We start from the raw sequence: 72,089 nt of genomic DNA, 5'->3' as shown, positions 1-72,089 counted from the left end.
ACAAAAACAGACACCATTTGTTTTATTATTTTATTTTTCTACACCTTCACCTGGGAGGCAGCAGCCTTGAAACTTTTGTAAATGGCTGCCGTCTGCCCTAGGACTTCTATGGCGACTTCACCTGGATGGTTCCACCCATCCAGGACTTCCCCATTGTCTTTTCTCTTTGGCAGCTCTTCATTGCTGCAACCCCACTGATGGACTGGCCTGACGGTGCCTCGTGCTGGCTTTATATAAGCCATCCGAGGGGGCGGGGTGATGATGTCGCAAGCCGTGATTGGCTCGTGGCAGCCATCTTTAAATTGCAAAAACGGCGCTGAAATGGGCACACGTGGTTCTCATTATTGAAGTCAATGGTGAGAACTGCTCATTGGCTGAGAGGCGGAAGGCTCGCCTCTCTCAGCCAATGATCGCTCAGCGGCGGGCTTTCCATAGTGAAATCCCATCACTAAACTCTCATAGGTAAATTTACTAACAATTGTGTTGGTCCCGATTTGCATTCTCAGGTGAAAATATCATTTTTTTTGAAAATCAGGAATTTACTATCATTGAACTTTATTTTTTCATCTTTTGGGGTTGAGATCGGATGATTTAATACCACAAATTTGGCCATTTTTATCACTAGAAATAAATTTACCTTTGGCTCAAATCGGAAGTACTTTTCATTAATTTCAGCCTAAATCGTGAATTTACCATTATTCGTTTTGCTATATTCAGCCGTTTTTACTGCCAAATCAGGGAGTCAATAAAATTTTCCAATGTGCCACCTCCTTATCTTCAAGATTCCATCAAACATACACAAATTAGTGTGATTTGTATATATTTAATACTGAAAAGTGTGTTTAAGGGTTAATGACGTAGGGTCCCCCCTAAAGCATAACCAATCACGGACTGGTCAGCCAGTCCTGGTTCTTGAAATTACAGGGAACAATAAGGGGGTCCCCCTCTCCAGGGCACCCCAGGCCTAGGCTGATAGCCCGGGTCTATCTCCAGTACCCCTAGGGTGGTGGGTGCAGGGTTGATAGTGTAAAGTGGCCAACTTCCCCTTTAGCACAAACAGCCCATAGCTCTTCACTGCTTGTCCTAGTTGTAAAAATACAGGGGAAAATGACATAGGAGTCTTCTGTATTCTGTGCAACCAGCACTGGGCTTGTCAGTACCAGCCCTGGTTGCCAAAATACGGGGGACAAATGACATAGGGGTCCCAAAAGGGGGTCCCCCTCTCCAGAGCACCCCAGGCCTAGGCTGATAGCCCGGTTCTATCCCCAGCATCCCTGGGCGGCGGGTGCTAGATTGATTGTGTAAAGTGTGGTGCATTTTAAAGAATGTTTTCTTTTGCAGGTGAACTATAGGTCCCAGCATGCCTCCCCCACATGCTGGTACTTGGAAATCCACAAGTACCAGCAAGCGGGGCATTTTGGGCCCACTGGTACCTGTAGTAAACCTGTAAAAGAAATATTAAAATAAACTGATACTTATTTTTAAAATAAAATGTATTTATCTGCACCTTCACCTGGGGGGCGGCGGCTTTTAAACTCTTTATCATGGCCGCCACCACTCCAAGACTTTGGCATCTTCGCCTAGTGGGCTTCAACCCGCCAGGGCTTCGGCGTCTTGGCCGGCGGGTGCCAACCTGCCAGGGCTTCAATGTTTTTTCCCAGCAGGCTCCAACCTGCCAGGGCTTTGGCGTCTTCGCCTTGTGGGTACCAACCCACCAGGTCTTTCGAGTCTTCACCTAGTGGGTGGCAGCCTGTGTCAGCTCTTTTTCGTGGCCACCGCCCACTAGGACTTCTGGTGTCTTTGCCTGGTGGGCCCCAACCCACCAGGGCTTTGATGTGTTCACCTAGTGGGAGGCAGCCTGTTTCAGCTCTTTTTCATGGCTGCCACCCACTAGGACTTCTGGTGTCTTCGCTTGGCAGGCGCAAACCCGCCAGGGATTTGATGTCTTCACCTGGTGGGCACCAACATGCCAGGGCTTCGGCGTCCTCACCCAATGGGCAGCCACCGCCCACTAGGACTTCCAGCATCTTCTTTCTTCGAGAGCTCTTCATTGCTCCCTCCCGGCCATTGGACTGGCAACCCATCTCCTCGTGCTAGCTTATATAAGCTAGCCGAGGGGGTGGGATGATGATGTCATGAGCCGTGATTGGCTAGCTGCAGCCACCTTTGAATTTCAAAAATGGTGTTGAGGTGCCATTTTTAAAACAGGTGCCACTGCAGTACTCGGCAGAATGGCTGGCAGGGACTGAATCCTTTCAGATCCAGGCCCGCCGCCGCTGCCCGCCACCCGCACAGATGCTGGGTCCTGGCACTGCTGCTGCCAGGTCCTGACACTGCCGAGTCCTGGCTTCTCCAATGATATCGCGAGCCATTATTATCTCACAGCAGCCATATTTAAATTTCAGAAATGGTGTTGAGGCGCCATTTTTTAAATGGGCGCCGCTGCCGTACTCGGCAGAATGGCTGGCAGGGACAGGATCCTCCCGGATCCAGGCCTGCCGCCAATGCCCGCACAGATGCCGGGTCCCTGCGCTGCTGCTGCAGGGTCCCGACGCTGCCGTTGTCAGGTTCCGGCACCTCCGATGACATCGTGAGCTGTGATTGGCTTGCGGCGTCCATCTTTGAATTTCAAAAATGGCGCTTAGGTGTAACTCTGCAAAATGGCAGGCAAGGACTGGATCCTCTCGGATCCAAGCCCACCGCCAATGCCAGCACCACCGTCGGTTCCCCCATTGCTGCTGGTCCCGCTGATGCCCGCACTGCCCCACTGACACCCACGCCGCCGTCGCTGACACCCACCCAGTCCCCGCCGCTGCTACCACTCGCTGCCAATGCCGAGTCACATGGCTGCAAACAACAGCCATCTTGGTACAGCCAAGTGAAGCCACAGTGAGTACACCTGATGAAGGCTCCTACTGAGGCTACGCAAGGAATTGAAACTTCGTATCTCTATAATGGCGGATTCATGAGGTAATAGTTCAAAAACTGTAACTTTCTCAATTACCGAAACCCCAAAAGGCCCTATTCTGGAACAATAGCTACCTAATAAAATAAACCCCAAGTCTAAATTCGCCCCCTACCCTAAGTTATGCCTTTCCAAAAATCCCCAATAGAGAACAGCAGAAACGTGGTCCTAACTGATAGTGTCAGAAAAAACTGATAGTTGGAACTTTAGATTACCCCCCAAAGGGGTGTAGCCCCTTAAACACCCTGCCCCCTTCAGAATTCTCTGTGGAGATTTCCATTTTTCTCTATTCAGTCTTAATATAAGGGCACGACTGTGCCCTTATAATATATATATATAAACAAATGACCGGACTGACTCATTCACTCATTTACTGACTCATCAAGAACTACCTAAGGAGGTGAAAAAGGCTAGAATGTTTCCTCCCCCTCTGCAATGTCCTGAATGACTCATCAACACCCTGCCCAAACCCCTTGACCTAGAAATATGAAACTCGGAGAGTATATTCCTTCCAGATGTAAGCACCCACTAAGCAGGGATTTTTTGAAATTTAACCCCTTAAGGGGAGAAAAGTGGTTAAATGTTTTCTCTCGATCGAGGGGATTGGGTGACAAAGCAACATGTCCCAAGTGCTGTGGGACTGTAAGCTCATTGTCTGAGTTGAGTGGCAGCTTCAGAGGTGTGGCTGCAGCACAGTCCAATATTCAAATAGGGGAGCTGGGGGGAAGTTGCAGCCAGAACTCACCCAGGAGGAAGCAGACACCGGGACTCTTACGACCTGGGCTCTCTTTCAGCCGGCAGCGCTGACACCTGATGAATGGCCACTGACAGTACTTCTTTTATAACCCACCACCTAACGCTGCAGCTAGGAGGGTCGGCCGGGGAGTCAGAAGACAGTGTGCAGCACTGACGCTGCAATCACACTGCCTGTCCCTGACATACTGTAGCACGGTGGCTGTGGCCGGCTTTACAAGTGCCGCATCCGCCGCTCAGACATTACAGGGGTGGCCAGGCCACTAAGGTAATACACTGTGTGTCTGGACAAAGCGTTGGCTATGGCTGGCTTTACAAGTGCCACGGCAGCCTCTCAGAATTTACACAGGGGTTGGCCACTAATTAGTAGTACACTCACTGTTACCAGCATAACAGGGCAGTGAGAGGCTCCCTCCACTGGCTGGCATCCCTAGGCAGCTGCCTAAAGTTGCCTAATGGTGGCGCCAGCCCTGGCTGCAGCCTTACCTCTGGAGTCGCCATTGCTAAGGACTTTGAATTGATTTTTGACTAGGATTTATCGTACATGGCAACTGAGTTTTTAAATGTTAAAGGGGTTAAAGGGGTGCTTCACCCCAATGCCCTCATCACTGGAGACAAAGCCTACCTGTTCTGTTCCCTCTCCTATCTCATATATGACACTCAGCTAATGGCTAAGGAGGTGGGTGAACTAATTGTGAGGCACGTGGTGGACAACTGTGAGAAGTTCTCCATTATGACAGCTAAGGGGACAACTACACCAGCTCTACTCTCCTTGACATGTCCCAACGCTTTACTTATGGTGGTTTATGTGAACTGGTGGCTACTTGGCAACTGTTCGAGTTCGTCTTTGAGGTTTACCACAATGGTGAGCTCTATGAGAGCTTTGATGCTGAACATCACCCTGTGAGGAGGATATGCTTTACACAGGACCTCTCTAGGGTCTCTGCCATGTGAACCTCAAAAAGTGCACCACACGACCCCTTCTCCAGCCAATATCCACCTCACACCACTCACAGGCATCACCTCTTCTTGTCCCCAAGATGTATGTGTATATATATATATATATATATATATATATATATTGTAACATGGGGTATAGAAATGAGGACTGCAGACAGTCAGGTACTCAGTAAAGCAGTGTCTTTAATGGCAGCAGACACTGCACTTTAGTATAAATGAGCATAACATAAATAAACAAATAAAGCAAATGTCCCAGCACTCCTCATGCTTAGTAGTCAGCAGTGGCTTGCAGCCACAATCGACCATGCTCTCTCAGCATAGCCCTTTCCCTGGCACTACAACACTATGTCCTACGACCTGGCCGCTAGTCAGCATCAGCGCTCAGAGCAGTGGGTTTGTGAGAGTTTTAAACTCTTCCTCTGCTGCTCATTGATGAGTTGCATGTGGGCCTGTGCAACCCAGAAAACACTGCATTCCAAACTACTATTGCATATGCAGAATGTGCCGGTCTTGTTCTCCAATAATCCCTCTCACCACAATATATATATATGTTAAGCGCATTGAAGCATTAACTAGTACCATTCAAAATCATGTAGCTCTTGTTCTACAAATAAGAGCTACAAACCCTTCCCTTGTAATGTTGCTTTTTGCACTGTGCAGCATAGTGTTCCCTTAACCTGTCCAAAATTGTTTCTGTTTTAACTGCTCAATACAGCTGAGTTTTAATGTAAGTATGTTCCTGAAAATATTTTCTTAGAGGAACTGTACTCTCCCCCTTTTCATACAGCATGACTGGGGAAGACAGTGGCGTATATAGGGGAAGAAATAGTGTGTAGAAGCAAAGATATTAGATGGAGTGGGATGGTTTGGGGTTTTGTTGGCTATCAAGTAGAATGTTGGTGGGAGCTGACTGTGTATACTGAATGAGATGGATATAGGGAGTGAGATGGATATTGGAACCCAGTGGGATGATTGTGGGCACTGAGTGGGTTGGGTGTGCCACATAACTGCTCACACATTCAGTTACATAGGCTACATGTGTGTACTCCAGTGAGCACACAAATCTGAATTAGCAGCTCCACCATTTTGTGAGTGACAGCAATCTCACTCCATCAGAGTGCTGAATCTGCAGTTCACCTCAGGGTGTGATGGCATATCATATCTGTATTGTGCAAGGAACACATCCATTAAGGCATCAGCCCTTAATGGTCAGAATTTCAATGCTTTTTTGAGTTTTAGTGGAAGATTTAAAAGAGATTTCTGAAATTTTAGATTGTGTATAAGAAGCCTTAATCAGACATGTTAAACTGTAAAGGGTTAAATTTACTAAGATTCGTGTTGTTTCCGATTTGATCTGTTTTTAAACAGGGATAGTATCGCTCAAAAACTGCAGGTTTCTTTACAGAAAAAATTGGGAATTTACCAAGCTCCCGTGTTTGACAAGATCGTGTTGTCCGATGGTGTTGTTGATCGATCCTGTTCATGTTTAATTCCTGAGTTTTCCTCCCAAACAAGCAGCCTGCACATATCGGAGAAATATGTGCAGGCTACTTGTGTGTGTTAACGTAATGTAATGGTTAAATTTTTTTTTTTTAAAAGATGTAGGGTCCCCCCCTAAAAGACATAACCAGCCCCAGGCTGCTCACCAGTCCTGGTTGCCAAAAATATGGGGAAATAAACCTGTAGGATTCCCCTGTAATTTAGGAAACCAGCACATGGCTGCAGGCCAGTCCTGGTTTTAAAAATATGGGGAAAAAAATTGTGTAGTGGTCCCCCTATATTTAAAACCAGCACCTGACCAAAACCCGACCAGGGTGTAATGTCACAGCCAGGGGCCCCTACACTGTGACTCCCTGGCCAAAGCATTATCAGCCCAAGCCGGTCAGTTCAAGCCAGGGATCTCAGGGAAGGTGGGGGTCCCCCCTTTCCCGAGCACCCCAGGCTTAGTCTGAAGCCCGGGGCTCTTCCCCGCATCCCTGGGCTGTGGGTATGGGGGTAATAGTAGTGTAAACATAGAGAAATTATTGTATTTTACAGTGGAACTACAGGTGCCAGCAAGCCTGCCCTTTAGCACTGGTGGAACTTCAAGTGCCAGCAGGCGGCCAGCACCCTTACATCCGCTGTAAAATAAATAATTAACAAACCGCAACACTCACACACCATCTAAAGTACAACTTTATTACACACAACTACCTACCCCACTCACACATACTTACCTGCTGCCAGATGGGTTTAGCTTCCTTGTGTACACTGACAATGTCAGTCTTCATCTCTGGTATTCCCTGATTTATTTCCATGCATGACTCCTGCTGTCTTCTGACTTTGCTGCTCAATTACTTCTCGTGTATCTTGCTCATCTCAGAATCAGACAACCTGGCCAGCAAAGTAGCCAAGTCCGTCCCACCTTGCAGCGGGCTCTGGTGAACACCTTTGCCATCTTAGATTCCATCCCTATAGGAGGTAGTGCCAATATTAACAGGAGTCAGCTCATTATGATTTATTATCTTTTACTACTAAACTTCATTTAGCCTATCACTTGTTTGTGATAGTTTATTCAGCATTCCAGGATTGTGATATATGTACTTCTCAAAAGAAAAACTCCCATTTCTTTACATTACAAGACAGGATTGATCTTAGAACATACACCTTTGTCTTTCACTTCTGCTTAATACAAGTATCTCAGGTGCCAGAAACAATGAGAGCCTTAAACATACTCTACAGTTGAAAGGAAAAATCCTTCTTACTAAGATGCTACTTCTTCTAGCTGGTCCAGACTAGGTATCTGTCGTCACCTAGTACAAACCCCTTACTGGGGGAAATGAATGAAAAATGGCTCAATATATGAACTTAAACCTACAGGTGCCCTACAATTTAAAAAAATAAGTCTTAGTAGATTTTTGAACATTCTTATTATGAAAAACTGCAGTGTTACAAATTGTGGACATAATCATATTGGACTCTTTCTATTTGTAAAGGTCACTCTGAGCTGCAGGAAATAGCACTGAACTTTTGGAAACTCTTGATTTTGCAGAGAACAAATAATTTCATTTAAAAGATTCATCTTATGGAATTCAGAAAATGTTTGTTAGTAAGAAAGTACAAGGAGTTGGTAACTTTCCCGGTAGAACATTTTGTCATGAGACAGCAGTATTGGCTTTGTTGGGCTTCAGAAAGAAGCTTTGTCTATTTCCATAAAAACTGGCAATAAGAAGCTCAACTAGTATGTTATACTGTTGTTGCCCAAGATTGTTACAGAGGCTCTTTAGAATGAGTTCACCTTATTCAAGACGTGTGAGATTATAGGAAGTTACAGAAAGTAACACAGGAAACTCTGAGTTTATTTGTATCTCTGTGATAGATTCTTTGTTCTCCATGGATCTATCATGAGATATATGATATCATTAGTATACTATGCCTTCAAGGGTTTTTATTTTTTCTGTCTGGGATACAAATTATGTCTATGAGTCACCACAGAGACCCATGGTTCAGAACTTAATTAGTAGACTTACTGTTAATGACTTAATTGTTGACTACAAGTTAAGTATTATAATTACTAAAGTACAAAGTTCTTATGAAATTTGGCACTACAAATAATAATGACAGAATAGTAGTTTAATAGTAGTACACAAATAATTTACAATGAGAAGCTCATGGCATGGTTATCCCTATTTTAGGCCCCTGTACATTAGATACGCCCTTGCTTTAATTAAGATGAGAAGGTGATCGCAACAACAGCAGTTATCGGGCATATTATTGGCACATATGTGACGGGTTTGTATATAGGTAAGGTCTCTATATGTTCCACTCTCCCCCAGATTCAGTAGCGGCTCCAGGCACGGGCAAGCCGGTCCGTCCCCCGAAGCACTACTGTTTCCGGAGGGTGCAGGAAACGCCCACCACCCTCCCAGCGCTATGGGATATATTTAAGCTCAGGGGGGAGGGAGCGGAGGAGGGAAGGGGCGGCAACACAGGACGGCGCTGGGCGCAGCACAGCCTAGCGCCGGCCCTGCCCAGATTGTTATGTTTTATCCTGGAAAGCTTTGGTTTAGAATGTTTATTTTCTTAGACTTTGAATATTTTACACACTCAATCTAACATAACTAATTGGTAACACATTTTTAACGTTTATGCACTGAACAAGCTATTATTGGCAGCAGAAGTCCATCACTTATTGGCGCTTTAGGCAAGATTATATTGAAACATTCATTAGTAACAAATAAATGTATACCACAAGCCACAAACCATTGGTCTGTGTCAGCGTCACAAGATTCACAATACTTTTTTTTACCAGCCCATAAAATGTGTTTATAACAGATTAATAAGGAATACATGGGTTGCTCTCTAGTCACAATACAACAGCTGAAATGTATTCATTTAACATACAGTTAAAAAACCTACACAATGTATAAAAGCAATGGGGTCACAATGTATGTTGTAGAATGGGTCTAAATATGGACAATTATGTTTATCTTGGAAGTACCACCTATTGACACAACTGCCACAGCATTGGAAGCTGTGCAAATATTGAAAACTTTATTGGATATGATATGATTTGACAGCATTCAGAATGCTGACAGTGTAATATTGAACAAAGAATGCCGACATGGTAGTAATGTTGTTTTAAGCATTACAATCCTGTAGGCATTATAACTTTAAACATGATGGTAAATCATCATGTTTAAAGTTATAATGACATAGATTAAATGTTTGAAATAACATTTGTACCAAGTCGGCATTCTCTACTTGACATTACGCTGTCGGCAATGTGATTTTTGAATTTCTGATTGCTGACCAGTTAACTACTTCCCACTTTATCAATGCTTCTGTCACATTTAGGGTTTTAAGATTCAAGTCAGGACCCTTGGACTGGTCTGATGAGCTATAGTGTAGCAGAATAGTGATGGTATAATCAGAGGTCTACTTATGGGTGAGACCCATGTGGTAAATGCCTGGGGCCTTCAGAGAGGTCAGTGCCACCTGAAAGACTCCTGGTCTGCCCCTGGAACCAATTGAGTGGAATTCAACTCCTTACCCTTGAAATAGGGATAAGGAGCAGTGGGGCCGTAACTAGGGTAGTGCGACCGGTGCCATGGCACAGGGCACCACGGGGCCGGGGCAGCTGTTTGGACCTGTCAATTTTCTGTTTATTATCATTCTCACTGGTAGCTTCCTCTTCTTTTATCCACAGCATCTCCTGGCTATGGCCATTTTCGGGTGCATTCTCTTATGTCCCTATTTGAAAAATGATGGGTGGGGGCGCCAATGCTCTTTCTGGCACAGGGCACCAAAAAGTCTAGTTGCGGCTTTGAGGAGCAGTGTTTGAGAACTCAGGGGAAAGCACAGTGAGTAATTCAGGTAATCGGTAGCCTGTCTGGGATATCCCGATTATCAGAGCTGGGTACAGGGGCGGATTGGGAATTTAAAGTGTCCCTGGAAAAAACAGTGAAAGTGGTCCTATGTGTGCACTTAAAAAAATGGGTGTGGTATCATGACAAGGGGTGTGGCCTAATGGGAAATGCCATGCCCGCAAGCCACTCCCCCCATTTTAGTCATACTGGGGGCATGCCCACCACTCCAGGAGCTGGGCATACCTACAGTCCCTCTCTCCAGTGAATAAGCACAGCAAGCATGTGAATGAGTATTTTCTTACCTATATGATTTCTCTGCCTCTGAAGAAATTGATCCTCTCTGGACAGGCAGTGTCTTGAATCGGTATTCACTATTCATGCAGGAGATCTCATGGTCTGGTAGCTGCCTGTTTGTGTTGCAATAAAACCAATGTCATCATCATGCAACAGAGGTTCAACCAGGTAGTAACAGAAGTTTTGGGGCAGGACAAAATGTGAGTTTCCCATATCAAACAATTTTACATTAATAAAATATATTTGCTCATTTGATACCATTTGCATTAGTAATATGGTTTCATTAGAATTGTTGTCTTACTAATGATTACCGTCCCCCAGTCTTTTCTTCTAATAGTACCAGTGGTCCTACCATCCCCTATGTGTGTCCCTTGCACCATCGCCTTAGTGTGTCTCCAGCCCATCTCCCTATGTATCTCACCAGCGCCACTCCCCTGATTCTCTCCAGCACCATCCTTCTGTGTTTCCCCAATATTATCATCCTGCATCTCTCCAGCGCCATCATCCTGCATCCTCTCAGCACCATCCTCCTGCCCTAGCACAGAATAGCCCCTCCCCCACAGACAGATCATCTCCCTTTCGCACAAAATTACCCTGCCCCACAGACAGATCATCATCTCCCCCTAGTATAGCAGTTTCCCCCTCCTCCACAGACAGATCATTATGTCCCCTTAGCACAAAATTATCCTGCCCCACAGACAGATCATCATCTCCTACTAGTATAGCAGACCCCCTCCACCACAGACAGATCATCTCCCTCTAGTTCAGTAGATCCCCCCTCCCCCTTAGGCAGATTATCTCCCCTTACCAAAAATTAGCTCCCAAGGACCCTCCCCCATCACAGACAGAGCATCTCTAATAAATACAGAAACATCATCATTTATGATTCTTCCCCAGGGCCCACACCCCAGACATCCTCCCTGATACAGATGAGCGATATATGTAGCTCTCTGCAGACTCCCTCTCCCTATGATCAGCCCAGCCCTTACTCATCATGTCACCTGACAGGACAGAGAGTGAGTCCTGCATGCAGCGCTGCTAGGTCTCCCAGTCCCAGCCTTGCAGCAGCCATCCCAGCCCCATTGCCATTGGTATTGTCCTTCCCCGGCTTGGGATTATGTCATCATTAATTTTCATTTTAAGTAAACCATCAGCCCAGGTTTTCCTGATCTGCTGACCCTCTGGTGGCTAGCCTACCACTGCTACCACCAGGCACTACACCAGGCACTATCTGCAGCCAGCCCAATTGTCTCCTCCCGACTCTGCCCTTTCCCCAGGCTGTGAAGTTAACTTTAGACTCAGAGCCTGCCAGGCTGTGAAATTAAACTTAAACTAAACTTCACAGCCTGGATGACCCCCGGCCTCGCAACTTACCCAAAGCAGCCACGCCAGCCACCGCCATCACCTTTGGACCTGCGCCTGCTGGTGTGCTCTCTGCACAATTCCTAGCTCCTCAATGGCGCCTCGTGACATAGATGGCAGACAGCATGCTGTGTGGGGCTTTAATAGGCTTGCCTCTCTTCTCGCGAGAGAGGCTCAGCCACGGCCGGCACTGACAGGGAGCCGGGCTGCCTGTGTAACACTATAATTTACATGAGCCGGTTGACGCAAATTGGGAGGTGGGGCCACAATGGAAAAGCAGCCCCACAAGCAATCAGCTCACCAGGATTTTTCCTGCAACATATTACACCCAATCACTAGAGCCTAAGGGGGTCATTCAGACCCGCTCGTGAGCGGCAGTACACTCGCAAGCGGGTCGATGTTCCCCCACTGCACATGCGCACGATGGAGGGAGCTCCGTCGTGTGCATGCACGAGACCCGGCGAGCGACGGGCTCTCCATCGCTCCGGGTCTCGCACCAAAGGGGGCGTGCTGTCGATGTTGATTGACAGCACGCCCCCTTTGGTGGGCGTGCCGGGGGCGTGCCTGCCAGATGGAGGCGTTCCCATGGGAACGCCTACCGTCTCAAGCCGGCACCACTGACATCACTAGTGATGTCACTAGTGATGTCAGTGGGAGTGATTTTGGCTCTGATAGAGCCAAAATCACTCCAAGGCTTGCGGCAGCGAGACCCTACCGCAGGGTCTACGTTGCAAGCCCGATGGTCGCGATGGTCAAGGCCTTCGCGACCATCATCATGGACGCTCGCTATAGCTGTGAGTGGTAACCCACAGCTATGCGAGCGTCCATGAGGACGCTCCTAAAAAAGGAAGGAGGGCCCTGATTCAGAGCGAGCGCTCTGGTCAGAGCATTCAGCTCTGAATCAGGCCCTAAATCCTCAAAGAGGAACTTAGATCCAGCACCCAGTCACCAACAACTGGAAAGAATGTTTGTAGCAGAGACTCCTCACAAACCACAACACTCTAGTAGAGGACTCATAAGGCAACAACCACCATCAATAGAGGTACCGATTGTATGGTGAGTAGTGAGTCCCAGAGTAGGTCAGGAGCTGCAATGCTGGGCATAAACAATATGAAGCAGGACAGGAGTAAACTGAAGTACAGTGAGGTTAAAGTCCACTTGAACCTGCAATGAGCAGGAGAGATATACTTATGGGACGTGCTAGTAGATGAGGTCACTGGTAGAATACTTGGCACTGGAAGCACTAGGAGAGTCTTTGAGATGCCCAGGAGCATACAAGCAGGCTGGAATTGAAGAATAACTCACAGACTTGGACAATAGCTGGAGTGGACCCAGAGGCTTGAGCCTGACTGGAACTGGAGATAATAGCAGAGTTGCCAGAGTGAAACTGGAGGCTTGAATTAATCTGGGACCGGGAGTAACTGCACAGTAGCCAGAGTGGAACTGGGAGCTTGAACTGGACTGGGACAAGATGTAACTGCGGAGTAGCCGGAGTGGAACCGGGGGCTTGAGCCGGACTGGGACTGGAGGTAATGCAGCAGATACCGGAGTGGACCCGAAGAGAGTGCATCAGTCAGCTGGGATAGAACCAAAGGTGTGTGTGTCAAAAAAGTGGGCCTGGTCACATGCAACAAAGGTCGTGGTCACTGAATAATGGGGCTGTGTCAACATGACACACCACCATTTCTCATCACTCTGGGAACATTCCTTTCATTCCATATGCACCTTAATTCCCCCAGTAGTAGTGCCCCTCATGCAATGCCTCTAGTAGTAGTGCCCCTTATGAAATGCCCCTTGTAGTATTGCCCCTTATGCAATACCCACTATAGTAGTGCCCCTTATGCAATGTCCCCAGTAGCAGTTACCCTCATGCAATGCCCCCTGTAGTAGTGCCCCTCATGCAATTTCCCCTGTAGTTGTGCCTCTTATGTAATGTCCCCTGTTGTAGTGCACATTATGCATTGCCCCCTGTTGTAGTACCCCTAATGCAGTGCCCCAACTAGTGCCCTTATGCAGTGCCCCCAGTAATGCCCCTTCTGCAGTGCCCCCAGTAGTGCCCCTTATGCAGTGCCTAATATATAGTGCCCCCAGTAGTGCCCAATATATAGTGCCCCTAAAGCAGTGCCCAATATGTAGTACCCCAGTAGTGTCCCTTATGCAGTGCCCCCAGTAGTGCCCAATATATAGTGCCCCCTGTAGTGCCCCTTATACAGTGTGCCCCCAGTAGTGCCCCTCATATAGTGCCCCTTATGCAGTGCCCCTGTAGTGCCCAATATATAGTGCCCCTTATTCAGTGCCCCCAGTAGTGCCTGTTATATAGTGCCTCCTATGCAGTGCCCAATATACAGTGCCTCAGTAGTGCTCCTTATGCAGTGCCCCAGTAGTGCCCCTTACACAGTGCCCCCAGTTTTACCCCTTACTCAGTACCCAATATATAGTGCCCCTAAAGCAGTGCCCAATATGCAGTGCCCCCAGTAGTGCCCCTTAGACAGTGACCCCAGTAGAGCCCCTTATATAGTGCCCCCAGTAGTGCCCAATATATAGGTTCCTCAGTAGTGCCCCTTATGCAGTGCCCAATATATAGTGCCCCTTATATAGTGACCCCTATACAGTGCCCTTTGAAGTGCCCCTTATGCAGTACCCCCAAAATCGCCAAGTGGATAGGGGCCTTTACACACGTCTTAAATTGGAAGCTTATTTGGGCTTTGCAGTACCGGATTAACCTTGGGGCCTACACCTGGCCTTCACCTCCCCAACAAGCCACATATATTTTAAGACCAGTTTACCAGCAAGCAAAGCCATTGCCATTACACATAGATGGGTACAGCGTGCAGGCTGTGACATCTCCCCAGCCCAAATGGCGTCATCACTTATTTGACTTGGGGCCCCTACAAACCTTAATATGGCCCTGGGGCAGGACCATCTTGACCTTCAGTTGAATTTGATGGTATGTCATTTATATGTATCATTATCCATCAGTGCTGTGTAACATGTTGGCTCTTTATAAATAAAGGATAAGAGAAGATAACAACAATATTTCCAGTAATTGTCATGTACCTCCAAGTTGACAATTGTTGTTATAGATCAATGGAGCTCATTCAGACCTGTTTGCTAGGTGCGTACGCTCGCTCCCAGCGTATGCAAATTCTGCAAAGTGACGGCATTGCAGGTGATTGCACGGCAAGGCATATGCACGCCCACTATGTTCTGGCGTGCGATCACTTTGTGTATGCAGACGCCCACCAGCCAGTCTTAAGATGCCCACTTGCGCACGTCATCTCCAGGAAGTGTATGTCACCATCGGTACATCGGGTACCATCGAATGCGCTCGCAGCGCTTGAGGCAGACCATACCCTACTGCAAGCACTGCGAGCACTTCAGTGTGAAATACAACCAGGTGATGTGTACTATGACGCTGCCTGTTAATTATGCACGCCTCTGCAGCGGCATTAAGATGCTCAGACACGCCTGCGTTCGCTCTCCACTCCCCCGTTTTTAGTGGCCTACCCCTGTCACCACCCACAAACGGCTTCTCCCGTTACTCACTCTGCTGGGCAGTCTATGCGCAGCGAGCATACGGTTCCCGATCTCTCGCACTGGTTCACGCACGTGCACTGCGATGCAGAATGCGAAAATCGGCCAACTAAGAGCGAATGCTTCTTAGCGACCGGGTCTGAATTGAGCCCAATGATCATTAAATGTATTACTCAACTAGGGCTTAAAAAGATGGTCCTCTATAGGTGCAACAAGTGCAAGCAAACATCACAACTGTGCCCTATACCAGGCAGCATTTTGTAAATAATTATTTTACTCAAAAACTGAGAAATGGGAAATCATGATGTGGGGGCATCTAACATACCAACACACTGCATGTCAGTTTTTATGAGGCTGTTGATTCATAAATAACAATCATTTCATTAATTAAGCCAGAGGTTTCCATAGTCGCTGCTCAAGGCACCCTAACGGTCCAGGTTTTAAAGATAACCATGCCTGGGCACAGGTGAGTTAATTAGTACCTCTGTGTTTTGAATAGACCATCTGTGCCCAATCATGGATATCCTTAAACCTGGACCGTTAGGGAGCCTTGAGGACCGAGTGTAGAATCCTGTGACTTAAGCCGTAATATACCAATTTCATACAATTACCACTATTATAAACTTTTTCCATAAACAGCAACAGAAGGCTTACAACATAAAAAAATCTATACTGTAATTTCTCATATTGCATAATCTACAGCTGACAAGGGAGCCATGTCATAGCTGGATGAAATAACTGTGCTCCAGCAATAGGATGCCCCCAGACAAGCTGTCAGTGAGTTCATGTCTACTTTCATGTACGATTAAGCAATGTTTTCAAGAAAAATAAATATTTGATGTTTTAGAGACTTTAATGTGTCTTTGTATTTAGATGACAGACCTGCATTATCACTGCTGGCTTGAAACTGTGAAATTAATGTTATGATAAAATAAACAATGGAGCACTTTAAAAGGAACTATATGGTACATAGGAAATGTAGTTTACTGAACAATGCAGATAAGAGATATATAAGAAGTATACAGCGTGGCACAAGGTGGATCACTAAATGCTGTACATCTGTCTCTAATATTATATATTGATCATTATAGTTACCAGTCAATTACTCCTTATCCTTAAAATAGGGTAACAAAATGCAACATTTCAGTAATTTGTAAGAAGCTATAATTATCTGCTAGCATAGTAATTAAAACAAACACAAAATAATGACATCTAAATTAAAGGGTTTCTTGAACAGAGCATGTTTTATTGGCATTCTTTTTAGTTTTTAAATGACTTTACATTGCTTTGAAATCATGACACACATACTGATTTATGGAATTAATCTAAGGAAGACTTTATGACAAAATGAATTTAGAGAGAGAACAAAATTATCAGTTATACCCCTTTCACACAGAATATGAAATTACCGGGTAAAGCACTTTTTCCCGGTAATTTCAATACAGGTAATTTTTCTGTGTGAAAGGCTCAACCCAGGTCATAATTCCCGGGTCTCTGACCCTGCTTTTTACGAGGGTCAGAGACCTGGCAATTTTGACCCGTGTTGACCCTTTCACACAGAAAAAATGCCTGTGTTGAACAGCAAATTACCGGGTAACAGTGCTTTACCCAGTAATTTTGTTTTCTGTGTGAAAGGGGGGTTAGGCTAGAACCAGCAGAAAGACCCGGCACTCATATGCTGGGTAAGAACCGGGATTTTAAAGAAATCCTCTGTGAAAAGGGAATTAATGGGATCCTGCAGCCTTTCTTCTCTTACCTCTTATTTCTCATGGAGATCACTCACAGGATAGATATAACAATTTCTATATATGAATGTATATATATTATATATATATATATATATATACATATATATATATATATATATATATATATATATAATATGGGGTGTAGTTGGCATCCCGGCCTTCAAGATGCCAGCGCTCAAAATGCCAGCACCGGATAGATATAACAAATTACATATATGAATGTATATATTATATATATATATATATATATATATATATATTAGGGGTGAGCGGGTTCGGATTTCTGAAATCTGAACCCCCCTGAGCACCCCCGATCCGAGGCCGATCCGAGTCAGGCTCGACTTTTCCCGCCTGACTCGGATCTGAAATCGAGGCAAAACGTCATCATCCCGCCTTCCGGGTCTCGCGGGTTTTGGATTCTACATAAGGTACCTGCGTCGGTGCCATTTTCTCACTCGGCTGTGGACAGTGAAGAGGGAGGGTGGGAGGTAGGGCTGGCTGGGCTGTGTAGTGTAGTGTTGTGCTGTGCTGCTGTTGTCCATAGGGGCTGTGTCCACTTCTCCAAAGTCCATAGGGGCTGGCTTGACCGTTAAAGGGTGCTGTAACCCCCAAAGTGCACTCCAAACAAAATAAAAAAATATTTTCTGTGTTTGTGAATTGTGTGCACTGTGGCTGCACGTGCATCAACAAAGGAGCAGCGCCAAGCGTGCGCCTGTGTCCCATAAGTAAAGGGCCGGCTGGCTTGTCTGTTAAAGGGTGCTGTAACCCCCAAATGGCACTCCAAACAAAATAAAAAAATATATTTTTTTGTGTTTGTGAATTGTGTGCGCAGTAGCCGCACGTGCATCAACAAAGTAGCGCCAAGCGTGCACCTGTGTCATAGGTAAAGGGCAGGCTGGCTTGACCGTTAAAGGGTGCTGTAACCCCCAAAGTGCACTCAAAAAAAAATAAAAATATATATTTTTTTGTGTTTGTGAATTGTGTGCGCAGTAGCCGCACGTGCATCAACAAAGTAGCGCCAAGCGTGCGCCTGTGTCATAGGTAAAGGGCCGGCTGGCTTGACCATTAAATGGTGCTGTAACCCCCAAAGTGCACTCCAAACAAAATAAAAACATATTTTCTGTGTTTGTGAATTGTGTGCACTGTGGCTGCACGTGCATCAACAAAGGAGCAGCGCCAAGCATGCGCCTGTGTCCCATAAGTAAAGGGCCGGCTGGCTTGTCCGTTAAAGGGTGCTGTAACCCCCAAAGGGCACTCCAAACAAAATAATAAAATATTTTCTGTGTTTGTGAATTGTGTGCACTGTGGCTGCACGTGCATCAACAAAGGAGCAGCGCCAAATGTGCGCCTGTGTCCCATAAGTAAAGAGCCGGCTGGCTCATTTCTTAAAGGGTGGTGTAACCCACAAAGTGCACTAGTCTCCAACAAAAATAAAAAATTATTTTCTGTGTTTGTGTGCGCCTTAGCCGCATGTATATATCAATATAACATAAATGGAGGACCAAACTTTCGCGATTAGGATGAAGTACGACAGCAGTCATCCTGAAGCAAAATGTATAACTGAGGCCTTGACTGCTATGTTGGTGTTAGACGTGCGTCCGGTATCCGCCATTAGTGCAGTGGGATTTAGACAATTGATGGAGGTAGTGTGTCCCCAGTTCCAAATCCCGTCTAGATTCCACCTGCATCCTCAAAGCAGCAGCGACAAGCATGCATCTGTCTGTTAAAGGGTGGTGTAACCCCCAAAGTGCGCTCCACAAAAAATAAAAAATTCTTATTTTTTTTTCTGTCTTTGTGAAATGTGTGGGCTGTAGCCGCACCTGCATCCTCAAAGCAGCAGCGACAAGCATGCGTCTGTCTGTTAAAGGGTGGTGTAACCCCCAAAGTGCGCTCCAACCAAAATAAAATAATCTTCTTTTTTTCTGTCTTTGTGTGTGAAATGTATGCGCAGTAGCCGCACCTGCATCCTCAAAGCATCAGCGACAAGTGTGCGTCTGTCTGTTAAAGGGTGGTGTAACCCCTAAAGTGCGCTCCACAAAAAATAAAAAATTCTTCTTTTTTTTCCTGTCTTTGTGAAATGTGTGGGCTGTAGCCGCACCTGCAACCTCAAAGCAGCAGCGACAAGCGTGCGTCTGTCTGTTAAAGGGTGGTGTAACCCCCAAAGTGCGCTCCAACCAAAATAAAATAATCTTCTTTTTTTCTGTGTTTTTGTGTGAAATCTATGTGCAGTAGCCGCACCTGCATCCTCAAAGCAGCGACAAGCGTGCATCTGTCTGTTAAAGGGTGGTGTAACCCTCAAAGTGTGCTCCACAAAAAATAAAAAATTCTTCTTTTTTTTTTCTGTCTTTGTGAATTGTGTGCACTGTAGCTGCACGTGCATCAACAAAGGAGCAGCGCCAAGCGTGCACCTGTGTCCCATGAGTCTGTTAAAAGGTGGTGTAACCCCCAAAGTGCTCAAAAAAATAAATAATTTTTTTTCTGTTTGTGACTTGTGTGCGATGTAGCCACACGTGCATCAACACAGTAGCAGTGCCAAGCGTGCACCTGTGTCATAAGGCAAGGGCCGGTTTGGACATCTGGTCCAGACTGAAGGACGTGCCAACAATTTCTGACAAGTCTACTATCACTGCATATGATACTGTCCTCAAAGCAGCAGCGACAAGTGTGCATCTGTCTGTTAAAGGGTGGTGTAAACCTCAAAGTGCGCTCCACAAACAATAAAAAAAAATCTTCTTTTTTTTCCTGTCTTTGTGAATTATGTGGGCTGTAGCCGCACCTGCATCCTCAAAGCAGCAGCGACAAGCGTGCGTCTGTCTGTTAAAGGATTACATCGGTGACAGCATCCAAGTAGGCATGTCAGACAGTCCGTACCTGTACTGGCAGGAAATAGAGGCAATTTGGAGGCCCCTGTACAAACTGGCTCTATTTTACCTGAGTTGCCCCCCCTCCAGTGTGTACTCCGAAAGAGTGTTTAGTGCAGCCGGGAACCTTGTCAGCGAAAGGCGTAGGAGGTTGCTTCCACAAAATGTGGAGAAGATGATGTTCATAAAAATGAATTATCAACTCTTCCAGGGAGACCAGCCTCCATAACGTACAGAGGGACCTGTGGTGGTGGATTCCAGTGGGGACGAATTAATACTCTGTGAGGATGAGGATGTACACAACACTGAAGAGGGTGAGGAATCGGTGGATGAGGAGGATGAGGACGACATCTTGCCTCCATAGAACCAGTTTGTGCAGGGACAGATTAATTGCCAACTTGTTTGTGGGGGCCCAAACGAACCAATCATTTCAGTCACAGTCATGTGGCAGACCCTGGCGCTGAAATGATTGGTTTGCTAAAGTGTGCATGTCCTGTTTATACAACATAAGGGTGGGTGGGAGGGCCCAAGGACAATTTCATCTTGCACCTCTTTTTTTCTTTGCATTATGTACTGTTTGGGGCCTAGTTTTTCAAACTGCCATCCTGTCTGCCACTGCAGTGTCACTCCTAGATGGGCCACTTGTTTGTGCTGTCCACTCGTGTCGCTTAGCATAGTCATCCAGCTACATCGGTGCAACCTTTTGGACATAAAGACACTATTGTGAGGTGAGGTGTTCAGAATAGACTGGAAATTAGTGGAAATTAAGGTTATTGAGGTTAATAATAGCATAGGAGCAGAAAAACCCACAAATTCTGTGATTTTAGCTGTTTTTATGCTTTTTTTCAAAAAAATAAAGATCCAAAATACAAAACCCAGAACCCAAAACACGGAAGGGTGGTTTTGGCAAAACCAATCCAGATCCAAAACACGAAGAAAGATCCAGATCCAAAACCAAAACACAAAACACGAAAAGCGGGCGGTGCACACTCCTAGTTCTTACCCGTATATGACGCGTCCACCCTTTGTTGAGGAATCAGAGATACCGAGAAGGAACGGTCAGAGAGGTAGGAGGACAGCCAGGAGAGGGCAGTGTCACATATACCAAGGGAGTGAAGGATATGTAGCAGTAGAGGGCGGTCCACAGTAACAAAAGCAGCAGAGAAGTCAAGGAGAATGAGCAGGGAGTAGTGGCCCTTAGATTTGGCAGCAAGGCGATCGTTGCTGACTTTCGTGAGGGCAGTTTCAGTGGAGTGGAGAGAACGGAAGCCAGACTGAAAAGGATCAAGGAGGGAGTGGGAGGAAAGAAATGTGGTGAGGCGGTTGTAAACAATACGCTCAAGGAGTTTGGAGGCAAAAGGGAGGTGAGAGATTGGTCGGTAGTTACAGAGAATGTTAGGATCAAGGTTAGGTTTTTTAATAATGGGAGAGACAAGGGCATGCTTGAATGCAGAAGGAGCAGAGGGAGAGATTAAGGAGGTGGGCAAGATGGGAGCAGGCAGAAGGAGAGAGGTAGCGAGGAGGCGGGAGGGGATAGGGTCAAGGTGAGAGGTGGAAGGGGGGGACTGGATAAGGGCCTTAACTTCCTCTCCAGTCACAGGGGAGAAGGATGTCAGTGTCAGTAAAATGGATGGGGAGGGGTGATCTGAGAAAGGAGGAGGTGGAGAGCTGTGAGACTGGTTGGATATGATTTCCTGACGTACGGAATCAATTTTAGATGTGAAATAGGTAGAAAAGTCAATGGCAGAGAGCAAGGAGGGGAGACAAGGAGGGGGTGGGCAGAGGAGGGAGTGGAAGGTGACGCTGGGGATTTGAAAACTGGGAGGAGATGAGATTCTTGAAATATGACTGTTTAGAGAGGGAAAGGGCAGCACTGTAGGAATTTGAAATGGAGAAAATCTGCCTGAGAGCGTGATCTTCTCCACTGTTGCTCGGTGGTTCATGAACATCTTTGCAGGTATCTGGTGCATTTGGAATGCTAGGGTTGAGGAGTGGATTTGCGAGTGGTGATCACCGGAGCAATAGAGTCAAGAACAGACGTAATGGTGGCATTGTATAGGGAAGCAGCTTGTTCAGCACAGGAGAAAGAGAGGATAGGGGAGAGAAGTGAGTCAAGGAGGGAAGAAAACAAAGCAGTGTCGATAGCTTCAATGTTACGCTTAGTGATGGTGGCTTTCGGAGGTAGAGGAGGGGAAGGAGAGAGAGATAGGTTAAAAGAGAGAAAGTTATGGTCAGAGAGGGGGAATGGGGAATTGGAGTAGGCAGAAATATCACGGTAAGTGAATACCAGATCAAGCAAATGGCCACTCACAAGGTAGGGTGAGGAGGTCCATTGCGAGAGGCCAAATTAGGAAGTGAGGGTCAGTAGTTTGGAGGCAACAAATTCTGTGGGGATATCATTTGGAATATTGAAGTCACCTAGGTTAATAGAGGGTAGGTCTGAGGAGAGAAAGTGAGGGAGCCAGGAAAAAACGTTGTCAAGGAACTTGGAGGGTGGGCTGGGAGGATGGTAGATGAGAGCTACTCTGAGGTGTACTGGTTAGAGGAGGCATATAACATGAACTTCAAATGTGGACAATGTAAGGGATGGTTCTGAGGGTATGAGTAACCAGGGGATAGAAGGACCCCGAGACCACCCCCATGGTGATCCCCAGGCCTGGGGGTGTGGGAGAAGGTGAGGCCCCCATAGCAGAGAGCTGCAGGAGAAGTATTGTCAGAGGGTAAAATCCAGGTTTCAGTAATGGCACTGAGATTCAGGGAGCTGGAGATGAAAAGGTCATGAGTGGGGGCCAGTTTGTTACAGACTGATCTGGCATTCCAGAGGGCACAGGATAGAGGGACAGAGTTGATAGGAGAGAAGTGAATGAGATTATCAGAGTTGCTAAAGCGTGGAGATGAGATTACTTTGGGAGACTGAGGTGAATAGAGTGTAGGGATCATGCAGGCTCCTGTGCTAGGAGGGGACCCTGTAGGAGGTGGGCAGGGAGGGAAATTAAGGAGACATGCATGGAGGTGGGAGAAGTGACAGGGAGAGAAGTGAGGGAGTAGAGATTAGCAGTGGTGTAGTAGGATCCTGGGGGGGTATAAGAGGAAGAAAAGGGAGTAATGAGAGAAGAGGGGGAGATAGGAGAAGGTGGAGGAGACCAGGGGAAAAGGATAGAGGTGGAATCAGGGGGCAGAACAAAAGATTAGGTAGATACTGAGTAAATGGAGGAGTTGAAGACAACATGGTCATGGTAAGGATGAGGTAAAGTGTCAGCACAACAAAAATATATTATTGAGTATAGAAAAAGTGGAGATTAGATGGGAGCAGAAAATTTATATTAGAGTAGAGAGTAGACAATGGTAGTAGCTAGATGATAAAAGACTAGGCAAAAGAGCTAAGGTAAAAATATATTATTGGAGAGGTAAGCTGACATTAACAGTGTTCATTAAGATCTGTTAAGCACAGAGACAGCACAAATAGTAGCAAGTGATGCACAAAGTTATTGTAGCAACCAAAGTCCAGTGATGACAGTCCAGGTTATGCAGTCAGCGGGATTTTGTAGCAGTGAGAATGTGGAATCAACTTTGTTGATGTTATTTACTCCAAATCTAGATTAGTTTGTTGGAAGTGTAGATAGGTTGTTTCCCTTCTGTTTTACTTCGGTTCAATGCCAAATAAATAGTGGATTGGCTAAAAAAAAAGGTTCAATACAAAATGGCAGATAGGATTCCAAAAACGTGAAGAAAAAAGGTAAACACCCCAGTTCCAGCGCTATAATTACTAAAATACTTATGGTAATTAATAGGGCGCTGTGTCCTGCAGTATCCAACAATTTAAAGGTTGGTCCTTTTCTCAACAAACAGGATATTTCATGTAAGAAAGAAAAAAGGTATATAGTGCAATACAATTTAATCAGATGAAAATACACATAAAAGAACACAGTATTAAACTTGATGATGAATATGAATATAATTGAGGATCCCCAAACAGCTGAAGGACAACAATTACCGGATCTTAGAAGAAAACTGGCAGAAGACAGGTCTTTTTTCATATGTCTCAGACACCGTGGTCCTGTGTTGAATATCAGGAACAGGTTCACTGTCAGCGTCCCTTGTAGATCCGCAATGTGTCGTCAGGTTGGGTCCCAAGCAAAACAAACCAACGCGTTTCGACCCATATCTGGGGTCTTTTTCAAGGTTAAAGTCTGAATGATCATAGTATCTATTTCAATCCATTAAAAACTTGATCTAATCTAAGTATATCGGACGCAGCTGGTCTCTAGACAAAAAAAGACTACAAATCCCATGACCACTTGCTGCGTCCGATCAATCTCCTATTTGTTAGAAACAAACACGTGATTTCTCCCGTTCCGCTCGGCATGTGTACAGCGTCACTTCCGGTGAATATCCATGGCAGTCTGACATGTTCACGGAGCAAAGACTACAGGTCCCATGGTTCTTTGCTGTAATCAGCCGATTTCCTATGCCAGAAAGCGGGCACGTGACTTCTCCAATATTACTTGATTTATGCATTGGAATAGCCCGTTTTCACATAGCGTCACTTCCGGTATGTGGCTATGGCAACCGGAGTTGTTTACATAATAATAGGGAACTAAGGCCCTCATTCAGAGCCGTACGCTCTGAGCAGAGCGCACGCTCTGAATGAGGGCCGGGCTCCATTTTCATGGAGCGTCCTCCTGGACGCTCGTATAGCTGTGGGTCACCACCCACAGGCTATACGAACGTGCTTTGTGATGGCCGCGACGGTCGAGATCATCGCGACCATCGAAATTGCGAGCCGGAGCCTGCGGTTGAGGTTTTCAACCGCAAGCTCCGGAGTGATTTTGGCTCTATCAGAGCCAAAATCACTCCCACTGACATCACTAGTGATGTCAGTGGGCCGGCTTCTGATGGGAGGCGTTCCCGTGGGAACGCCCCCGTCAGGGAGGCACGCCCCCGGCACGCCCACCAAAGGGGGCGTGCTGTCAATCAACATTGACAGCACGCCCCCTTTGATCGGACACAACGAGCGAAGGACTTTCCTTCGCTCGTCGCATCTGGCGCATGCGCACGACGGAGCTCCCTCCGTCGTGCGCATGCTCAGTGCATAACATCGACCCACTTGCGAGTGGACAGCCGCTCGCGAGTGGGTCTGAATCAGGCCCTAAGTCCTTATTTTAATCACTCCATAATGCAGTGCATACAAAGCCAGCGGGTAGGAGATAATTGAACAAAAGTGCTGTGTGCTTGGCGATCATTATTCTATAATCAACAAAAACAACAATAAATATCACATTTTAAAAATATCACATTTAAAATATATAAAAGACTAATCCCAGAAGATTAATAAAGTGCACAAGATAAATATAGAGGAATATAGGGAAGGTGAACAAGAAGAAAAGTAACAATAGGGTTACAAAAACCATTTTATTTCAAAATCGAGGTTTAATCCTCCTGGTTTTAAAGTGCCCAGCTCATAGATTTTTTTCATTTCCACCTTGGCCAGTTGTTTTGGTAAGTCTTTTTGTCTCCAATTTCCTTTAACCCACATTAACCCTATAAACCTTCTTATAGCTGATGGTAGACAATTGTGACATTGTTTGAAGTGGCAGGACAATGCATGTGTTTCTAGACCTTTCCTTATATTACGTAAATGTTCTCCTATTCGTGTTTTTAAAGGTCTAGAAGTACGTCCAATATAGTACAGTCCACATTCACACTCAATAGCATATATAACGCTGCTGGTATTGCAGGTTATAAATTCTTCAATAGAGTGTATTTTACCATTAATATCTACTTGTATGGTTTTTGTTGTGCCGTTACTTTTTATGTATCGGCATGCAATGCATACTCCACATCTGTGGAAACCCTTAGATCTTACAGTCGACATGGTTTTTAGTTTTGGTAACGTACTCTTAACTAATGTCGAACTTAAGGATGGTGCTTTTCTGTAGATACAGAAGCTTTTCGGTATTTTAGAAAAGATATTAATTGTCCAGACACAAGAAACAATATAGAGAAAATTGAAGATGGCCCCTACATATCTCCCTTTAAAAATCACAATGGGTGGAGAAACAATGGGAAACAGATCTACAAGCCCCCTCAAAGAAGGAACAAATACCAAGAAAGATATAATGAAAAAGAATTAAACAGAGACTTGCCAATTATTTCGAGCTATAATAAATTTCAACCATTGCAAAATTTGGATATGTCACCACCTTTTTTATCCAGGGGGAGATGCTTTCAACCCCAAAGATAACAAATAAAAAAACCAAGAGAGGCTGTAGAGGAAGTAGGATTAAACATAAGGAAAAAAGAAAAATCCTACTAAAGAATAAGAAAAAGAAAAATAAGACAAACACAGATGTGGAGTCTCCTCAATTACAAAAAGTTAAAATATTTAACTTAAGTAAAAATATCCTCTCCAAAGATCAAATTAAAGTATTGGAAAAGGGTCTGAAATATGCACCAACAATAGGCTTAAACAAGTTTTTAACGTTTGCAGATTTGGAAAAATATATTAGAAAGCTATCCATAAAAAACATTTTCTTGAGTAAAGAATTGAATTTAATATAGAGTGAATCTACACTCATTAGTGATACTCCTTTTAAACCAAAATCTATCTTCTACCCTTCCTACGTAAAAGGAAATTTTATAGACACCTTTTCAGCCATGGTCCATGAAGACATACAGAAAATGGATACAAAAATATCTAAATACAATTTAACTTCCAAAGAAAGAATGGCATTAAAAGATTTGAAAGGAATGACAGATATTGTGATAAAACCCGCCGACAAAGCCGGCGGGATTGTAATCCAGGATAGAGCGTTATATGAAAAGGAAGTTTATAACCAACTAAATGATGGTAATACATATCAAAAATTCAAAATAGATCCTACGGAGGGGATTCTAAAAAAACTTCAAACAATGTTGATGAAATATAAGAGTTCTGAGACCTTGACAGACAATGAATATAAGTTTCTTCTAACGATGGAACCAACAATTCCAGTCCTATATATACTTCCCAAGGTCCATAAGGACCCCCAAAATCTGCCGGGGAGACCAATCGTTTCCGGTATAAATTCGGCAACAGCCAATTTATCCGAGTTTATCGATTTCTACCTACAGCCTTTAGTTATTACCAATAAATCTCATTTGAAGGATACGAAAGACCTTCTAAATAAGTTGGAAATAATTCAATGAGAAGAAGGACTAATTATGGTAACAGCGGTTGTTCGATCCTTATATACCATTATAAACCATCAGGATGGTATAAATGCAGTTACAGAATTTTTAAAATTAAGTACTGTAAAACAAGATCTGAAAGATTTTATCGTAGAGGGGGTACTTTTTATCTTGAATAACAATTATTTTAATTTTAACGATACCTTCTATATTCAAAAAGTCGGGACTGCGATGGGCACCAGGTTCGCTCCAAGTTATGCAAATATTTTTATGGGACAATGGGAGAAAGAAAAGATTTGGAACAGCAATCCCCATGGAGCAAACCTGGTGTCCTGGTCTAGATATATAGATGATGTTTTATTTTTCTGGAAAGGAGGTCTGGACCTTTTAAATGATTTTTTTAAATATCTAAATGATAATCCTCTCAACATTGATTTTAGTTTTGTATCCAGTGAGTGCACAGTTAATTTTTTATTTGTTGAAGGAGGAGTTTTAAATACCATGAATTTTACCAAACCCACCGATTCCCAAACGTATATTCAGATCAATAGTTGCCACCATCAAAACTGGCTCAGTGCCATTCCAGGAAGCCAGTTTAGACGTCTCAAACGCAATTGTAGTAAGAATGATAACTACAAAGTACAGGCACAGAATTTTAAAACAAATTTTTTATCTAGTGGTTACGGATCTGAAACTGTGGAGAAAGTGATTAGAGAGGTAGATGATATTCCTAGAGAAAAACTTTTGGAGAATAAAATAAAAAATGTGCAATTGGAGAAATATAGTCCGAAGGACTGGGCTTTCTTCACCACGTGTTTGTTTCTAACAAATAGGAGATTGATCGGACGCAGCAAGTGGTCATGGGATTTGTAGTCTTTTTTGTCTAGAGACCAGCTGCATCCGATATACTTAGATTAGATCAAGTATTTAATGGACTGAAATAGATACTATGATCATTCAGACTTTAACCTTGAAAAAGACCCCAGATACGGGTCGAAACGCGTTGGTTTGTTTTGCTTGGGACCCAACCTGACGACACATTGCGGATCTACAAGGGACGCTGACAGTGAACCTGTTCCTGATATTCAACACAGGACCACGGTGTCTGAGACATATGAAAAAAGACCTGTCTTCTGCCATTTTCTTCTAAGATCCGGTAATTGTTGTCCTCCAGCTGTTTGGGGATCCTCAATTATATTCATATTCATCATCAAGTTCAATACTGTGTTCTTTTATGTGTATTTTCATCTGATGTGATTAAATGGTATTGCACTATATACCTTTTTTCTTTCTTACATGAAATATCCTGTTTGTTGAGAAAAGGACCAACCTTTAAATTGTTGGATACTGCAGGACACAGCTCCTATTAATTACCATAAGTATTTTAGTAATTATAGCGCTGGAACTGGGGTGTTTACCTTTTTTCTTCACACTATCTATATTTGGAGGGCAGAGGGCACCTCTTGAACATCTTTTGTACCAGCTGCTTGTTTGCGCACTCACCTCTCTTCCATTAAACTTCTGTTGCACAGGATTCCAAAAGCCTCCAGCAGGTAAATGGACTGAAAGTGAATTGTATGGACTGAATAAAGGGGATATCATACAGTATATGTGTTTTATTTTTCCTCATTTAGAAAATAGAGCTCTTTTAATGGATTTACAAAACAGCCAGGCATCATAGATTACATGTATTCCTCCTGACTGCAGAAACAAGTCTAACATTATGACATAAGCAGTATTACTGAAATTACATTTGTACAGGTTTAGGTCTGGAGTCAGCAAGGAGTCAGCTTTCCTTATCGTGGTTTGACAATATATGTAAATCTTTATATATCTAGCATTAAACTTTGTACAAACTGCAGCCATATGCTTTTGTATGCTGAAAGATTCAGAAATCAAAAGCATGTGCTACAAAGGTATGTGATTGGATTTTTATAAAACCGTAACTATCAGGAAAAAGTGAGTTTAATATTATTCCCTTGACTGGCAATTTAATTAAACATCCGTTTTAGGATTAAAACTATAAAATAGTTTATGTTTCCCTGGCTTGCTTATTATTGTGTAACATAAGAATAAACTATACAGTATGTCTTTCCAAGAGCATTCATAGACCACATATTCCAGACTGTGCATTGCTTCCACCAGCAAACAGCACAGAGTATGCATGATAAATGAGCAGTAGATCAGAGAGTACATACATTATATTACCTATGATAGATATTTCAGGTTTGTTTCCCAGGAAACTTTTAAAGGTACTGTAACTGTCAACTTGCTTAAGGTTCATCTTCCACGTGCTTAAGTCCACTGCTAGTACCAGGATCCTTGCTGTCACAGCTCTTGGCTAGTATATACCCCAGACCCTTATATGCTGCAGCATCCCTTCCAAGAGGCTACTGTTTTGCTGACATCACTGTATACTCAATTATGCTGCATTCTCAGATCACAACTATTTTCCATAAGGACACAGATGTTACAGTACAAACAACACAACATTATCACGCATAAAGCTTTTACTCATATCAAATAGAGGTGGCCATCATTTTACACATCAATGCATGTGAAATGTTACCACATATCAGCGCATGTCTAATATCTTCACACATCACTCCCTATATAAGATGGTAGCAATACAACAGCAAGTTGTGAGTTTGTTACTATCCTTTTTCCTTATCCAGTCTTCCCAATTATTCTATTGGACTACTCGCATATAACCTTGGCTTCAATTGACTACCCTTGTGACTGTTGGCCCTTGGCATCATCTGACTATACTTCTCGCTCTCGACCTCTGAAATTGTCTGAGTACCCTTTGAGCTCTCAAACCCTGGCCATGTTCTTAACTCAAAACCTGACCATGTTCTGCCTAATCCTCAAACTATCTACTGTGAACCAAAAGGTGGATGGAGGTCCAGGTTCAATAAAAAGGACAATCAAGATTGCCAGCAGCTGACAATTATGCAGAGACTGGTCCATCATTCATGTCTTGGAATCAGGCAAATCTCGGAATCAGGCCCTATGAGCATATACACTGTCCAATTATGATCATCCTCTAGACACACTTTTTTTCACCTGTTCTAATGTTCATCTGAATGTCACTGATCAGATGTTGATAGGGATTGTTTGTTGTGTTACACACTCACTACACTATTTGGCCAATTATACTGTATCTAAAATTGGCATCAGAATCACAGTGTTTAAGGTCATATTAACTGATTGAGTTGCTAGATTGGCTCACTCTTTTAGAACATAGGGCCTGATGTTTATGCAGTTAAGCAACTATTTCTGAACCCTCTGCAAATATGAGGATGAGTAGTAGTAAAAGTAATGATTATGATGGTTTAGACATGGAAATTGAGTGTGATACTTTGGAAGTTGTAACTGTGCAACAGGATAAGGGGGACATTGGACCTCATTCAGACCCGCTCGCTAGTGCTGTACGCTCGCAAGCGGCCCGAAGGATTGCGTATGGCATGCGCTCGCTTCATTCTGCGTGTGTGTGAACTACTCTGTGTGATCGCAGCCCGCTCGCTCACCCAGCAAAGACAGCCCAGTGAAATAAGTGACAGGAGAGGCCGTTTGTGGGGGGTAACAGGGGCAGGCCACTAATAACGGGGGTGTGAAGGTGCAAACGCAGGCATGCCTCGGTGTTTCAATGCCGTTTTTAAGGCATGTATAATTAACAGGCAGTGTCATTGTACACTTCACATGTCTGGTTTTTACACTGAAGTCCTCGCAGGGCTTGCGGCAGGGTAAGGCAATCACAAGCGGTGCGATCGCTACCGATGGTGCTCGATGTACCAATGTTTTAAAACACTTCCTGGAGATGACGTGCGCTAGTGGGTGTCTCAACATATGCTAATGGGTGTCTGCATACACAGAGTGATCACTCGCATAGCTAAAGTGGGTGTGCTTATGCCTTGGCGAGAGAGTGCTTCCCATGGCGTCACCTTGACAAATTTGCATATGTTGGATGCAAGCGATCGCATCTAGCGAACGGGTCTGAATGAGGTCCATTGTGCATCTGACACTAATGAGGATGATGATGAATGTGTTGGACAAGAACAACTTCAAAAAATTCAGGAGGATTATGTTGTTTGTGTCAAAGAAAGTTAGCCACCAGTGGCAGCAATTCTTGCCAGTGATAAGAAGGATAAAAAGATTAAAAAAGCCACCTCTTCCATGTGGAAATATTTTTACCAAAACCCTGACAACATTTGTCAAAGCATCTGTAGCACTTTAGCAAAAATTTTTATTCAAACAGTTGAAAAAATGATATACAAAATATCAATTCCATTCACATTGATCAGATTACAATACATAAAAACTGATACACTGTAACCAATATTGAAAGGACATATGCACATAGGAGGATACACAAATGAAAAAAAATTAATTTAAAAAACAAATGTATGCTGAAAAGTCTAATAAGAAGAAAATACCCCAGTAATGGATAAAAATAGTTTTTAATAAAATAAGTACTTCCAATGGCCATTTTAGTTTTTGAATAGTGATAGATAAAAGTACATGTGATTGTAACCATAAATAACTGGACACAATTATCAGTACTAAAATAAAGAGGCTTCATTAATAAGCCCTCATCCAAATAAGCTGGATATGTTGTCTGTCCTATAGTGCTGAGGAAATGGCCGTTATATGGTGTACTTAAGCTGCCTACCCTCCAGTCTGTACTCGGAAAGAGTGTTTAGCACAGGCGGTAACTTTGTGAGCAATTGACATAGCATGCTGCTTCCAAAATATGTGGCAAAACTGATGTTCAACAAAATTAACTACAAATTTAAGATATGAATACCTTTGCCCCCAATTATAGAGACTGTAATGATGGATTCCAGTGGGGATGAGCTAATATTGTGTGATTATAATATTAACAACAGTGATGAGGGTGATGATGTGAATGATGACATCTTTAACTTTGATGATGATTAACACTGTTGGCCTTAATCCCATTTATAGTTTTCTTTACACAAACCAACAAATGTTTTCATTTGTGGGGTCCCAAATAAACCAAGTACTTCATCCACAAAAGCGGCAGTCCCTGTTGCTGAAGTGCTTGGTTTGTTAAACTGTGTGTGTTCTTTTTATTTTTTTTTCAATATTGTTTTTTAATTTAAAGTATATAAAGAGATAAGAAATAAGAAAGATACAAAAAAAAGAAAAGGGGGGAATTAGGTACACATCAAGATTACATTCAATACAATATGACTGCATACAAATTTGAGATCATCAAATTCAGATAAAAACATACAATAATAGATATAAAAATAATAAACATAAACATATTGTTACAAGTCACGGTCACGACTTGTCTCCTTCAAGCAGATTACCCATTCACGATGGGGTTACTCTGGTTTCTTCTGTTGCTAGGCGATTGGCACACCTTAGGAAGTGATGTATCATCCTCAGTGCAGCATGATTGGTCAGTCCTCCTATTTGTACACACTGGACTTTTGCCGCCTCGCCGATTATAGCGTTCCTGTGGATTCACTTGGCTCAGCAACACGAGCAGTATCCTGTTGACTCTCCTGGAAGAATCTCTGTCTCTTCGGTTCTATCTCCCAGCTGCCTCCGGCTCCTGTGGCCTCTCCTACAGCTCCCTAGCCGCATCATCAACTCCCGTACTGTGCTCCGGCTTCCTAATACCACCTGTGGTTTCCTAGCTGCATCGGAAGTAACGGCCCTCTAAGCTGAATCAGCATTCTCGGTAGTTCAGTGGATGCTAATTTGTACACAAACTTGCTCTACTTGTACACAAACTTGTACACAAACTAGCTCAACTGGTACACAAACTTATACACAAACCGGTACTCTAACTTATGTATTGTCCATCAGGACTTTGGATGCTAAATTGTATCAACCTGTACACAAACTTGTACTCCAATCTATGTAAATTCCATCAGAACTGTGTATGCTACTTTGTACACTAACACTGTACACAAACTAGCACAACTTGTATACAAACTTGCACTCAAATTTATGTATTGACCATCAGGACTTTGGACGCTAATATTGTACACTACTTGTACACTAATTGTACACAAACCAGTACTGAAATCTGTGTATTAGTTATCAGGACATTGTATCTGGTTCACTGCTCAAGAAACAACATCGACTCTCAAAGCCAAATCAATTGTCAAACTCTTCAGCATCGGCTCCAAGCCGCACCGTTGGCTCTCAAAGCCAGCTCAAATATTTACTTCTCCTCAGCATGGGCTCCAAGCGACAACAACATTCCTACTGTTGCTCTCACCATCAAATTCTTTTGTTATTTCACGTGAATTGCTACTACCTCGAGCTCGTCCAGATGGCCGCCTAAGTACCGGTGAACATATCCAGGTTCTAAGGGAACAACGGGCGGTTGTTATTGGCAGAACATCTCGCTAGCCTGTTTCTAGACTTTTCACATGGAGTAAGCATTGGATATCATAACACATATATAGACTTGTGAATGGACTAGAATACACAAATATTCTTTTTCTTTGTTTTAATGATTTTTTGACATCCAATATTCGTTCCAACCGAACCATCGAATATGGGGGTTGGAGGCCAAAGATGAGTACGTGACTCCGGCCGCTTCTAACTCATAATGGGATTGTACACTTCTCTCAAAAGCTTCCATAGTGGGAATAGTAGAGGTGCGCCACTAGTGGACTAGAAGAAATTTGGTTGGAATGAGGATATGTACCATTATGTATGTGACATTTAGTACAGTAGCTCCGCCTGGAAGGTGAAGCATAGCTAAAATCGGGCATTGGGTAACATGGGATTGTGAGATCTTCGAAATGAGGAAAAAGACCGATTTCCAGAAGGTGGAAATCTTGGGGCAGGACCAAAAAATATGCAGTAGAGTCCCTACATGACCACAGTCTCACTAGCATAAATTACAGTTAGAAGGCAGAATAGTATGCATGAGGGCAGGTGTTAAATATAATCTATGAAGCAGTTTATAGAAATGCTCACTGTGGGAAATGCATTTAGACAAATGAACACATGTTTGGAATACCTTATGCCATTGTGCTGTAGTGAGAGAGCAAGAGAGGTCATGTTCCCATTTTGTTAATGAGGAGAAGTGAGCCGGAGTCTGAGGATGGACTAATAACGAGTACCACCAAGTTATATTGCCTTTAATACCCATTTTAAAAAGTTTCTCCTGAATATAACGGGGCAATATCGAAATGTTATAAGGCTTTTGTGTATTGCTGGATATCCAATGCCGTAGCTGAAGGTATTTATAGAAGTCTCTATGTGATGTCAGATATCGAGAGTGGAGTTGAGTATGTGAGGCTAAGGAGTTCTCTATCATAACATCATTTAAAGAAAGTATTCCCTGGGATGCCCAGGAATGGAAGGACAAATTTGAAACTACCAACACAATGCACTTCAGGGAGAGATCAGTAAATGGTAGGGATACGTCTTCTGATAAGGACACAAACTCTAACCAGGCTCTACGAGACGCTTGAACCACTACTGATTGGCTGAGCTGATGTGGTTTAATAGTAGATGGCAGCCATAATATATCAGACAAAGGAAACGATGTTAGTTGGCCGCGTACAATGAGGATCCATGCTTTTGGGTCAGTTAAAATAGACCATTCACCAAGCTGAGATAAGAGACTTGCTAATTGGTAGTAGTGCAGGTCCGGAAAAGAAAGACCTCCTTCAGATTTAGGGAGTGACATTGTGCATCTGGCTAGCCTAGGTTGCTTGCCTTTCCAGACAAATTTATAGAAAATAACATAGAACTTATTTAATAGGTAGTTGGGAACTATAATGCGGTAGAACTATATTTTGGGTAGAATAACCATTTTTATTATTATTAGGATTATTATTATTTATTACCAGTTATTTATATAGCGCACACATATTCCGCAGTGCTTAACAGAGAATAGTTGGCCATTCACATCAGTCCCTGCCCCAGTGGAGCTTACAAACTATTTACCCTATCACATGCTTACACACATACACACTAGGGTTAATTTTAGATTTTGGAGCCAATTAACCTACCAGTAAATTTTTGGAGTGTGGGAGGAAACCGGAGTACCCGGAGGAAACCCACGCATGCGCAGGGAGAATATTCAAACTCTACACAGTTAGGGCCATGGTGGGAATCAAACCCATGACCTCAGTGCTGTGAGGCAGTAACGCTAACCATTACACCGTCTGTCCTACCCATTTTTAGGGTCTCTATACGCCCCATTCAAGAGACCTCTTGTAGCATCCAGTCAGGCAACATAAGCAAAATCTTACTCAGTAGAGGGAGATAGTTACAGGGAATCAGGGATGTAGTTTTAGGGGTTATCAGAATTCCTAGGTATTTTAGGCTTCTGTCCTGCCATGAGTATGAGTATGCATTACTGAGGGAATGAAGAAGATCTGGGGTAAAATTGACAGGGAAAGCTTCAGTTTTAGAGGAGTTCAACTTTTAATAGGATACATTGCAGTATTCCCCCAAAATACTATGAAGATTGGGTAAAGAGGAGGTAGGATCTGTGATGAATAAAAGGACATCGTCTGTGAATAGGCAGACTTTGTGAACTATCCCAAATAAATCAATTAATAGATGCTGTAGGACTGGAGGTAACCCCATCACACTGAGGGAGACTGCAGAGACCCCTGTAAATATAGGCCCAGTCAGCACCTCCCTCTCCTTTGTTCTCAGTGACACTGTCCCTTGCAACTTGCTGGTAAGAGATGCACTGATGAAATTAAAGGCAACTATTCAATACACGGAGGATGGGCCTATTGTGACTACATCTGAGGGATCGGAGGACCAGAACACTCTGGAAAGTCTGGTCCCTCTAATGGCAGTTCAGCATCCTCTTGATCAGGAGATCCTTCCTGACCTTAGGGATGTACCCCAAGAGGTATGGGCTGTTAAGGGTGGACCGGTGGGCCTGATCAAGCAGGCAGACCCAGTGGTCATCAAGCTCAGACCCGGAGGTAAATTACCCAGGATTCCTCAGTATCCCCTTAGTGTGAAGCAACTTAATGGTGTGAGAAATCAAATCAAAACCTTCGTGGACCAGGGGATCCTGGTTCCTATAAAATCCCCAGTCAACACACCCCTATATCCAGTAGCCAAGCCTGTATGCCAAGATCTGCGGGCAGTGAATAAGATTATTCAAGAGGATGCTCTGCTCGTCCCAAATCCTCACACTATTCTAGGAGAGATCCCACCAGATGCCTCCTGGTTTAGTGTGATAGATTTGGTTAATGCTTTTTTCAGTGTACCTGTGCACCCAGACTCCCAGTACCTGTTTGCCTTCACCTTTGAGGGACAGCAGTATACTTGGACTTGGTTGCCACAGGGAATGGTCTCCTCACCGTCTGAATTTGGTCAGGCAATGAAACAAGTCCTGGATAGGTGGCAATCGCCAGCAGGGGTCACTATTGTACAATATGTCGACGACCTCCTGCTGACAGCCACCTCAAAGGAGCAGTGCATTAATGCAACCGCTTCTCTACTTTCCCACTTGAGTGTTGAAGGATGCAAAGCATCCTCTAGCAAGCTACAATTTTGTCAGGAAAAGGTAATTTTCCTAGGCCACTGTATTTCATGGGGCTCTAAACACATAACTGTGGACAGAGTCTCAGTAATACAGAAAGCGCCATACCCACAGAGTGCCAAACAAATCAGAGGTTTTTTGGGATTAGTTTCATATTGCAGACAATGGATACCAAACATGTCTCAAATCGCTGCCCTCTATACATTCTGACCACTCATGCTGGACGCATAGAGCTGTCTGAGGAAGAAAAACAGGCTGTGGACCAGTTGAAGGCGGCCATACTCAGTGCCCCCTCACTTGCACTCCCAAACTACACTAAGCCATTCAGTCTGTTCTGTCATGAACAGGAAGGACAGGCTTCGGGAGTACTTAGTCAAAAATATGGAGGGAGACAGAAGCCAGTAGGGTACTTTAGTACCAAATTGGACTCAGTGATTTCAGCGGGCGCCGCATGTGTAAAGTCAGTCGCAGCGGCAGCCATGCCGATATTGTCCTGGGGAATAGACTATTTCTTATGGTTCCCCATGCTGTACAAGCAGTTCTCCACAGCCTAACCACCAGACACCTCTCTGCCACCAGATTGACCAAATATGAAATTTCTCTGCTTGCGCCATCTAACATCACTGTACTTCGGTGCAATGTGTTAAACCTAGCTACCCTTTTACCACTCTATGACACGGGAAGTGGGCCGAGCCCAGAGCATGATTGTGAGCAGGAGGTGGAACTCTTCTACACCCCTCCCGGTCCTGTTCTGGATGAGCCCATTCCGAATGCAGAAATGACCCTCTATGTAGACGGGTCCAGACTACAAAAGCCAGAGGGAGGGTTTGCTGCAGGTTTTGCTATAGCAGACGACACCTCTATTTTGTACTCTGAAGCACTTGATCCTGGTGTATATTCTGCCCAAAGTGCAGAATTGATCGCCCTGATCAAGGCATGTGAACTGGTGGAGGGGAAGACTGTAAACATATGTACAGACTCCCGCTATGTATACGGAATTATACATGATTTTGACTTTCTGTGGAAACATAGAGGCTTCCTGACATCCAGTGGGAAAGTTGTAAAACATGCAAATCTGATCCAGGACCTTTTAGAAAAGGTAACATTGCCTAAAGCTGTAGCAGTTATCAAGTGTCAAGCACATCAGTGAGCAACTGATCCTATCACTATGGGTAACAGAAAAGCAGATGAAGGAGCCAGGCAGGCAGCCTTAATGCTTCTCCAAGAGTCCCCAAAAGATACAGAAAGTATGTCAATGGACACCCTAATGACCCTGCAAAATCAGGCAGGTCCCCAAACACTTGGCAAATGGAGGAGGGCCGGGTGCGAACAAATAAATGATGTTTGGAAACATGGAGATGGTCGATTGTGTGCACCCCCCATCTCTGTATCCCATTCTAGCAAGCTTGTCTCATCTCCCTTCACATGTTTCCAAAGGGGGAATGATTGCTAGTGTCAATAAATTTTGGTTCGCACCGGGCTTTCCACAGTTTGCAACAGAGTGGTGTAAGAAATGTATGATTTGTGCTAAACACAATCCAGGCAAAATGACTAAGGTAGAAATGAAACACCTTGTAAAACCTGACTACCCGTTTCAAAGGTTGCAGATAGACTACATTCAGCTACCAAAATGTGGGGTCTATGAATTTATATTAGTGTGCGTGGACATGTTCTCGTCATGGGTGGAGGCGCGGCCTGTTGCCAAGGCAACTGCCGCCATAACAGTAAAGAAATTAATATCTGAAATCGTGTGCAGGTATGGCCTACCTGAGACGGTAGAATCAGACAGGGGAACGCACTTTACAGGACAGGTATTTGCGGAAATGTTGAAAGGGTTGCAAATTGAACAGCATCATCACACTCCATATCGTCCTCAGGCATCAGCCAAGGTTGAGAGAGCCAATGGTGTTTTAAAAAACAAAATAGCTAAGATATGTGAGCAAACAAAACTTACATGGTTACAAGCGTTACCGATAACTCTTTTTGCTATTAGGCATACCCCAAAGGGATTACATGGACTTTCACCATTTGAGATACTGTTTGGCAGGCCACCACTAACAGGCCTTTTCTTTCCTCAAGAATTACATGGACAGTACGCCTCTCTTACTGATTATGTTGTTCAGCTTAACAAGCAACTGACTAACTTGCATGGAAAGGTGTTTTCTTCTTTACCAGATCCACAAGACACATCTGGAACCCACCACCCGGAGACTGGGTGGTAATCAAAAGACACGTGAGAAAACTTTTTGAACCCCGATTTGACGGCCCATTCCAGGTGCTACTGACCACAGCTACCTCAATCAAGGTAGAAGGGAAACCTAACTGGGTACATGCTTCTCATTGTAAGAAAATTAACTTTCAGGTCAATGGCGCAGACCGGCTCCAAAGGGGTGAGGCCGCTCGGGGAAAAGGGTAGCAGATGGACTGCTAAGATGCGCTTGTTGTTCTGCCTGCTCGGTTGTGCTTTATTTCCTTGCATGCAGGTGAAAGGAGAAAAACAAAAGAACTCTATATGGCTCCTGCATCAGCAGACGGCCAAGCAGCTGAACTCCACTAACTGTTGGATCTGTTCTCATGTTCCTGCCAACCATAAAGGAATCCCTTTGCTTGGTATCCCTATATCAATGAACGATCTTAACCTCACAGACTATAGCTATAATGTTGAAATAGATATAAATCACACTGCTCACAATGCTATCTCAGACCTAGGAATATACTTAGAAATTGCTGGTATAATCTCTCCACCCAATATGTGTATAGGTCCTATGTACATTAACCATGTGGCCGAACTAAAAGGTCACATAGTCAACTTGCCCGAGGTATATGTTGGAGAAACTAATTGTAGGAATGTTACCTTAGTGTTTAATATGGAATACAAGGAAGCTACATGTGACAAGGTGGATGGGAACTGAAATAATCAATGTTGGTGTGCAAATATGAAAGCTCTTTGTGCCCCTAGGTGTGCCTGTCCTGACCAGAAGGATGAGGATGATGTGGAGTGTAGGACCCAAATGTACAAAAATATGGTATGGTTTCAGAGCTGGTTGGGAAACCATGGTAAGATAATTCCCAGGGTATTGAAGCAAGGGCTATATTATATTTGTAGTAATAGAGCCTACTCCTGGCTTCCTATGGGGGCATGGGGTAACTGCACTATAGGAAGAGTTGTACCAGCCATAAGGCAACGTGCAAATGTCTCTTTCACCAATATGATAGAAACAGGCCCTAGGGAAACTCGATACAAGAGGGAATTGTTTACTACAGCAGATAAAGCCTGGATGTGGTTCCTTGCCTGGACAGGTTGGAGAATTGAATTAGCGAATAAATTGAATAAATATGCAAACATTATGGATGGGATAATTAATGAAACCACAAGTGCCATCCATGCTATAAATGAAGAAATGGCCCAAATTAGGAAAGTGACCTTACAAAATAGAATGGCTCTTGATTACTTGTTAGCCATAGAGGGAGGAACGTGTGCTATCATAGGTGAGGAATGTTGCACTTGGATTGAGGATACACATGACCCCATAGAGGCACACATGAATAAAGTAAAAGAATTACAGAAAAAAGCTAGAGACATATCCAAGGAGGGATGGAATCCCTTCTCCTGGATGGGGACAATTGATGTCTGGTTTAATAATATGTTGTCAGATCTGATAAAACCCATAGTGATAGTGATAGGATTGATTGTATTTCTTTTGATTGCTTGGAAAATTCTAATGTGCTGTATTTTGCATTGCAGGAAAGGTGTGGATCCACTCATTTAATAGGAGGAATGATAACAGCCACAGAGATGACCGTCTGACGGCCTAGCCCAACTGCCCATCTCTTCTGAAAGACCCCTCAGCTGTTGTAAAGATCTGGGTGGAAGACATCATCTCTGAAAGAGGGTCCCGCAGGTGCACTTTGTCAGTTTGGACACCGCCCAGAGGAAGTTTTCTCCCTCGCGAGTGAGTTTGACGAGTCAGTCATCTTGATTCCAGTGAATTCACCGAGTGGTCTCTGTGCCCTAGTGCACCTCTGGCTGCTGTTATAGTTCTTATTGAGATTGCTTAATAAAGATGTGAGATTGCTTAATAAAGATTTGTGTGAGATTGCTTAATAAAGATGTGTGAATGCTGACCTGGATGGTGGCAAGGGCGGTACTTTAGCCAGAGGGTCCTTTTGCTCATACCCTGTCTCATTTGCACTTTGTTATCCTATAAGAACTGGGGGCATCAGAGTACTGGGTGGACCTAATCCGCCTGGGAAAAGCGGCTGCTATAGGTGAAGACATTAACCTGCGGGTGCAATTGACTGCGGGGTATATGGCAACAGAGTCAGTGTAGTCCCAGTTGTCTAGGTGGTGTGGACTATCCCACCTTCCCTATCTAAGTAGTACTGCCATTGCAGCCATTTCAGGTGGTGTTTATATGTGTAATAATGAAATTATCAAAAGGGTGAGAATTGTTAAGGAAATAAATGGATCCCAGCAATCCTATCCTGCAATATCATTTATTTGTTCTCATAGGCAATATATAAATTAGGGATGTGCAGGCTCGGTTTTACTCGGTTCTTATCGCCACTTTACTGCAAATTCGGATTGATTATATTGGCTATCCAGAACACATGATAGGCGATAGCCAATAAAAAGATCTGAGTAAATCCGAGTAAAACCGAATCCGCTCACCCCTAATATAAATGTGTTCGTGACATGCGTGACAAATAAGTTGGTCTTTCTTTGCTTCATCACGCTATTTCATAAACCCTGCACCCTCTATCTCGAATACAGTAACAGATGACTTTCGATAAGGATCACCACCCTGGAAGCCTACTTGGATTGGTCCAGCCATGGGTGGAGGGGTGCTGGAGTGTGTGTGTATATTGTAAGCTGTGTGAGTTGAGCAATGGAAGCAGTAGCAGCGGCCGCACATATGATAATTACCTGTAAGTGAACTGTGTCACTTAATTGTAATCATTGCTTCTGCAAGAAAACAAATATATACTTTGATTTGACAGCAGCTGTTTACGTTGTCTTTATTTTCCACAACAATGCCATAGATAGAAGTGTGACACGGAATGGGTATCGATTCCCATCAGCGGCAGCCCGACAGGAGCAGAGTTCGAAGCAGTGGAAGCCCAACAGCGCTGGAAATCCCGATCATGGATAGGTAAGTATAGACTAACCTAACCCCCCTAACCCTAACCCTCCTTAGGGGTGCCTAACCCTATCTTCCCCCCCAAGTGCCTAACCCTAACCACCTCCTTCCCCGCTGCCTAAACCTAAGTCCCCCGAGGGGGTGGCTAACCCTAAGTCCCCCCCGGGGGTGCCTAACCCTAACTCTCCCTCCCCCTAGCCTAACCCTAACCCTCCCAGGGGGGTGCCTAATCCTAAATCCCCCACGGGAGCCCTAAACCTAACCCTCCCCCCCCGCGGCTGTCCGCTCACGGCGCCCGGCATCACTACGATCGTGATGCCAGGCGCCGGTCTCCCGGCATCAGGGAAATGTGGGCATCTACATCTAGACGCCCGGCATTTCACCCTTGCCGGGATAAGACAGTCGGGAAGCCGGCTGCCGGTATTTAGGCAGTCGGCTTCCCGATTGCTTCCCGTGTGACACAGCTGTATTTTTCACGATGGTTTACATAAGAGAGAGTGAGTGATGAGGATATGAATTAAATCTAAGCCAAATAGATCAGCTTAGGTTCCTCCAGAGAGCAGGAGGAATTGGAAATGGCCACCTATCTTCTAATCTTAGGAGACAGGTAGCTCAAGTCCCCCAGATGTAGCCTTCCAGGAGGGAATATGACAGGTATTATGGGAGTCACTGGGGTGTCAAGTGTACTCACCTGACTTTGCCTCTGCCTTGTTTTCCGAGCCAGCGTAGCTCCGTCGGGCGGGTCCACGTCACATGACTTGGTGCAGTGCCGCAGGCAAGTCCGGGGATGAGTAGAGCAGGCTAGGCCCCACAGCGCGGGAGTCAATAGGGTCACCGGCGAGCACCAGCAACAGCTCCTCTTGGTCACCAGAGGTTAAGGAGGACTCGGGTGACAGGTGAGTCCCATTTGAATAGCTGGGTCAACTGTCTGAATGCCATGGGCTCAGCGAGAAGTGGGAGCTCCGTGAATATGCTTCCACACTCTTAGGCTGACAGGTTACGCCCATGTGTGTTCTTTTTAATATACAACGTAATGTGGGTAAAAAGGCCCAAGGACAATTCCACCGTGCACCACTTTTCATTATGGACTTTGCCCACCTTGCTGTAATGGTGTAAAGACTACTAGCCTGTTACTCCATCTCCAGTTAACTGTACTGGCCTGAGGCCTGTGAATTGCTGGTTGGAGAAGTTTGTTATTATTATCTTGTCTACTAGGCTTCTATTGGCTCACAGACCTCTTTATGATTTGCTGTTTGGATTCAGTTTGCATTGGAAAACTAACTATTGGAATCTTAGTTTTTGAGTCTGTTACATGTTTCTGATTTTCGTTTCCTTATAGTAAATATAAAAGCTTTACCTTCCTCTAAATACTCCACCTCCAATTACCTGTATTGGACCTTTGATTTGCTGTTTGGAGTAAATATGATGGTGACCTATTTTTCTACTAGACTTTACTCCAACAGCAAATTACATTTACTGGCCTGTGGCCTGTGATTTGTTTTTTGGAGAAGTGTGTTGGAAATATATTATATTTTCTACTAGGGTTATACATTTAGGCTATTAATTCTTCATTTTTAAACTATATAGATGACTAGACCAGTATGGATCTGTTAAGACACCCTGCTGCAGTAAAAATAGAGGTATGCCAACCTCACAACAAATAAACAGAGAAAAGATTATACTGTGCTGGTGTGACTCAGGGCCTGATTCAGAGATGGACGTTAGTGCAATTTGCACGCAGATTGATCGATTTTTAGCCAGTGTGCATGTGTATGCATCGCAGTGCTCATTCGTGAAGACGATTAGTGCAACCACGCCGTGATCTCAGTGCGATCACGCAGGCCACAGAGGCCCTGTGCAGACTGATTGGCAGGAAGTGCCCTTTTAGGGGTGTTGATGGGGGGTGGTTAGCGAAATGCAGGCGTGCCTGGCTTTTTGAACACGGTTACATGGGCGTACATAAATTAGCCACTGCAAGTGTATACGCAGCCCTGCATGGAAATAGAGCTCCCTAGGCTGCGGCAGGTCAGACCTTCCGCAAGGGTAAAATGAACATCGATGTTACCGATATTTATGTGTGTCTGCGAACGTGCATGCAGTTAAGAAGACAGCAGTGGGCATCATTATGTGTGGGAAATTGCGGCTGCGTTCACATTAGTGTCCACCTCTGAATCAGGCCCTCAGTCAGAACAATAAAAACATTTGCATTAAATTAATAATTTATTAAAAATAAAAATAAATAAGCACATAAAAATCAACAGATTATAGTAAATAGCAGCCTGATAATAAGGTAACATTCAGTGTGTAATATTGTTACAATATTGTATATTTCGTAACATTCCAGTTCAATACAGAGTATCTAAATTAGTCTAAAAAGAAAATACATGTAGAACGGCTGTGTACAAGCCGAAAACACAGTCAGTAATTTAAAGTCCAGCAATCAAATAATACCATACAAATTATGGTTTTAATTACCCACAAGCTGTCACAATTCTATGTCCAATCGATCTCTCATGTCCTGGACTCCAATTTGTATGGACATTATATTATATAAAGCACAGTGCTCAATTAGCGGTGTTGTAGATATCCAGCTTAACTGCATGAATAGGAACTCTGGCTGTGCATGACCAATTGAAGGAAACTTTAGCTGTGTTCCCTTCATTAGTTGTCAGGGCCACAGCAATGTAAGTTCTACTGCCTGAGTCCAAGTGTGTGGCTGGCTGCTTCAATCAAATAACAGTGACTGGTACCGCTTGGCTCCGTGTGTCATCTCTGATCCCCTTAGTTGGTTAAGGGGGGCGGTGACAAGTGCCGTAGCTGCTGGAAGTGTGATGCTAGCCGGTTATCTCTTATTAGAGTAGGCAGTCTATTACAGCCGTAGCTGCGTATAGCGTCTGGGGTATTATAATACCTTTGGTTCCTTCGGGTAATAGCGGGAGCAGCTGTAGAGCAGTGAGAGCAACTCTGTATCTTTGGGTAATAACAGGAGCAGCTGGACTGTAACAGGAGCAGCAACGCATTTCGGCAGTGGCCTTTTTCAAGCTTATCATTATTAAACTGTCATAATGTCTGCCACTGCTGTGCCACTGTGTTTCATAGATGTGCTATATTCTTTTATTTAAACTGCCATGCATGTGTGCTATTGCTTTGATGCTTAGGCCGGGTACACCTCAGAAAAACTTAAAGTAGAATCAATGGTTGTTTACATTTCCCTTCATCCCAGAACACATGATATAGGGCCTGATTCACTACCGATTGCAAATGCGAATGCAATAGCGATTACGCATGCAGTTCAACTGAGATAGTATGCTAATTCATTGCTATCGCTATGCCGCCTCAGCACAACATAAGGACGTCCACTTTACCTACACAAAGCTGTAATATTTAGCAAAGACTGCGAAACCATCGGTAAAATCGAGTACCATTGCAGCCTCATGAACTCTTGCACAAGCTCTGACCTAACGATACTGCCTTTGAACCTCTATATACCCCTGCCTATACCTTCTAATATCCTGCCTATAAACCTCTAAGGATGACGCTAATTTGCGTATGCAGTCATACAGTAAATAAAGACTCCAGACCTAGAACATGTGGTTCCAAAGCACAAAGTATTATTCAAGTAATAGTACAGCAGTAACACACTATGATCCTCACATAATCTTAGTGCAAAGAGATAATACAGACCCAAGTACAATTATACATACGCAGCGCTCTCTGGTCCAGATGTAGGCATCAACAAGAAACCCCTCGTCAATCAGCATTCAGCACGAAGACTAGGAACCCAGGGTCAGAACACACATATTTATACCTCCCAGAAATAAACAACACAATAGAGAAGTTTGTTGCTAATACCATTGGTCCTAAAGGAGAGGGCATATGTTACAAGGCATTTAACAGGTTGGTTCAAATAGACACAGCCAAGCCTCTAACAACTGGTGGTCTCTGGTTTCCCGCCTCATGCAAATCCTAACAGTTGTTCATATAATGTACATTTTGTTGCTTGAAGTCTCTGTGTTCCATAAGCTGAGAATGCATGTTGCGATCTCTCCATCGATATTACCGGAATACTGTTGAGAGAGTACGCATCAGTACAATACCAAACATGGCTTACTTATCACGTATAAAACCTTAGTTACGAAATAACCATTATTTCCTAGCAATGATAATAAATGTGCATACTCGAATCTTATACCTTATAGCTTATGGAACCTTGTATGTGAATATATAATGTGTGAGTATGTGGAGTTTGATGTAAAGACGCTAGTTAACTTGGGGCAGATGCGTGTGCATGGAGCTAATATTCAGCCTTTTCATACAGGGTCTTATGCATTCGCTAATATGCGACTAGTTAACAGCGCAATTGTGCGTATTAATGTGTGTATGAGAAATGGTGAAAGGTGCAATCGCATGATGCTAATAGTAATATTGCCACATGTACTAAAGTGTGAGTTTATCTAAAATGGAGCTTAGGCAGCCATTCGCAAAATGGCGTCTTGCGATCTCATTTCCAAGATGGCATCTTGTGGCCAGTCGCAAGATGGCGTCGCTGCGATCCAATTTTAAACTGATCTTGTCTCAGCCAATTATCCAGCTTCGACAGTCCACCCTTTGATAGCAAACAACATGCTATCACAATCTGATTTTAAAATATAATTTAGGTTTACATTTATGTACTATTTAGTGCTATTATGGGATGGCACAAGGTGGTTCTTAATCCATCAATAATGTGTCTCTGAGTGGGGACATAAAAATACTATTATACGTACACCGTGGATCCTGGAAGATCACGTGAAAGGTGTGGGGATACACCAGTCCTATAAAGGCAGTCTTGAAGGGGAAATTTGAGACTTTACATTATCTGAGGTGTTTTAAAATAACATTTCAATAATACATTCTATCCATGTCTAAATATAATACATTAAATGATGGTATTTCCTAGTTCAGGGTTGTAATGCAGTTCTGTATTTACCTCGGTATTCATACTGACCACCATCATAATTTCGTTCTTTAGTTTTACTCTATTTTTACATTTTCCACAATTCAACACATTAGGAACACACCGGACACATATGCCAATTATTATGATGACAATCAGTATAAGGATTAAGAATTTGCCGATGCTGGCGATCACTTCCTGGAGCCATTCCCCTAGACCTGAGAACCATTTCACTGGGTTCAGCCATGAAACCCATCCTTCTATCTTCTCCCCTACTTCAGCCACTGAAGCATTACGGTTCTTACGAAATTCCCATTTTAGCTGCAGAATTTCATCCATCTTCCGGTCTATCACTTCCTTAGGGTCGCTGGTATCATTGGTGACATAGGTGCAACATTTTACTCCAAATTGGGTGGCCAATGTTACACAATACCCTCCAGTAACAGCAGTTAAATAATTTAACACTAGCCTGTGTTGCACCAGTTCTTTCTTGTACGTTTGCAATTCTCTCCCTGTATACCTGAATGTGTCATCGTACATCTAGATGATATTATCTATCAATTTAGCAAGTTCCTGAATATATCTAAAGTTTAATGTACCCCGAGCGATCCTGGTGGGATCCAATGTGACTAGAACTTGAAAGCCAGTTGTCTCACTAATTAACTGAGTGGCTTTGTGCACGTCACCAGGTATCATATTTAGTTTGCCTCTGTGTTCATATTGTGTGTGAAGATATGGTGTCGGTGTGTTTTTATGTATACCAAGCATTTCAACATGTGTGAGGGTCATAACTTCTGGGACTACTCTTCCCAGGTAACACAAACCTTCGGAATTCAGGGAGAGCCAATTATACACTTTTCTTCCACATATAAAATATACATTGTCAGGGAGAATATAAGGAATGGTATGCATCATTATCATTAAACACATTTCCCTTTCAAACAATCCTATTTCTGGGTCTTCCATCTGGTACATGCAAGTTTCTGGCTATATTATTTTAGCACAATAACCATCTGGCACCTTACCAATAATTTCTTTAGTGGAACTCAATGTATACCGGTACCTAAAATGTCTCCCACTAGATTTAATTGAGCGTAACAGATCATGGTTTATGGACTCATTATCAGCTCTTTGTGAGAAGGTCATCGTCTGATTATTCCCTGTCACTTCCCAACTCCCGGTTTTATTGGGGTTGGTTATGTTTAAGAACAAATGTGATCTATTTACTTGGAATTGATAGAGTTTGAAATGAGGTGGTTTGGATGAGAGGTTTTTTCCATCCAAGGTTTTCCCTTTCTGTAATTCTAACATTTCCGTGATATTCAGCAGAAATGGCACCAACCCTACATTATGCTGTCCCTGTGGCACATGTGAACACACCCAGCAATCAGTTTGATTTAATACTTTGCCTACCATGCTATGATAATCCTCTAAAGGATACCCACCCCAGTACGGGTTATATTTAGGCTGGCACCGCTGGATACAATTCTCATCAACTAAGGTCCCACAAAGCTACAGGAATCTTCAGACGATAAACCTCAACACCGTCCCCGAGTATCCGGAATTACAGCTGTCTTAACAATAACAGTATTAAGATTGGTCAGACACTCCCCTGATTGGCATTGCACTCCTTCTGACTCCACTCCATCATCACTGCCATCAACTCCCCTCTCCACAATCAGTCCCCCTTCACAGAAACCGGACATTCCCGAACCGACCAGGATGATGAACACTCTAAAAGAGAACATGAAAATGAACACAGCAGGCCTGGCCATTGCCACAACAAGACCTGCAGATTTTTTTTAGTTCAGGTATCTCACTACAACCTTTTCAATCCTCCCGGAACAAGTTCGCGAGTGGCAGGTCCACGCTATCAGCCTTGTCTCCGACTTGTTTCTCCACCAGTTGATTGACCTTTTTGCAGTGAGTGGAATGGACCCAGGTATCTCTCTCAGCCACCTTCAACGATGTAGTACTTGTCAGCAGCACCTGGTACGGACCTTCCCACCGATCAAACAACCTGAACGCAAGAAATTTCTGATCATAATATTCTCCTGGTTCAACATCATGGCAGTTAGTTTCAGGCATCTCATTGGACAACAATTTCAGTTTCTGCTGCTGTTGTTCTTAACTGCTTACTCATTGATATAAGATACTTTACAGTTACCTCGTTGTTACCTTTCAAGTGTTCCTGTGGACTTATAATCAAATGAGGTTGTCTACCGAACAATATTTCAAAGGGAGACAGATTTAGAGGGGGTCTGGGAGTGGTCCTTATGCTATGCAGGACCAATGGTAATGCTTCTGGCCAACCTAGTCCAGTCTCTGCCATGATTTTACTTAACTTATTTTTAATAATCCCGTTCATCCTCTCTACCTTGGCACTGGCTTGCGGTCGGTAGGGGGTGTGAAGTCGGCCATTAATACCCATCAGCTTACACATATTTTGAAAAACATCACCTGTGAAATGAGTACCCCTGTCACTCTCGATGATTTTAGGGATACTGTATCTGCATACAAATTCCTGAACTATTTTCTTGGCAGTAAACGCAGCAGTATTAGTGGCCGCTGGGTAGGCCTCAACCCAATTAGAAAATACATCAGTGCACACTAATACATACTTAAGATTCCTGCAGGTTGGTAATTGGATGAAATCAATTTGTATCACTTGGAAAGGTCCATCAGTCGGTGGAATGTGGGGTGGTTCGGTAGGGATCGCTTTCCCTATGTTCTTCCTCAAGCAGGTCAGACAGGACATTGCTATCTTTTCTGCTTGTGAAGAAAAACCTGGTGCGCACCAGTATTCTCTCACCAACTTGCACATACCTTGTTTTCCCAGATGAGTCATACTGTGTGCTGCCTCAGCCAGGCTGGGTTAATATGCCTTGGGGGCTACTGGCTTACCTTGTCCGTCCCTCCAGAGCCCGGAGGACTCTTGCCCAAATCACTTGGACTTCCAAATGGACCTTTCTTGGATTGAACACAAATTTTGCATCTCAATTAATTTCAGCTTATCAATTGTTTGGAAAGACATAATTTTTTCAGTGGGAGAAAACATTTTTAACCCTGCTGCCCATTTTGCAGCTTCATCGGCTCTGTTGTTGCCCAGTGACACCGGGTCATCTTCACATGTATGGGCTTTACACTTGATTACTGCCACCGCTTTGGGCAGTTGGATTGCTTCTAAAAGATGTTTTATGTGTCGGAAATGTGCAGCTGGTGTGCCTGCTGCTGTCATAAAATTTCTCAGACGCCATAGAGCTCCGAAATTGTGCACCACCCCGAACGCGTACCTTGAGTCAGTGTAAATGTTAGCAGATTTGCCTGCTGCCAGTTCACATGCTCTATTTAGTGCTACTAACTCTGCCACCTGAGGACCAAGAGGTTGAGCTTCTATGATGTCTGTGTCATTTACAACAGCATAACCTGTACATAATTCACCTGTGTCTGTTTGTCTATGACAACTCCCATCCGTGTAAAAGGTCACATCTACATTCTCTAAAGGTGTGTCGTGTATGTCAGGTCTAGCAGTAAAGGTCTGATTCAGATATTCCATACAATCGTATGTATCATTATGTCCGCTGAACTCACCCTCCGCCAGCAACTCGTCTCCTTCCACCCTTTGTACATCATGTTGTACATATGGTAAATACTTTGCTAGATTCAGCGTGTTGCAACATTTAACAGTCATGTTCGCAGGTGCGATTAGAGCTAGTTCCCATTTGGTAAACCTAGCCGAAGAGACGTGTCTGGTTTGAGCAGAGTTCAGCAGAGCAGATACAGCGTGGGGAGTGTATACAATCATATCATGACACAATACTACGTCCTCACTTTTACTCACCAATAGAGCGGTAGCTACTACACTTCTCAAACAGGTGGGGAGTGATCTCGCCACAGTGTCCAATTGGGCACTGTAGTATGCTACGGGCCTACTGGCATCACCATGTTTTTGTGTAAGGACACCAGCAGCACAACAATCGGCTTCCGTACAATATAAATCAAATTGTTTTTCATAATCAGGTATTCCCAATGCAGGTGCTTTGGTCAGACTATCCTTAAGATTAAGGAAAGCCTGCTCTGACTCCTCTGTGTGTATGACATGATCGGACTTTGAGGAAGAGATTAAGGGCCTGATTCAGAGCCGGACGCTATTTGCGCTCGCTCGTTCAGAAAAAGGGGCCGGATATTTTAATAGAGCGCTCGCTCTTTGCGGTGTGTTGACCCCTGGCCGCTCGCATCATACGTCATCTCCGCTATTTATTAGATTAATCGAGTACATCGAAAGGCGTCTGAACTGCTCGCAGTGCTTGTGGTTGGATTTCCCTACCGCAATCATGCGAATAGTTCAGGCTAAGAGACAACCAAGTGATGTGGCCGATGACGCTGCTTTGTTAATTATGCACACCCTTAAAACGCCCGTTTTGACCGTTTGGCACGCCTGCGTTCAGATATCCACTCCCCGTTTTCAAGCACCTTCCCCTGTTACCACCCACAAACGCCTCATCCTGTCACTCAAATTAGCAGGCACTCGCTATTTTGCGAACACATGATTTCCGACCACACTGACTGGCTGGCGCATGTGCATTACGACCCATATGCATGCGCAGATGTGCGAATATCGCTCGGAACGAACAAGCGGCCGCTTACGAGCGGCTCTGAATCAGGCCCTAAGTCTTGTAAAGGCAAGGCCAAAATAGAAAAACCTGGGATCCACATTCTACAGTATCCACACATTCCCAAGAAGGTACGAATTTGCTGTTGATTCTGCGGCAGTGTCATGTTCTGTATGGCCTGGATTCTATCATTTGTGAGATGTCTTAACCCCTGGGTTAGGCAGTGTCCCAAATATTTTACTCTGGATTGGCATGGCTGTAGTTTGTCCTTAGCCACCTTGTGTCCTGTATGCGAGAGATGAAGCAACAAAAGTTTAGTATCATTCAAACATGACATAAACGAATCAGAACACAGCAATAAATCATCCACATATTGAATTAGAACAGATCCATTTGCAGGTTGAAAAGATTGTAAACAGTCGTGCAATGCCTGGGAAAAGATACTGGGGCTGTCTATGAAACCTTGGGGCAACCGTGTCCATGTATATTGCACACCTCTGTATGTAAATGCGAATAGATACTGACAGTTAGCGTGGAGAGGCACAGAGAAGAAAGCAGAACAGAGGTCAATGACAGTGAAATGGGTTGCGTTTGGAGGGATTTGCATAAGAATGACAGCTGGATTTGGCACTACGGGGAATTGGCTTTCTACTACCTAATTAACACCTCTAAGGTCCTGTACCAGCCTATAACCCCTCCCACCACTCTTCTTCACTGGAAAGATGGGACTGTTGGCTACACTAGCTGTATGAACTAAAATTCCCTGTTGCAATAATCATTCAATTATTGGAAAAACCCCTACTTCTACCTCCTGTTTTAGTGGGTACTGGGAAATTTTTGGAGCTTGCCTACCGCTTTTCAAATTTACCATTACGGGGCTTATGTTTGCCGTTAATCCAGTGTCCTGTCCATCCTTAGTCCAAAGGGAATCTGGAATTTGGGACAACATTTATCTACCTGGGATGGATTTTCATTTAAACTGGTAGAGTGATACATTATCCTTTGGGGAGTGTCCAATATATCCCGCACCTCGTGCGCAACTCTCTCAGGGATATCTAAAAATACACCATCAGGGGTGCAATATATAACACTTCCCATCTTACGTAACAAGTCTCTACCCAGCAGGTTAGTAGGAGCCGCAGCAGCCAGAAGGAAAGAATGCCTGGTATGCAACGGCCCAATAGTAACCTCGGTGGACTTTGTTAAAGGATAATGTTGCACTTTACCTGTTACACCATTGTTGGTACTGTCTCGTTGGTCACCTGTAAATTAATGGGAGATTTTATCATTGACCTGGTCGCCCCTGTGTCTACAAGAAAAGGATATTCAGTACCAGCTACATCAACCATCATGACCGGTTCTTCCCTAGTACTTCCCGTTAACCTGACTATCTGTAGACTACAGGTATGACCTGACCCCTAGCGTTGGCTACCATTCTCCAATAAAGCATTAACGCCCACAATTGGAGCTGGTGCTTGCTGGATATTTGCTGTTCTCTGTGCGTATCCCTTATGGGGATATGCAGGTACTCTCTGGTTTGGGGGTCCTACCCTTTTTACTCTGCAGGTTCTACTTAAATGTCCTGGCTGGTTACAATTAAAACATATTCGTCGATCGGATGAAGACACGGGTTGTTGTGAGGTTTGAGCAGGGGAAGAGGTGGTGGATATGGGTAGGGATATGGAGGATAAGGGTATTGTGGGGGATATGAAGTTTGTGAGTAGTGTGGGACCTGTGGTTGTGTAGGGTTAGTAGAATACAGCTGTGTTTGCTCTTGCATGGGATTAGTGAGGGCGTATAACTGTTCAGGTGTAGGTGTGTGTGTAGATGCAAGTGTGTCTGTTGGCTTCCAGAGCTTGAATACTGACAGCCATTAGTTTTTCGCTCTGGGTCTCTCTCTTCTTTAAGATGTTCTTATCATGTTCTATGGCAGATTCTATGAGTGTATCTACTATTGTGACTCCCCACCAGCCAGGTTGTGAGGTCTGAACCCGAGTCTTTAAGTTTTCCTTAAGACAGTCCATGAGTACCGTGACTATCATTCCCCTGTGGTGAGTGCTATCTTTAATGTCTTCTATCCCAGTGTACTGGGTGATAGCCTGCAGAGCCCGGCCACAATACTCTTCTGCAGATTCACTCTCCTTTTGCTTTATGGTGAAAATTTTGTTCCAGTTAACTACTACCGGAAAATATATACCCAATTGAGTTACAATGCGGGAAATATTACCTTGGTTTACTTGGTTTGTTAAGGGAACGTCACCATTCAATACACAATCCGTGATAAATTTTGTCACGTTGGTATTGCGTGGTAGACAGGCCCTTAACGCCACACGCCAATCTTTATTAGTTGGCTCATGAGAACTACCCAAATTCCTCAAAAATCTCTCACATTTGGCTAGTTCCTTTTTGGGATCGGGGAAATCATTTATGATGGAATTTAGTTCTGCTCTTGTCCAAGGACAATGCATTACCACTTCCCTCGTGGGCACTACACCGTTCGCATCTGCATTTCCATTCGGAACAGTTATTGTCCGAATGGGATGCAGACCGGTAGCGCTGCTACCTTTGACCTTGTTACTTGGCTTGGGATTTAATCTGTTGCTGCTACGTATGGTATTAACAACTTCCTCTACGGGTGCAGAGGGTGTTAGCACTTCCCTTGCTGTTACCGATGGAGATGGCGGCACCACTCGTGATTGTCATGGCGTAGCATCTATCATTTGTACAGCATGGGAAATGGCAGACATTACAATAGGCTCATCATCCACATCATGAACATTTCTTTATAGTTGCTTAAGAGAGGGTACAAATTGCTTGTTACATTTTTATGGGTATTTTTGATAACTGTACTTGCACCTCCATCCACATAAGGTGGGGGTGGTGCGCGTGAAATGCTGGCAATACCTTCCACAATGCTACCTTGCTGCACGTGAGCGCCATTTTGCGGCTCGCCCGCATTGCAATTCAGCGTCGCGGATGTATTCTCTGGCAAAGCGCTCACAACGCTAGTTTGTGTAGCTTGTGCATTTTTAAGCCACGCATCCCCTTCATGCTGCCACAACTTTAAACATTCATAATATTTGACCTTTTTCTCTCGGGAGCGCATCAGACTGATGTGATCCCAGACATTATCTAATACATCTTTATCAAAACTACCAATTCTGGGAAACGGTCTAACACTCTTCATCGTCATTTTAAACAATACATCACAATACCTTATTGCATAAGTACCGTACTTAGTATGCATAATACGACGGGCCGATCCAAATGGCGCTTCCATTAGCAGCACATCATTGTCTAACATCTCTATTGTTTGCACTGGTGAAAGACAGTCAAGATACTTTCACTTACCTGTGTCCGATTTAAACTGCAGCGCCCACACACCTGTGAAGATTTGAAGAAGGCTACTCCACACACCCGGATAAGATTTAAGAAGGCAACTTCCACACCTATGGAAGTTTAAGTCGGCTACTTCCACGCACCTCTCTACAACAAAGACAAAATGTACACCTGCTACTGTGTATAGAACGGTAAGCTCTCTCCCTCTCCCTATAAGACTCTCCACATCTCTACAAATCTTCAAATGGGATCTCAAGACCCACTACTTCATCAAGGCCTATCACATCTCATCCTAACCCGCTATTACATGCTCTTTCCTCCCTGTCTAACCCGGCTGGAGGAGAGGAGGGGGTCCCACCCCTCTTATCCTCATTGTAGCTGCCTGTCACTTACTCACTAGACTGTCCGAGACCCAGCCCCTTCCTCTGAGCCCCTGTAATGTGTTTTAATACTATCTGTGGTGGGGGTGGTGTATTAATGTAGTGTGTGTGGTCGGGGGGTGTATTAATTTTGTGTGTGTGTGTGTAAGAGGTGTATTCATATTATCTGTTTTTTAACTTGTAATGTGGGTCACCAGTGTTCTCTTCATTATATGGTGCTTACTGTGATGCTCTCTGCATTATATTGTGCTTATTGCGATGCTCTCTGCATTATATAGCACTCACTGTGATGCTCTCTGCTTTACTAGGCAGTCTTTGTGATGTTCTCTGCTTTTATATGGTGGTCACTGTGACGATCTCTGCATTATATGTTGCTCACTGCAGTGCTCTCTGCATTATATGGCGCTTACTGCGATGCTCTCTGCATTATATGACGCTTACTGCAATGCTCTCTGCATTATATGACGCTTACTGCAATGCTCTCTGCATTATATGGAGCTCACTGCAACACTCTCTGCATTATATGATGCTCACTGCGATGCTCTCTGCATTATATGGTGCTCACCGTGATGCTCTCTGCATTATTAGGCAGACTTTGTGTTGTTTTCTGCATTATATGGTGGTCACTGCAATGCTCTTTGCATTATATGGTGCTCACTGCGATGCTCTGCATTACTAGGCAGTCTTTGTGATGTTTTCTGCATTCATATGGTGGTCACTGTGATGCTCTCTGCATTATATGATGTTTACTGCGACGCTCTGCATTATTACAGTGGCAAACGCAAGATTTCTAGAGGGGGGTTTCCAAATTCTTGATTTTAGAGCGAGTGTGGCCAGTCCATGAGGAGGGCATAATTAGTACTTAACCAGCTTTAATATGCACCATACATAGGGCTCTATTTACTACAATCAGCATATTGAATGCGGATTGTAGTGTGATATTACCGAGAGAATTCGCATTGCGAATTCAGGCAATATCACAGGGATTTACTATAAATCCCTTGCAGGGACAGAGCTCGCGATAAAGTTCTGTCCCTGCGGATCCCATCCGCACTCTAGTCGCTGTATTTTCGGAAAAAATACAGCGACTAAGAGCCCGCGCATGCTCCGACCCACCGTCGCTGCTACCCCCCACCGATGCTAAGCCCTGCCCCCCATGATCGCGGACCCCCGTGATCCCCCCTTCCCCCCGCTACCCCCCCCTCCCTTCATTACACTTACCTTCATCCTCCTGGCCTCCGGTGATCTTCTCCGGGCTTCCCGATCAGGTGATCTCCCATACTGCACTGGGGCCCGATCACCTGATGACCGGGCAGCAGGGCACTATGGGAGACCAGCTGACTGGAGAGGAGCCATCACCGGAGGCCCAATCACCGGTCCCTGGATTCGGGTAAGTAAAAAAAAATGTTTCAATTATTGTTTTCTTTTTTTTACAGCAATCAGCTTGCGGTCTGTTTAGACCACATAGCTGATTACTGGTACCGGCTCCCGCCTCTGCTCTCCCCGTTAGAGCAGAGTGGGAGCCCGGTAACTGGGGGAGACCCTGGATAACGCCACCTCCAGGTGGCGTTATTATCACAGGGCTTCCCCCGGTATTTTTTTACAATTTATTTTTAGTAACTCTGGTCGGATCACATTTCCCATTACAATTATGGGAAATGCGATCTGCTTTACTAAAAATAAGTGATACTTAGGGGTTGGAATAGAATTTTACTAATTCTACTCCAATTGCCCTGTAATAACTACAGGTGATACTAAAATAATGTGAAAAGGGTGTGAAAACACCCTTTTTCACTTTATTTTAGTAAAAATAATGTTAATAAATAGAGCCCAAAGTGTATTATGTGTCATAATTCCACCATATACAGGGACAGTGATCACAGTAAGCCATTAGATGCGTCAGTAGGACCATCCTGCCTGAGCTGAGTGTATTTATGTTAGATGTGGGCACCATTCCAGACTATTGGAGCATGTCTGGGAGCCTGGAGGAGCAGCAGAAGAACCTAACACTGCCCTGGACATACATGTACACATTGGGCTCTATAGCAGTGCATCCTTAACAGCGCATGTTTTCCATATCTCCTAGTTGGTGCACAGGTTATTTATTACTGGCTGACACATGTTAGGCGATCTACAGGTGGTACTCATTATTTCATTTGTGATATTGAGAAGAACATGCAGCACTAGTAAAATTCTATTATATTACTATTTCTATTGTGGTCATGGTGTTTTCTTGCGTTTGCCTATGTATCAGGCAGTCTTTGTGATGTTTTCTGCAGTTATATGGTGGTCACTGCGATGCTCTCTGCATTATATGGTGCTCACTGCGATGCTCTGCATTATTAGGCAGTTTGTGATGTTTTCTGCAGTTATATGGTGGTTACTGTGATGCTCTCTGCATTATATGGTGCTCACTGCGACGCTCTGCATTATTAGGCAGTCTTTGTGATGTTTTCTGCATTCAAATGGTGGTCACTGCAATGCTCTCTGCATTATATGGTGCTTACTGCGACGCTCTGCATTATTAGGCAGTCTTTGTGATGTTTTCTGCATTTATATGGTAGTCACTGTGATGCTCTCTGCATTATATGGCGCTCACTGTGACGTTCTCTGCATTATATGGGACTTCCCCACAAGACCACACCCCTTCTTCAGTTGCATGTCTTTGGCACGCAGATAGTCCCTTGCTTGCAGTGGGGTGGGAGCCCCAAAGCATAGTGTTGCACCTGGGCCCACCACTCACTAATTCTGCCACTGCGGTGACAGGGTTGTTTATTGGAGTGTCTGTGTGCATTTTTACTTCCGGATCCAGCAGACTGTCAGCTCATTGATTCTGTACAGGTGCCGGGTGCTGCTCTGTCTCCTCTCCTGCTGTCCACTGTGCTGTCTACCTGCATGTGACTTGTCGCATTACACGCACAGAGAGAGGGGAGCCGAGAAGATAGAAGTTGAGGTGCGCTGCCGCCCAAAGTGGATAGTAGAATAGAAGATTTTACTGGGGGAAGGGAGAGGCGGGGCACATGTTGGGATTGTGGTGTCTGCCAGTGTGGGGGGGCAGGGTACTTTGGCTGACAACACCCCTCCCCCCTCCTCTCACTGGCAGACACCATTACTGATTCCAGCTTTCACCTACAGTACATTCACCTGCTACAATTGGGTGGTCAGGGGTGGTGCAGGTGTTGTCTCGGGGTTAAACTTGGCACATCAGTTACTGTAGGCACATCAGTTATCGTAGACATAAGTCCATCTCTGTAAAATCCACATATCTAAAAATGTTCCAGTCCCGGGACAGGGGGAGGAATTATGCATATACTAAATGAGTGGTGGGGTGGGGGGGATTTGACATATGCACACTGACTGGGGGTGGAATTGATTGAGGAAGGGGGGCCCCAAATTGGTATTTTACTTAGGGCCCTATGAGGCCTAAATCCGCCTCTGCTTGTATGATCAGTACTTTGTCCAATGAACAGCCGCCTACTTTACTCACTGTATGTGAGCTGTGCACACGCTTATTAAAATTTGCTCTAAGTATGAGACGAATAATAAATTAATAAAAAGACGAGAGAAGTAAGCTCCAAAAGTGCACTCACGCCAAAATGTGATAATAGAAATGCTTCTCTGTATTCATTTTTTAGTTTTAGTAGTACTGGTTTTGTAGTTAATTGCTGCTATAATGGCCACCTTTGTAGCTCCATTGTTTCTATATACAGAATATATTGCCAGATATAAGGGCACTCACCTGTCTACAAAAATTATTCATTTATTATCTCACGAACAATAAAAATGTTTGGGTCGTAATCTGGATGTTTTTCAAGAAGCACAGATGGTGTAATGGTTAGCATTACTGCCTCACAGCACTGAGGTCATGGCTTCGATTCCCACCACGGCCCTAACTGTGCGGAGTTTGTATATTCTCCCTGTGCTTGCGTGGGTTTCCTCCGAGTACTCCGGTTTCCTCCCACACTCCAAACATATACTTGTAGGCTAATTGTCATGTGATAGGGAATATAGGCCCTCATTCAGAGCCACTCGCTAGCGGCAGTACGCTCATTCCGAGCGATGTTCGCACATCTGCGCATGCGTACGGATCGTTATACGCATGCGCGAACCAGTCAGTGCGGACGAAATTCATGTGCTCGCATTATAGCGAATGCCTGCTATTTTGAGTGACAGAATGAGGCGTATGTGGGTGGTAACAGGGGAAGGTGCTTGAAAACGGGGAGTGGAGATCCGAACGCAGGCGTGCTTAATGGTCAAAACGGGCGTTTTATGGGTGTGCATAATTAATACAGCAGCGTCATTGACCACGTCACTGGGTTATTTTATAGCCAGAACTGCTCGCAAGATTGTGGTAGCAAAAACCAACCACAAGAATAGCGAGCAGTTCATACGCTGGTCGATGTACTCGATTAATCTAATAAATAGCGGACATGACGTATGGTGCGAGCGGCCAGGGGGCGTTTTTAACAAATAAACGAGCGTATGTTTTGCTCGCTCGTTCAGACTTAGAGATGTGAACAGACTGCAATTTGCGAACGGATCATTTGAATAGCCACCCCTTGTTTTTGAACGAACGACCGCAAATAGCGAACGGCTCTGAATCAGGCCCATAGATTGTAAGCTCCACTGGGGCAGGGACTGATGTGAATGGCCAACTATTCTCTGTAAAGCGCTGCGGAATATGTGTGCACTATATAAATAACTGGTAATAAATAAATAAAATAAGCCAACTGCATGTTCAGGACAATCAGTGAATGATATCCCACCACCTGATCCTGAACTGTGTGGAGTTGCCTGAAAGTTTCAAGGTAATTTTGTAGAGCACCCCTGCAGTTGAGCTTTATGTATGTGAGTGCACCAACCTCACCCTCCTATGGCCCCCCACTGTTGATAATGATGTTATGCAAGATGGCACATAGAGTAATAATAATATAGCACAAAACATCCAGTATATATGTACATGAGGGTTGCTCCGAGTCCTTACTGGTTAATGCAATGGATATGTTTTATAAAAAACTCAAATGTCCATCCAATAACCAACCTGACATACTGTAGGCATGTACATAATCTATTCATTTATTATCAGTTACAGCATATACATATTTCACAGTGCTTTATAGAGAAAATTTGGCCATTCGCATTAGTCCCTGTCCCACACATTAGAGTTACTTTTTGTCAGGAGCCAATTAACCTACCAGTATATGTTTGGATTATGGGAAGAAACCATAGTACCTGGAGGAAACTGACACAAGCACAGGGAGAATATAGAAACTCCACACAGTTAGGGCCATGGTTGGAATCAATCCAAGACCTCAGTGCTGTGAGAGAGTAATGTTAACCTTTTATTTATTGTGAGCAATAGAGAAGGTGCCCCTTCAGTGCTGGCCCCCGGTGGCAGGTGCTTCTATTATCGCCTATAGTTCGGCCCCTGGTGCATGTGCAGATTCCCAATAACCGGGAATCTGCGTTCAGCATTGTGCATCTGTGCAAGACTGAATCAGCACCATAGAGAATTATATCAAGTATAGTGAGGTTTAGCTATTCATTGTACTGACATGGGCAAAGTAATGGCCAAGCTTCTCCACCTTGTCTCTATGATTAGTTCTGCCATTTGACTAATTGCCTCATCAGAAGGAGTTATGGGTCTTTGGCAATTACGAATGAGGAGAAACATATAGCTTGTACATTGGTGGGATGGAAATGTTTCCATTTGCAAAAAGACAGAATAATTTCTTCCACATGATACCAGCACAACATGGTTGCCATGCACTACCCCATTACATCCAGGAAGCCAGGAATTTTGTCAAACTGCTGTTTTATTATAAGGGATGCCTCATCCAAAGGCAAATGGATACACTGGGTGTTGTGTGACAGGAATGCTTACAACACAGGTTCTCAAACTCGGTCCTCAGGACCCCAAACAGTGCATGTTTTCCAGGTCTCCTCGCAGAATCACAAGTAAAATAATTAGCTCCACCTGTAGAACCTTCAAAATGTGTCTCTGAGTAATGAATACACCTGTGCACCTGCTGGGTGACCTGGAAAACGTGACCTGTGTGGGGTCCTGAGGACCGAGTTTGACTATCACTGGGCTAAAGTAAGTAGAAAAACACATATCAGCATTATGGAGATGACATGTTAAATGCCGAGTTTTAGAACGTGACAACATTTGAACAATGTCTATCTAAATGCATGTCGACTTAGTGGTTGTAGACCTGTTGACCATGCTGACATTCTGACTGTCAACATTCTTGTATTAACATACTGAATGTCGATCTTCTGAATGTTGACAAGCTGTACCACACCCTGAATTAGGCCCTAAGTGTATGTGATAAGGCTGGAATTTAACTTTACACAGGAAATATTTTCACATAGTTAAGTAACCTTCTGTGAATCTTGCTTGGAATCCCTTGATACTTGTAAGTGAGACTTCAGTCATGCATTTTCCCATAGTAAAACCTGGAAGCAGCAAACAGGAAAAGATAAGTAAAAGCATATCCTCTTAGTCACTTCTTGGAGAAATGCTAAAAGTAACAATGATGATACACAGCCTGCAGCATAATGGCAGTGTGGCATGGCTTGTATAGAGATTGCTGTTATATTCCGTGTTACTGTGATGTCTGCTGTAACATTGTTCCTAACATCCAAAATCCAGAGAGAGTGCATTCCAGGAGAGGTTAATATATGTGCCCTCCATACTAGGGTTAGTTTAAGAGAGGAGGGGTTGTGCAGTCTCCCTGTGCCCATCCCCCTCTCTTGTCTGCCAATTGAAGAGTAGATTATTTGCACTGTGTCAGACTCTACTGCACATGTGCAGAATAGATCCCTACTGCATACCTCCCAACTGTCCAACTTCCGGTGGGACAGTCCCGCTATTCAGGTACTGTCCTGCCATCCCAGCCACGGGCTGCAGTGTCCCGCGGTGGGAGGAAGTTGGGAGAAATGAATCTCACTGCTGATATGCAGAGCGGGTGCCGTGGATGCTGGTCTCGCCCCTGGAGTGATGTAAAAAGGGGCGTGTCAAGAGGCCACACCCCCTTTGCGGGTACACATGCCACTGTGTCACCGACCGGCCCACTCTACCACTCCGCCTCCAGTTTACCCGCTGGCAGCGCAGCAGCTTTAATGTAAGTTCTGCTTCTGCACTGCCCTATGATCTCTGTCTGCCGACACTTGCGTCCCTCCTCCCATTATGTGCTGACCCCTGAGACACAGACATTCTAGCCCGCTGGCCTCTCCACTCCGGATGGGCTCTCCACACAGCCTGAGGGACATAGACATCATTCAGAGGTACTCTAAGTAGGCTAGGGGATCATACAAGTGAAGGGGATGCCATATATATATATATTTCAATATGTGTGATTGTGACCTATAGCTTTATGTGTGTTCTACGGTATCTATAGCTCTCTATGAGTGGATACAGAGGTGGACAGTAATGCAGAATTTATGCTAATGCTGCAGCCAATGGGCTGCATATTTAGACGCTTACCTGCTGTGGCTCTAATCTGCTGTGGTTCGGTTCAAGACGCACTTTTGAGCGGGCGTCGGCTGCACCATTGGGTATTAGATGGTTATGGTTGCTCAGAATGTCCGATGGTATGTGGCCGCCGGTGCCAGTGGAACTGCAGTCCCTAACACCAACACGCCCACTAATGACAGTCACTCCCACCAGTCACTGCCCAGGAACGCCTATCGGAGTTCAATGGATCGCCATGCAATTCTAAACTGAATGGTAACCATAGGGACATATGCACACTGCATGCACAGACGCTTGAGTGGCTGAATAGTGGGTATTGGTGGGAGGGGCAGTTGGCATAAGTTTTGCCTAGGGTGCCAGGAAACCTTGCACTGGCCTGTGTGCACCACACACCCTGCACCCATTATAGATACATCCATTCTCCATATTAACATAGAATGTTGCCCCTTAAAGAATGACATGAGCTTTGAACATTGATCATAATGCAATTTCATTTTAATTACTTTTCGCATAACCTTAAAGGGAACATTGTACAAGCGGATAAGCCAACATGTTCATTCAGGTCTGGAAATACTTGTTTGCTCTAAAGATGTACGTCTGCATATTTTAAGTAATTTTTAACATTGTGATTTATAAAATCTGCCTACAAGTCTACTGTATGTATGAGCATAAATCAAATTACATACCTCAAGCAGTTCATATGTTTAGACTGACAGGCAAAGTGACTTTTCTAAACAGTAGTAATTCAGCAGTACATTAAAAAAATATTTCACTTTAATCGTGTGCCAACTACATCATCATCATCATCATCATCATCAAGGAAAGTAGCAATAAAAATGCTTGCTAGTGATTTTGCAGGATATCTGATATGATTTATTTAAGTTGAAGAGGTAAAGTAACACATTCTTGCATATGTAATGGGTGTGTTTTAGCAATGGCAGGAAACACCTAGTAAAACATAATAGCAGCACAGTACAAAAGGAATGTTGTCATGTTGTAATGTAGCTGCTCTTGTCTATACCTCCCAACGTTGTGGAGCTGGGACTCGAGACCCTTTTTGCCAAAAGCATGTGCCCGGAAAATGGGCATTCCCCATGGCACGGGGACGTGACCTTGTGTTACAGGGACATGTCTGCACCAGTGGTGTACTAAGGGGTGTATATCTGACAGACCGAGGAGAGGTGGGCACCACCAGCCTGGGCAATGTCCAGTGCTTGGATCAAGTGTTGATCCAAGCGCCAGAGTCCTTCATTCCGGTGAGATGTGTCCCCGGCAAGACACATCTCACTGGACTGTTCTCAGCGGTGGGTGACATTTGGTGCCGGCTGCGAGCTGGGTGCAGCATGTAGACCGGCGGCCATTTGAATTTGGCAATTATGGCTTGCGGACAGGCAAGCAATGCTGGACGCGTCATGGCTTGCTCCACCCAAGGTGTCTGATGTCAGGCGCCACTGGGCAGAAAGGTCAGTTCAGAGACGGTGGGCGAAGGATGCAGACATCGCTGGAAGAGCTCCAGCGGCCGTGGAAGAGGCCAGAAGATGCCGGGCTCAAGACATAAAAGCGAGGCTGCTGGCCAGGACAGGCCAGTGGCAGAAGAATGCCATGGAGTAGGACAGGTAGGCTACCATTAATCCCTCCCTAGTACACCAGTTTGTTGGGCACTAAGCCCATGGGGTAATTAGGCCTATGGCACTGATAGGGGGTGGTGGCGTTTATTTCCTTGCCCTGGGCGCCAAACCCTCTTAGTTACGCCGCTGGTCTGTACATCAAACTTCACTCACCCTTACCTTGAGTACAGGCAAATGCTGAACTGCCTTCCCTTCCTGCAACTTACCACCAATAGTCCTACCTAATGTGTCTTTTTATTGTGCTGTATGTTATTCCTAGATATGTCAATTTACACTACTGTAGTGCAGTTTTGATATCTGAAGTCACTGTTTCTTTGTATTATCTGTGTACACTGCAGACATTTTATGGTGCTTTAAAAATAAAAGAGAGAGAGGGATTTCCCGAGCAGCCTATATTTTTACATGTGCCGCTCTATGGAAACGCATGTGCAATAGTTAAACTTGGTCTGAGCCCAGAAGTAAAGGGATAGTGTAAGATAAAAACTTTACAAATGTTTTTATAATCAAACTCATAAAAAAAATTTGATTTCTTGGAGTCCATCTGGGTGATGCCATTACCTCTGGATTATGTGTAGCGAGGTGTGGAATCAGGCACTAACTAATTGAAACTGGCTCCCACCCCCTATATAACCCCTCCCATTCCACCATAACCTCAGTCTATGTTTAACAAAGCCAGAGAAAGACCCACGGAAGAACTGAGAAACCAGAAACCTAGTATGAAGTATGATACTAGTATGAAACCAAACAAGGGAGAGATCCCGACATCCCCCTGATGGACTCCAAAGAAGAGATTTTTACGGTGAGTAAAAATCAAATTTCTTTTTTCATCCATCTGGGGGATGCCGTTACTTCTGGCATAAACCAAAGCAAGCAAATTAAGAGGGGAGTGTCGGAACCGACCACTTGAAGAATTTTCCGCCAAACACTGGCGTCCCTTGCGCCAAATGTATGGAAGCAGTAACATTTTGTAAAAGTGTACAGATTACCAGGTAGCTGCTTCGCACGGAATCAGTATGATTTTCCGCATGGCCAGCGGTTCAAATCCCGACAGTGGCAGCCCGGTAGGGGCGAAAATCCTGATCGTCCACAGGTAAGTGTTTACTAACCCTATTCTACCTCCTAACCCTAACCCTCCCTTAGTGATGCCTTACCCTAACCTCCTCCCCAAGTGCCTAACCCTAATCCCCCTTCTAAGTGCCTAAACTGAACCCCCCCTTCCCCGCTGCCTAAACCTAAGTACCCCGAGGGGTGTGCCTAACCCTAACATCCCCTCGGGGGTGCCTAACCCTAACCCCCCCTTCCCCTAGCCTAACCTCCTGGGAGGGGTGCCTAACCCTAAGTCCCCCCCGGGAGCCCCTAACCTAACCCTTCACCCCGCATGGCTGTCCGCACCAAGCTTACCTTCGTTCAGTAAGCCAGCGTAGGTCTAATGACAAGCATTGGGATTTCGACACCTGTTATTAGACCCCCACCGGGATTAGACAGTCGGGAAGCCGGCGGTCAGGATTACGTCCGTCGGCTTCCTGACTGCTATCCGCTTTGCACAGCTGCTCAACCGAGGCACCATGCCATATAGCCCAAGAAGCCCCTACAGCACAAGTCGAGTGGACCCGAATTGAAGCCAGAACTGTCACATTTGAGGAAAAATATGCCTGCCGAATGGCAGAAGTAACCCATCTAGCGTCATTTCGAGGTTGGCCATCCTGTTTTTGGTGCATCAATCAATACCACGCCGTACGCCTCAAAGATGCAGTATGGTCCAAGTATATGCGTAATGCATGTACCACATCCAACAGTGCTAAGGAAAAAGATTCACTAGTCACTGAATCATGGCGAAAAGCTAGAAGAACAATTTCCTGGTTAATGTGGAAAGCTGATACCACCTTCGTAAGAAAGGAAGGTTTAGTACGTAACACTACCCTATTCTCATGAAAAATGAGAAGTGGCGATTTACAAGAAAGAGCTGCTAACTCAAATACTCTTCTGGCCAAGGCAATGGCCAAATGAAAAACAACCTTCAAAGTGAGATATCACAATTCCAAAGGCTCAAACGGTGCCTTTTGAAGTGCTTCCAAAACTAAAGTCAAGTCCCAAGGAGGAACCAGCGGGTCATAAGAGGCTGTATACGAATTACCCCCTGCAAGAAGGTATGAACTTCAGGAATGGAGGCCAATTTCCTCTAAAACAGGATCGATAGGGCTGAAATTTGTCCCTTAAGAGAATCTTGTAAGACTCTTAAACAACCCCTCTTGCAGAAAAGACAAGAGACGAGACACTCAGAAGCTTTCTGGTTTGAACTTGTGTTGTTCACACACCAAGAAATATATATCTTCCATATTCAATGATAAATCTGGGAAGTAACTGGTTTGCAAGCCTGTTTCATGGTTTTCACAACAGATTCTGAAAACTCTTTGGCCCTCAATATATTGGATTCAAGAACCATACCGTCAAAGCCAAGTGAGGCAAATCGGGATGATGACATGGACCCTGAAGTAACAGATCTGGATGCAGAGGCAAACAATACAGAACATCTGCCAGCATGTTCCAAAGAACTGTGTACCAATGACAGTGCAGCCAGTCTGGAGCCCCCAGAATGACTGGCCATGCCACTAATCGAATCTGCTGAATTACCTTTGGTAACATTACCAGCGGAGGAAAGATGTATCCCAGCTGTAACACCCAAGGTGCTGTCATGGGATCCACCAGAGATGCCTGAAGGCCCCGGGATGGAGATCCGTAACTTGGAAGTTTCTTGTTGAGACGAGAAGCCATTAGATCTATGTATGGAGATTCCTATCTGGAAACTATAGTGTTTCCACAACCAACTCCTCGTGTAATTCCCATTCCACTGGATGCACACTGTGGCAACTTAAGAAGTCCGCCTCCCAGTTGTCCACCCCATGAATGTAAATTGCCATAATATCTGGAACCCAATTTTCTTCCCAATAAAGGATGTGAGAAACCTCCCTCATTGCTTGCCAGCTGCATGTACCATCCTGAATGTTTATGCAAGCAACTACTGTGGCGTTGTCTGACTGGATTTGCACTGGTAGCCTGAGCCAATGCATACCACATCGCCCTTAATTCCAGCATGCTGATGGAAAGAGAAGCTGCCTAAATGGACCAAAGACCCTGTAGGTGCATGTCTAGAACCGCCACCCCCCAGCCAGTTAGGCTAGCATCTGTGGTGACAATGATCCAATTTATTACTGGCAATTGGCAACCCCTATTCAGATTTGCATCCTGTTGCCACCAAAGAAGTGACTAACGGGTCTGCAGAGATAATCTGAACATCTGCCTGTTTAATCGAGGGTCTGGTTTCACCCAGCAAATTAGTTTTGCAGTTATCAGACATGAAATCTAGTGAAAGGAATGGCTTTGAATGAAACCACCATTTTTCCCAGTAGCTGCATAGCCCTGAGAACTGAAATATGAGACATCTGTAAAATGGTCCTTAACTTGGATTGAAGATCCTGAATCTTTTCCTGTGGAAGAAACACTCTGACACTGGGTGTCGAAGAGAAGACCCAAAAATACCATGCTCTGGAATGGAATTCATTTTGATTTGGGAAAATTGATGATCCAGCCGAATCTCTGGAGCATGCCTACGGTAATCTGAAGATGTTGTTGCAATAGGACTATTGAGGGTGACCTTAGCAACAAATTGTCCAGATAAGCCAACACATTTATCACCCCACTCCTGAGTAGGGAGATCATGTGTGCCATAATTTTTGTAAAGACTCTGGGAGCAGTGGCCAAACCGAATGGCAGAGCCTGAACTGAAAATGCTGATGCCTTACTGCAGACCGCAGAAGATGTTGATGACCCCTCCATATAGGAATATGGAGATAGGCATCCTTGATATCTATAAAGGCCAGAAATTCCTCTTCCTCCATGGAACAAATGACTGACCTTATGGACTCCATCTTGAATCTATCCAAATGGAGATAAGCATTTAAACCCCTGAGGTTGTGAATGGGACGAAATGACCTATCTGGTTTTCTACCAAGAAAAGACTGGAGTAGAACCCCAAGCCTTGCTTTAGTACTGAAACCAGAGTGATTACTCCAAAATCAGAAAAGTGCAGCGGTTGCCTGTATAACAGTTGCCTTTCTGCAACCACAAGGAGAGGAGTGGAAAAGAATCTTTCTGGAACAGTACCCTCCAACTCTAAAATGTAACCCCTGGTTGCTAGTTGACTTACCCAAAAATCCAGATTGGATTGAATCCAAGTTTCCTAGAATTTGAGTAAGCATCCTCCCACCTGAGGATGGGTCCCAGTCCCTTGACAGCCATGTGGATTGACCTGCTGGCTTGGCAGCAGGGCGACTGGTGCCGGGGACAGCACGTCCCCTGAAGGTCCCTCTCCGGGGACTCCTAGGCACACCATGGAAGGCCTGAAAGCTTCCCCTGCCTTGAGTCCAAAAAATCTAGGGGATTTTGGTTTGGTGTTGTTACAGGAAGGTAAGGACTTTACATCCTGTGACATGAGAAATAATTTTAGTTAATTCTGGACCAAACAAAAACCTTCTTCTAAAGGCAATGCCTCTAAAGCATACTTGGACTCTATGTCTGCCTTCCATGTTTTAAGCCATAGCGAACACCTAGCGGAAATGACCAAAGCTGAAATATGAGACTGTACCTGAATAGCAAGCATCACCTATATAGGTCAGAGCTTCCAAAATCTGATCAGCTAAAGAACTAGCTTCAGACAAATCCCCTGATTGAAATCCAGTAATGATCTGGTTCATCCAGGGATTGATAGCCTTTATCACCCAGGCGCTGGCCAGAACAGGCTGCAGTGAGACTCTTGACAAAGTGGATATAGATTTAAGTACAGCCTCATTCTTCCTATCCATATGATCTTTAGGAGTTAGAGACTGTGGGCCTGATTCACTACAGATTGCTATTCTGCTTATACGCATGCAACACAGTTGCTAATATCAGTGGGGTAATGTTATTGTTTGCATTCGCATTGCAATCCTAGCCTAACATTAGGATACCCACTTGCCCCTACTCATATCCGTATACTTGGGCAACATAGCAAAACAATTGGTAACATCGAGTAACATCGGACCCATACGCACAGTTAAGGCAGGTCAGACCTCATTCAGGAATTGCTTAATTCAGCGCACGCTATGAGACCTCAGGCTACATATGGTATCGTATCGCAGTGGATAATTTACGCATGCCCATGCAACAGCATTGAAACGCACTGGCACACCTGCATTTGCCCGACCACCCCCCGCCACCACCCATAAACGGTACTTCCTTTCAATCACTCTGCCTTTGGTCTGCATATCCTCTGCGATTGCTTTCCCAATAGCCATGGCTAGTTTGCAAACTGTGATGCATATGCATGCGCAGTACTCAACAATCGGCCTATTGCGTGCATATAAGCAACTGCATTCCTTGCTGAATCAGGACCGGTGTTGTGGGAATAACAGTATTGCTGACCAACCTAGCAATAGGAGCATCCACTATGGGTGGAATTTCCCAAAGCTTGGTATCCTCTTCCGAATAGGGATAAAGGGCCTGATTCAGAGCCGTTTGCTATTTGTGGTCGTTCGTTCAAAAACAAGGGGTGGCTATTCAAATGATCCGTTCGCAAATTGCAGTCTGTTCCCACCTCTAAGTCTGAACGAGCGAGCAAAACATACGCTCGTTTATTTGATAAAAACGCCCCCTGGCCGCACGCACCATACGTCATGTCCGCTATTTATTAGATTAATCGAGTACATCGTACAGCGTATGAACTGCTCGCTATTCTTGTGGTTGGTGTTTTCAACCGCTATTTTGCGAGCAGTTCTGAGTTAAAAAAAACCAAGTGACGTGGTCAATGACGCTGCTGTATTAATTATGCACTCCCTTAAAACGCCCGTTTTGACCTTTAAGCACGCCTGCGTTCGGATCTCCACTCCCCGTTTTCAAGCACCTTCCCCTGTTACCACCCACATACGCCTCATTCTGTCACTCAAAATAGCAGGCCCTCGCTATATTGCGTACCAACGATTTTCGGCCGCACTGACTGGTTCGCGCATGCGTACTAAAAACCGTACGCATGCGCAGATGTGCGAACATCGCTCGGAACGAGCGTACTGCCGCTAGCGAGTGGCTCTGAATGAGGGCCAAAGATACTTACATTTTTTTGGAATATGAAATTTGGAATCAGGCTTCTTTTAATATTTTATCAAAATGTGAAAATTCTGGGAAAACAGATACATGTTTCTTCTTACGTTTAAAGAAAGAAACTGAATTGGTTACTGGAATAGCTGTTTCCTGTAGATGCAAAGTCTCCATTCAAAGTCTCTTCAACATTGAAACTCCTGAATCAGAATGGGAGTCACCCTCCCAGTTTGAGGTGTTTTCCCAGTCATAATCCAATTCCCCTTCTTACTGGGAAGAGGTAGCTGAAGCCTCTTCTTTAGGAAAATCAACTGAGGAATGGTCTGAATATCTCTTAATGGCTGTGGCCCCTGCTGACATTACCATTTTATTTAGGGATGTTGCCATCTGAGAGAGACATCGTCTTATATCCTGGGCCCATCTGGGCTACAGAGGGATCAGACAAAGTAGGGGCTTGAGCACAGGGTATCATATAATTTGCCTGGGAGTGATGTAATTCACCTATGGCCTGAGCCATAGACCTGGCCCAATCAGGCATCCTGGTAATGAATCCCCCTGTGAACAACCAGCACAGAGCGAACCTGGGTCCATCTGTTTGGCAATTTTTTCCCACAAGTATAAAAAGTGACTGATCCCTGTTTTTTGGAACTCTTGTCTGGCTTGTCCATACTGAGAAAGAAAGACAAGTTTAACCAATACAGATAGCTACCTAAAAAGTGTAGCACTGTTTGAAAAGAAAAAAGGAGCTAAATAAAACTCTAATTCACCTATCTGTTAAATGCAAAAAAACCTGGACTCCTTGAAGTCCATTTTCCTTGCAAAAAAACCAAAGGCAAACAAATCTTTGGTATACCCCTGTATGTTACTGCCTAGATTACTGAAAAACAGCACAGTAATGGTGCTTGTACAGATGCGTCCAGTTACATTGTTGCTCATAGCGCTCCATATCGGCCTGTAAGTCGCGGCATGAGTATAGCATGGTGTGGCGTGTTAAGGTGCAGTGAGACTTGACAATGACATGCAATACACAGCTTCACCACTGAGTGGCAAGTGCTCCACTGATTAAAACTACATAAAGACACTACAGAATACAGTACAATAGAACAGTAAGCTGCGACAGGCGGGCCAATCACATACTGTAGAGTATTGCAGAGAAACTACTGTTGTAGTGACATCTGGGTAGCAAAACTGACTGTGCGTCTTATGCTGCATACTTGAGGCACTGTCAGCACATTCGGCACTATCCCAGCTGCAGCGTTCATAAACTGTAATGTACTGATTTCATGACCTTAGCAACAAATTGTCCAGATAAGCCAACACATTTATCACCCCACTCCTGAGTAGGGAGATCATGTGTGCCATAATTTTTGTAAAGACTCTGGGAGCAGTGGCCAAACCGAATGGCAGAGCCTGAACTGAAAATGCTGATGCCTTACTGCAGACCACAGAAGATGTTGATGACCCCTCCATATAGGAATATGGAGATAGGCATCCTTGATATCTATGAAGGCCAGAAATTCCTCTTTCTCCACGGAACAAATGGCTGACCTTATGGACTCCATCTTGAATCTATCCAAATGGAGATAAGCATTTAAACCCCTGAGGTTGTGAATGGGACGAAATGACCCATCTGGTTTTCTACCAAGAAAAGACTGGAGTAGAACCCCAAGCCTTGCTTTAGTATTGAAACCAGAATGATTACTCCAAAATCAGAAAAGTGCAGCAATTGCCTGTATAACAGTTGCCTTTCTGCAAACACAAGGAGAGGAGTGGAAAAGAATCTTTCTGGAACAGTACCCTCCAACTCTAAAATGTAACCCCTGGTTGCTAGTTGACTTACCCAAAAATCCAGATTGGATTGAATCCAAGTTTCCTAGAATTTGAGTAAGCATCCCCCCACCTGAGGATGGGTCCCAGTGGATTGACCTGCTGGCTTG

At 44.3% G+C, this 72,089-nt stretch overlaps 1 pseudogene; it reads left to right on the top strand.

Annotated features, from left to right (window-relative positions):
• The first annotated feature begins 39,043 nt into the window (after positions 1–39,043).
• Positions 39,044–40,282, top strand: LOC148534565 (syncytin-2-like; annotated as a pseudogene).
• Positions 40,283–72,089: the final 31,807 nt, after the last annotated feature.

This window comes from Taudactylus pleione, unplaced genomic scaffold, assembly GCF_031769625.1.
Source record: "Taudactylus pleione unplaced genomic scaffold, aTauple2 ptg000066l, whole genome shotgun sequence".
In the NCBI taxonomy this organism is placed as follows: domain Eukaryota; kingdom Metazoa; phylum Chordata; class Amphibia; order Anura; family Myobatrachidae; genus Taudactylus; species Taudactylus pleione.
This window is presented reverse-complemented; position numbering and strand designations above follow the sequence as displayed.